Source organism: Lepidochelys kempii, chromosome 17 (assembly GCF_965140285.1).
Source record: "Lepidochelys kempii isolate rLepKem1 chromosome 17, rLepKem1.hap1, whole genome shotgun sequence".
NCBI classification, from domain to species: Eukaryota; Metazoa; Chordata; order Testudines; family Cheloniidae; genus Lepidochelys; species Lepidochelys kempii.
In genome coordinates, this window is record NC_136396.1 from 26,803,271 (window position 1) to 26,875,359 (window position 72,089).

Below are 72,089 nucleotides of genomic sequence, written 5' to 3' on the forward strand. Positions count from 1 at the left end.
GCTCCCAGCACAAAGCCCCTCCAAGCCTCTACACATACAGATACTACCAATACAAAACCAAAAACACACACAAATACCTTCTCCTCCAACAGAACTCCCACTCAACTCCCCTGTTTACAGCTCTGTTTGCTAGCTCCTGTACCGCTGCAGCTGTCTGTGTCGCTGCCTGACTGGCTGCTCCCTTTATAGGACCCCTCGTCAGTGAAGCCCCGCCCCCTAATCAGGGCTCAGCTTCTCTCCCAGCACAAAGCCCCTACACATACAGATACCACCAACACAAAACCAAACACACACAAATACCTTCTCCTCCAACAGAACTCCCAATCAAACTCCCCTGTTTACAGCTCTGTTTGCTAGCTCCTGTACCGCTGCAGCTGTCTGTGCAGCTGCCTGACTGGCTGCTACCTTTATACGACCCCTAGTCAGTGAAGCCCCGCCCCCTAATCAGGGCTCAGCTTTTCTCCCAGCACAAAGCCCCTCCAAGCCTCTACACATACAGATACTACCAATACGAAACCACACACACACATATACCTTCTCCTCCAACAGAACTCCCACTCAAACTCCCGTGTTTACAGCACTGTTTGCTAGCTGCTGTGCCGCTGCCTGACTGGCTGCTCCCTTTATAGGACCCGTAGTCAGTGAAGCCCCGCCCCCTATTCAGGGCTCAGCTTTTCTCCCAGCACAAAGCCCCTACACATACAGATACTACCAATACAAAACCAAACACACACACAAATACCTTCTCTTCCAACAGAAGTCCCACTCAAACTCCCCTGTTTACAGCTCTGTTTGCTAGCTCCTGTGCCGCTGCCTGACTGGCTGCTACCTTTATAGGACCCCTAGTCAGTGAAGCCCCGCCCCCTAATCAGGGCTCAGCTTCGCTTCCAGCACAAAGCCCCTCCAAGCCTCTACTCATACAGATACTACCAATACAATACCAAACACACACACAAATACCTTCTCCTCCAACAGAAGTCCCACTCAAACTCCCCTGTTTACAGCTCTGTTTGCTAGCTCCTGTACCGCTGCAGCTGTCTGTGTTGCTGCCTGACTGGCTGCTCCCTTTATAGGACCCCTAGTCAGTGAAGCCCCGCCCCCTAATCAGGGCTCAGCTTCGATCCCAGCACAAAGCCCCTCCAAGCCTCTACTCATACAGATACTACCAATACAATACCAAACACACACACAAATACCTTCTCCTCCAACAGAACTCCCACTCAAACTTCCCAGTTTACAGCGCTGTTTGCTAGCTCCTGTGCCCCTGCAGCTGTCTGTGACGCTGCCTGACTGGCTGCTACCTTTATAGGACCCCTAGTCAGTGAAGCCCCGCCCCCTAATCAGGGCTCAGCTTCTCTCCCAGCACAAAGCCCCTCCAAGCCTCTACACATACAGATACCAACAATACAAAACCAAACACACACACAAATACCTTCTCCTCCAACAGAACTCCCACTCAAACTCCCCTGTTTACAGCTCTCTTTGCTAGCTCCTGTGCCACTGCAGCTGTCTGTGCCGCTGCCTGACTGGCTACTGCCTTTATAGGACCCCTAGTCAGTGAAGCCCCGCCCCCTAATCAGGGCTCAGTTTCTCTCCCAGCACAAAGCCCCTACACATACAGATGCTACCAATACAAAACCAAACACACACACAAATGCCTTCTCCTCCAACAGAACTCCCACTCAGACTCCCCTGTTTACAGCTCTGTTTGCTAGCTCCTGTGCCGCTGCCTGACTGGCTGCTACCTTTATAGGACCCCTAGTCACTGAAGCCCCGCCCCCTAATCAGGGCTCAGCTTCGCTCCCAGCACAAAGCCCCTCCAAGCCTCTACACATACAGATACTACCAATACAAAACCAAACACACACACAAATAGCTTCTCCTCCAACAGAACTCCCACTCAAAGTCCCCTCTTTACAGCTCTGTTTGCTAGCTCCTGTACCGCTGCAGCTGTCTGTGTCGCTGCCTGACTGGCTGCTCCCTTTATAGGACCCCTCGTCAGTGAAGCCCCGCCCCCTAATCAGGGCTCAGCTTCTCTCCCAGCACAAAGCCCCTCCAAGCCTCTACACATACAGATACCACCAATACAAAACCAAACACACACACAAATACCTTCTCCTCCAACAGAACTCCCACTCAAATTCCCCTGTTTACAGCTCTCTTTGCTAGCTCCTGTGCCACTGCAGCTGTCTGTGCCGCTGCCTGACTGGCTGCTGCCTTTATAGAACCCCTAGTCAGTGAAGCCCCGCCCCCTAATCAGGGCTCAGCTTTTCTCCCAGCACAAAGCCCCTCCAAGCCTCTACACATACAGGTACTACCAATACAAAACCAAACACACACAAATACCTTCTCCTCCAACAGAACTCCCTCTCAAACTCCCCTGTTTACAGCTCAGTTTTGTAGCTCCTGTTCCGCTGCAGATGTCTGTGCCCCTGCCTGACTGGCTGCTCCCTTTATAGGACCCCTAGTCAGTGAAGCCCCGCCCCCTAATCAGGGCTCAGCTTCGCTCCCAGCACAAAGCCCCTCCAAGCCTCTACACATACAGATACTACCAATACAATACCAAACACACACACAAATACCTTCTCCTCCAACAGAAGTCCCACTCAAACTCCCCTGTTTACAGCTCTGTTTGCTAGCTCCTGTGCTGGTGCCTGACTGGCTGCTACCTTTATAGGACCCCAAGTCAGTGAAGCCCCGCCCCCTAATCAGGGCTCAGCTTCGCTCCGAGCACAAAGCCCCTCCAAGCCTATACACATACAGATACCACCAATACAAAACCAAACACACACAGAAATACCTTCTCTTCCAACAGAACTCCCACTCAAACTCCCCTGTTTACAGCTCTGTTTGCTAGCTCCTGTACCGCTGCAGCTGTCTGTGTCGCTGCCTGACTGTCTGCTCCCTTTATAGGACCCCTCGTCAGTGAAGCCCCGCCCCCTAATCAGGGCTCAGCTTCTCTCCCAGCACAAAGCCCCTCCAAGCCTCTACACATACAGATACCAACAATACAAAACCAAACACACACACAAATACCTTCTCCTCCAACAGAACTCCCACTCAAACTCCCCTGTTTACAGCTCTGTTTGCTAGCTCCTGTACCGCTGCAGCTGTCTGTGCAGCTGCCTGACTGGCTGCTCCCTTTATAGGACCCCTAGTCAGTGAAGCCCCGCCCCCTAATCAGGGCTCAGCTTCTCTCGCAGCACAAAGCCCCTACACATACAGATACCACAAATACAAAACCAAACACACACAAATACCTTCTCCTCCAAAAGAACTCCCAATCAAACTCCCCTGTTTACAGCTCTGTTTGCTAGCTCCTGTGCCGCTGCAGGTGTCCGTGCCGCCGCCTGACTGGCTGCTCCCTTTATAGGACCCCTAGTCAGTGAAGCCCCGCCCCCTAATCAGGGCTCAGCTTCTCTCCCAGCACAAAGCCCCTACACATACAGATGCTACTAATACGAAACCAAACACACACACAAATGCCTTCTCCTCCAACAGAACTCCCACTCAGACTCCCCTGTTTACAGCTCTGTTTGCTAGCTCCTGTGCCGCTGCCTGACTGGCTGCTACCTTTATAGGACCCCTAGTCAGTGAAGCCCCGCCCCCTAATCAGGGCTCAGATTCTCTCCCAGCACAAAGCCTCTACTCATACAGATACTACCAATACAAAACCAAACACACACAAATACCTTCTCCTCCAACAGAAGTCCCTCTCAAACTCCCCTGTTTACAGCTCAGTTTGCTAGCTCCTGTTCCGCTGCAGCTGTCTGTGCCCCTGCCTGACTGGCTGCTCCCTTTATAGGACCCGTAGTCAGTGAAGCCCCGCCCCCTAATCAGGGCTCAGCTTTTCTCCCAGCACAAAGCCCCTACACATACAGATACTACCAATACAAAACCAAACACACACAAATGCCTTCTCCTCCAACAGAAGTCCCACTCAGACTCCCCTGTTTACAGTTCTGTTTGCTAGCTCCTGTGCCGCTGCCTGACTGGCTGCTACCTTTATAGGAACCCTAGTCAGTGAAGCCCCGCCCCCTAATCAGGGCTCAGCTTCTCTCCCAGCACAAAGCCCCTCCAAGCCTCTACACATACAGATACTACCAATACAATACCAAACACACACACAAATACCTTCTCCTCCAACAGAAGTCCCACTCAAACTCCCCTGTTTACAGCTCTGTTTGCTAGCTCCTGTTCCGCTGCAGCTGTCTGTGTTGCTGCCTGACTGGCTGCTCCCTTTATAGGACCCCTCGTCAGTGCAGCCCCGCCCCCTTATCAGGGCTCAGCTTCTCTCCCAGCACAAGGCCCCTACACATACAGATACTACCAATACAAAACCAAACACACACAAGTACCTTCTCCTCCAACAGAACTCCCTCTCTAACTCCCCTGTTTACAGCTCAGTTTGCTAGCTCCTGTTCCGCTGCAGCTGTCTGTGCCCCTGCCTGACTGGCTGCTCCCTTTATAGGACCCGTAGTCAGTGAAGCCCCGCCCCCTAATCAGGGCTCAGCTTTTCTCCCAGCACAAAGCCCCTACACATACAGATACTACCAATACAAAACCAAACACACACAAATACCTTCTCCTCCAACAGAAGTCCCACTCAAACTCCCCTGTTTACAGCTCTGTTTGCTAGCTCCTGTGCCGCTGCCTGAGTTGCTGCTTCCTTTATAGGAACCCTAGTCAGTGAAGCCCCGGCCCCTAATCAGGGCTCATCTTCTCTCCCAGCACAAAGCCCCTTCAAACCTCTACACATACAGGAACTACCAATACAAAAACACACACAAATACCTTCTCCTCCAACAGAACTCCCACTCAAACTCCCCTGTTTACAGCTCTGTTTGCTAGCTCCTGTGCCGCTGCAGCTGTCTGTTCCGCTGCCTGACTGGCTGCTACCTTTATAGGATCCCTAGTCAGTGAAGCCCCGCCCCCTAATCAGGGCTCAGCTTTTCTCCCAGCACAAAGCCCCTCCAAGCCTCTACACATACAGATACTACCAATACGAAACCACACACACACATATACCTTCTCCTCCAACAGAACTCCCACTCAAACTCCCGTGTTTACAGCACTGTTTGCTAGCTGCTGTGCCGCTGCCTGACTGGCTGCTCCCTTTATAGGACCCGTAGTCAGTGAAGCCCCGCCCCCTATTCAGGGCTCAGCTTTTCTCCCAGCACAAAGCCCCTACACATACAGATACTACCAATACAAAACCAAACACACACACAAATACCTTCTCTTCCAACAGAAGTCCCACTCAAACTCCCCTGTTTACAGCTCTGTTTGCTAGCTCCTGTGCCGCTGCCTGACTGGCTGCTACCTTTATAGGACCCCTAGTCAGTGAAGCCCCGCCCCCTAATCAGGGCTCAGCTTCGCTTCCAGCACAAAGCCCCTCCAAGCCTCTACTCATACAGATACTACCAATACAATACCAAACACACACACAAATACCTTCTCCTCCAACAGAAGTCCCACTCAAACTCCCCTGTTTACAGCTCTGTTTGCTAGCTCCTGTACCGCTGCAGCTGTCTGTGTTGCTGCCTGACTGGCTGCTCCCTTTATAGGACCCCTAGTCAGTGAAGCCCCGCCCCCTAATCAGGGCTCAGCTTCGATCCCAGCACAAAGCCCCTCCAAGCCTCTACTCATACAGATACTACCAATACAATACCAAACACACACACAAATACCTTCTCCTCCAACAGAACTCCCACTCAAACTTCCCAGTTTACAGCGCTGTTTGCTAGCTCCTGTGCCCCTGCAGCTGTCTGTGACGCTGCCTGACTGGCTGCTACCTTTATAGGACCCCTAGTCAGTGAAGCCCCGCCCCCTAATCAGGGCTCAGCTTCTCTCCCAGCACAAAGCCCCTCCAAGCCTCTACACATACAGATACCAACAATACAAAACCAAACACACACACAAATACCTTCTCCTCCAACAGAACTCCCACTCAAACTCCCCTGTTTACAGCTCTCTTTGCTAGCTCCTGTGCCACTGCAGCTGTCTGTGCCGCTGCCTGACTGGCTGCTGCCTTTATAGGACCCCTAGTCAGTGAAGCCCCGCCCCCTAATCAGGGCTCAGTTTCTCTCCCAGCACAAAGCCCCTACACATACAGATGCTACCAATACAAAACCAAACACACACACAAATGCCTTCTCCTCCAACAGAACTCCCACTCAGACTCCCCTGTTTACAGCTCTGTTTGCTAGCTCCTGTGCCGCTGCCTGACTGGCTGCTACCTTTATAGGACCCCTAGTCACTGAAGCCCCGCCCCCTAATCAGGGCTCAGCTTCGCTCCCAGCACAAAGCCCCTCCAAGCCTCTACACATACAGATACTACCAATACAAAACCAAACACACACACAAATAGCTTCTCCTCCAACAGAACTCCCACTCAAAGTCCCCTCTTTACAGCTCTGTTTGCTAGCTCCTGTACCGCTGCAGCTGTCTGTGTCGCTGCCTGACTGGCTGCTCCCTTTATAGGACCCCTCGTCAGTGAAGCCCCGCCCCCTAATCAGGGCTCAGCTTCTCTCCCAGCACAAAGCCCCTCCAAGCCTCTACACATACAGATACCACCAATACAAAACCAAACACACACACAAATACCTTCTCCTCCAACAGAACTCCCACTCAAATTCCCCTGTTTACAGCTCTCTTTGCTAGCTCCTGTGCCACTGCAGCTGTCTGTGCCGCTGCCTGACTGGCTGCTGCCTTTATAGAACCCCTAGTCAGTGAAGCCCCGCCCCCTAATCAGGGCTCAGCTTCGCTCCCAGCACAAAGCCCCTCCAAGCCTCTACACATACAGATACTACCAATACAATACCAAACACACACACAAATACCTTCTCCTCCAACAGAACTCCCACTCAAACTCCCCTGTTTACAGCTCTGTTTGCTAGCTCCTGTACCGCTGCAGCTGTCTGTGCAGCTGCCTGACTGGCTGCTCCCTTTATAGGACCCCTAGTCAGTGAAGCCCCGCCCCCTAATCAGGGCTCAGCTTCTCTCGCAGCACAAAGCCCCTACACATACAGATACCACAAATACAAAACCAAACACACACAAATACCTTCTCCTCCAACAGAACTCCCAATCAAACTCCCCTGTTTACAGCTCTGTTTGCTAGCTCCTGTGCCGCTGCAGGTGTCCGTGCCGCCGCCTGACTGGCTGCTCCCTTTATAGGACCCCTAGTCAGTGAAGCCCCGCCCCCTAATCAGGGCTCAGCTTCTCTCCCAGCACAAAGCCCCTACACATACAGATGCTACTAATACGAAACCAAACACACACACAAATGCCTTCTCCTCCAACAGAACTCCCACTCAGACTCCCCTGTTTACAGCTCTGTTTGCTAGCTCCTGTGCCGCTGCCTGACTGGCTGCTACCTTTATAGGACCCCTAGTCAGTGAAGCCCCGCCCCCTAATCAGGGCTCAGATTCTCTCCCAGCACAAAGCCTCTACTCATACAGATACTACCAATACAAAACCAAACACACACAAATACCTTCTCCTCCAACAGAAGTCCCTCTCAAACTCCCCTGTTTACAGCTCAGTTTGCTAGCTCCTGTTCCGCTGCAGCTGTCTGTGCCCCTGCCTGACTGGCTGCTCCCTTTATAGGACCCGTAGTCAGTGAAGCCCCGCCCCCTAATCAGGGCTCAGCTTTTCTCCCAGCACAAAGCCCCTACACATACAGATACTACCAATACAAAACCAAACACACACAAATGCCTTCTCCTCCAACAGAAGTCCCACTCAGACTCCCCTGTTTACAGTTCTGTTTGCTAGCTCCTGTGCCGCTGCCTGACTGGCTGCTACCTTTATAGGAACCCTAGTCAGTGAAGCCCCGCCCCCTAATCAGGGCTCAGCTTCTCTCCCAGCACAAAGCCCCTCCAAGCCTCTACACATACAGATACTACCAATACAATACCAAACACACACACAAATACCTTCTCCTCCAACAGAAGTCCCACTTAAACTCCCCTGTTTACAGCTCTGTTTGCTAGCTCCTGTTCCGCTGCAGCTGTCTGTGTTGCTGCCTGACTGGCTGCTCCCTTTATAGGACCCCTCGTCAGTGCAGCCCCGCCCCCTTATCAGGGCTCAGCTTCTCTCCCAGCACAAGGCCCCTACACATACAGATACTACCAATACAAAACCAAACACACACAAGTACCTTCTCCTCCAACAGAACTCCCTCTCTAACTCCCCTGTTTACAGCTCAGTTTGCTAGCTCCTGTTCCGCTGCAGCTGTCTGTGCCCCTGCCTGACTGGCTGCTCCCTTTATAGGACCCGTAGTCAGTGAAGCCCCGCCCCCTAATCAGGGCTCAGCTTTTCTCCCAGCACAAAGCCCCTACACATACAGATACTACCAATACAAAACCAAACACACACAAATACCTTCTCCTCCAACAGAAGTCCCACTCAAACTCCCCTGTTTACAGCTCTGTTTGCTAGCTCCTGTGCCGCTGCCTGAGTTGCTGCTTCCTTTATAGGAACCCTAGTCAGTGAAGCCCCGGCCCCTAATCAGGGCTCATCTTCTCTCCCAGCACAAAGCCCCTTCAAACCTCTACACATACAGGAACTACCAATACAAAAACACACACAAATACCTTCTCCTCCAACAGAACTCCCACTCAAACTCCCCTGTTTACAGCTCTGTTTGCTAGCTCCTGTGCCGCTGCAGCTGTCTGTTCCGCTGCCTGACTGGCTGCTACCTTTATAGGATCCCTAGTCAGTGAAGCCCCGCCCCCTAATCAGGGTTCAGCTTCTCTCCCAGCACAAAGCCCCTCCAAGCCTCTACATATACAGATACTACCAATACAAAAAAAAACACAAATACCTTCTCCTCCAACAGAACTCCCACTCAAACTCCCCTGCTTACAGCTCTGTTTGCTAGCTCCTGTGCCGCTGCCTGACTGGCTGCTACCTTTCTAGGACCCCTAATCAGTGAAGCCCCGCCCCCTAATCAGGGCTCAGCTTCTCTCTCAGCACAAAGCCCCTACACATACAGATACCACCAACACAAAACCAAACACACACAAATACCTTCTTCTCCAACACAACTCCCACTCAAACTCCCCTGTTTACAGCTCTGTTTGCTAGCTCCTGTACCGCTGCAGCTGTCTGTGCAGCTGCCTGACTGGCTGCTCCCTTTATAGGACCCCTAGTCAGTGAAGCCCCGCCCCCTAATCAGGGCTCAGCTTCTCTCGGAGCACAAAGCCCCTACACATACAGATGCTACCAATACAAAACCAAACACACACACAAACACCTTCTCCTCCAACAGAACTCCCACTCATACTCCCCTGTTTACAGCTCTGTTTGCTAGCTCCTATGCCGCTGCCTGACTGGCTGCTACCTTTATAGGACCCCTCGTCAGTGAAGCCCCGCCCCCTAATCAGGGCTCAGCTTCGCTCCCAGCACAAAGCCCCTCCAAGCCTCTACACATACAGATACTACCAATACAAAACCAAAAACACACACAAATACCTTCTCCTCCAACAGAACTCCCACTCAACTCCCCTGTTTACAGCTCTGTTTGCTAGCTCCTGTACCGCTGCAGCTGTCTGTGTCGCTGCCTGACTGGCTGCTCCCTTTATAGGACCCCTCGTCAGTGAAGCCCCGCCCCCTAATCAGGGCTCAGCTTCTCTCCCAGCACAAAGCCCCTACACATACAGATACCACCAACACAAAACCAAACACACACAAATACCTTCTCCTCGAACAGAACTCCCACTCAAACTCCCCTGTTTACAGCTCTGTTTGCTAGCTCCTGTACCGCTGCAGCTGTCTGTGCAGCTGCCTGACTGGCTGCTCCCTTTATAGGACCCCTAGTCAGTGAAGCCCCGCCCCCTAATCAGGGCTCAGCTTCTCTCGGAGCACAAAGCCCCTACACATACAGATACCACCAATACAAAACCAAACACACACAAATACCTTCTCCTCCAACAGAACTCCCAATCAAACTCCCCTGTTTACAGCTCTGTTTGCTAGCTCCTGTGCCGCAGCAGCTGTCCGTGCCGCCGCCTGACTGGCTGCTCCCTTTATAGGACCCCTAGTCAGTGAAGCCCCGCCCCCTAATCAGGGCTCAGCTTCTCTCCCAGCACAAAGCCCCTACACATACAGATGCTACCAATACAAAACCAAACACACACACAAATGCCTTCTCCTCCAACAGAACTCCCACTCAGACTCCCCTGTTTACAGCTCTGTTTGCTAGCTCCTGTGCCGCTGCCTGACTGGCTGCTACCTTTATAGGACCCCTAGTCAGTGAAGCCCCGCCCCCTAATCAGGGCTCAGCTTCGCTCCCAGCACAAAGCCCCTCCAAGCCTCTACACATACAGATACTACCAATACAAAACCAAACACACACACAAATACCTTCTCCTCCAACAGAACTCCCACTCAAACTCCCCTGTTTACAGCTCTCTTTGCTAGCTCCTGTGCCACTGCAGCTGTCTGTGCCGCTGCCTGACTGGCTGCTGCCTTTATAGAACCCCTAGTCAGTGAAGCCCCGCCCCCTAATCAGGGCTCAGCTTCTCTCCCAGCACAAAGCCCCTACACATACAGATACCACCAACACAAAACCAAACACACACAAATACCTTCTCCTCGAACAGAACTCCCACTCAAACTCCCCTGTTTACAGCTCTGTTTGCTAGCTCCTGTACCGCTGCAGCTGTCTGTGCAGCTGCCTGACTGGCTGCTACCTTTATAGGACCCCTAGTCAGTGAAGCCCCGCCCCCTAATCAGGGCTCAGCTTTTCTCCCAGCACAAAGCCCCTACACATACAGATACTACCAATACAAAACCAAACACACACAAACACCTTCTCCTCGAACAGAACTCCCACTCATACTCCCCTGTTTACAGCTCTGTTTGCTAGCTCCTGTGCCGCTGCCTGACTGGCTGCTACCTTTATAGGACCACTAGTCAGTGAAGCCCCGCCCCCTAATCAGGGCTCAGCTTCGCTCCCAGCACAAAGCCCCTCCAAGCCTCTACACATACAGATACTACCAATACGAAACCAAACACACACATATACCTTCTCCTCCAACAGAACTCCCACTCAAACTCCCGTGTTTACAGCACTGTTTGCTAGCTGCTGTGCCGCTGCCTGACTGGCTGCTACCTTTATAGGACGCCTAGTCAGTGAAGCCCCGCCCCCTTATCAGGGCTCAGCTTCTCTCCCAGCACAAAGTCTCTACACATACAGGTACTACCAATACAAAACCAAACACACACAAACACCTTCTCCTCGAACAGAACTCCCACTCATACTCCCCTGTTTACAGCTCTGTTTGCTAGCTCCTGTGCCGCTGCCTGACTGGCTGCTACCTTTATAGGACCACTAGTCAGTGAAGCCCCGCCCCCTAATCAGGGCTCAGCTTCGCTCCCAGCACAAAGCCCCTCCAAGCCTCTACACATACAGATACTCCCAATACAAAACCAAAAACACACACAAATACCTTCTCCTCCAACAGAACTCCCACTCAAACTCCACTGTTTACAGCTCTGTTTGCTAGCTCCTGTACCGCTGCAGCTGTCTGTGTCGCTGCCTGACTTGCTGCTCCCTTTATAGGACCCCTCGTCAGTGAAGCCCCGCCCCCTAATCAGGGCTCAGCTTCTCTCCCAGCACAAAGCCCCTACACATACAGATACCACCAACACAAAACCAAACACACACAAATACCTTCTCCTCCAACAGAACTCCCACTCAAACTCCCCTGTTTACAGCTCTGTTTGCTAGCTCCTGTACCGCTGCAGCTGTCTGTGCAGCTGCCTGACTGGCTGCTCCCTTTATAGGACCCCTAGTCAGTGAAGCCCCGCCCCCTAATCAGGGCTCAGCTTCTCTCCCAGCACAAAGCCCCTACACATACAGATACTACCAATACAAAACCAAACACACACAAATACCTTCTCCTCCAACAGAACTCCCACTCAAACTCCCCTGTTTACAGCTCTGTTTGCTAGCTCCTTTGCCCCTGGAGCTGTCTGTGACGCTGCCTGACTGGCTGCTACAATCATAGGACCCCTAGTCAGCGAAGCCCCGCCCCCTAATCAGGGCTCAGATTCTCTCCCAGCACAAAGCCTCTACTCATACAGATACTACCAATACAAAACCAAACACACAAATACCTTCTCCTCCAACAGAACTCCCTCTCAAACTCACCTGTTTACAGCTCTGTTTGCTAGCTCCTGTGCCGCTGCAGCTGTCTGTTCCCCTGCCTGACTGGCTGCTCCCTTTATAGGACCCCTAGTCAGTGAAGTCCCGCCCCCTAATCAGGGCTCAGCTTTTCTCCCAGCACAAAGCCCCTACACATACAGATACTACCAATACAAAACCAAACACACACAAATACCTTCTCCTCCAACAGAAGTACCACTCAAACTCCCCTGTTTACAGCTCTGTTTGCTAGCTCCTGTACCGCTGCAGCTCTCTGTGTTGCTGCCTGACTGGCTGCTCCCTTTATAGGAACCCTCGTCAGTGAAGCCCCGCCCCCTAATCAGGGCTCAGCTTCTCTCCCAGCACAAAGCCCCTCCAAGCCTCTACACATACAGATACCACCAATACAAAACCAAACACACACACAAATGCCTTCTCCTCCAACAGAACTCCCTCTCGAACTCCCCTGTTTACAGCTCAGTTTGCTAGCTCCTGTTCCGCTGCAGCTGTCTGTGCCCCTGCCTGACTGGCTGCTCCCTTTATAGGACCCGTAGTCAGTGAAGCCCAGCCCCCTATTCAGGGCTCAGCTTTTCTCCCAGGACAAAGCCCCTACACATACAGATACTACCAATACAAAACCAAACACACACACAAATACCTTCTCTTCCAACAGAAGTCCCACTCAAACTCCCCTGTTTACAGCTCTGTTTGCTAGCTCCTGTGCCGCTGCCTGACTGGCTGCTACCTTTATAGGACCCCTAGTCAGTGAAGCCCCGCCCCCTAATCAGGGCTCAGCTTCGCTCCCAGCACAAAGCCCCTCCAAGCCTCTACTCATACAGATACTACCAATACAATACCAAACACACACACAAATACCTTCTCCTCCAACAGAAGTCCCACTCAAACTCCCCTGTTTACAGTTCTGTTTGCTAGCTCCTGTACCGCTGCAGCTGTCTGTGTTGCTGCCTGACTGGCTGCTCCCTTTATAGGAACCCTAGTCAGTGAAGCCCCGCCCCCTAATCAGGGCTCAGCTTCGCTCCCAGCACAAAGCCCCTCCAAGCCTCTACTCATACAGATACTACCAATACAATACCAAACACACACACAAATACCTTCTCCTCCAACAGAACTCCCACTCAAACTTCCCAGTTTACAGCTCTGTTTGCTAGCTCCTGTGCCCCTGCAGCTGTCTGTGACGCTGCCTGACTGGCTGCTACCTTTATAGGACCCCTAGTCAGTGAAGCCCCGCCCCCTAATCAGGGCTCAGCTTCTCTCCCAGCACAAAGCCCCTCCAAGCCTCTACACATACAGATACCAACAATACAAACCAAACACACACACAAATACCTTCTCCTCCAACAGAACTCCCACTCAAACTCCCCTGTTTACAGCTCTCTTTGCTAGCTCCTGTGCCACTGCAGCTGTCTGTGCCGCTGCCTGACTGGCTGCTGCCTTTATAGGACCCCTAGTCAGTGAAGCCCCGCCCCCTAATCAGGGCTCAGCTTCTCTCCCAGCACAAAGCCCCTACACATACAGATGCTACCAATACAAAACCAAACACACACAAATGCCTTCTCCTCCAACAGAACTCCCACTCAGACTCCCCTGTTTACAGCTCTGTTTGCTAGCTCCTGTGCCGCTGCCTGACTGGCTGCTACCTTTATAGGACCCCTAGTCAGTGAAGCCCCGCCCCCTAATCAGGACTCAGCTTCGCTCCCAGCACAAAGCCCCTCCAAGCCTCTACACATACAGATACTACCAATACAAAACCAAACACACACACAAATAGCTTCTCCTCCAACAGAACTCCCACTCAAAGTCCCCTCTTTACAGCTCTGTTTGCTAGCTCCTGTACCGCTGCAGCTGTCTGTGTCGCTGCCTGACTGGCTGCTCCCTTTATAGGACCCCTCGTCAGTGAAGCCCCGCCCCCTAATCAGGGCTCAGCTTCGCTCCCAGCACAAAGCCCCTCCAAGCCTCTACTCATACAGATACTACCAATACAATACCAAACACACACACAAATACCTTCTCCTCCAACAGAACTCCCACTCAAACTTCCCAGTTTACAGCTCTGTTTGCTAGCTCCTGTGCCCCTGCAGCTGTCTGTGACGCTGCCTGACTGGCTGCTACCTTTATAGGACCCCTAATCAGTGAAGCCCCGCCCCCTAATCAGGGCTCAGCTTCTCTCCCAGCACAAAGCCCCTCCAAGCCTCTACACATACAGATACCAACAATACAAAACCAAACACACACACAAATACCTTCTCCTCCAACAGAACTCCCACTCAAACTCCCCTGTTTACAGCTCTCTTTGCTAGCTCCTGTGCCACTGCAGCTGTCTGTGCCGCTGCCTGACTGGCTGCTGCCTTTATAGGACCTCTCGTCAGTGAAGCCCCGCCCCCTAATCAGGGCTCAGCTTCGCTCCCAGCACAAAGCCCCTCCAAGCCTCTACACATACAGATACTACCAATACAAAACCAAAAACACACACAAATACCTTCTCCTCCAACAGAACTCCCACTCAACTCCCCTGTTTACAGCTCTGTTTGCTAGCTCCTGTACCGCTGCAGCTGTCTGTGTCGCTGCCTGACTGGCTGCTCCCTTTATAGGACCCCTCGTCAGTGAAGCCCCGCCCCCTAATCAGGGCTCAGCTTCTCTCCCAGCACAAAGCCCCTACACATACAGATACCACCAACACAAAACCAAACACACACAAATACCTTCTCCTCCAACAGAACTCCCAATCAAACTCCCCTGTTTACAGCTCTGTTTGCTAGCTCCTGTGCCGCAGCAGCTGTCCGTGCCGCCGCCTGACTGGCTGCTCCCTTTATAGGACCCCTAGTCAGTGAAGCCCCGCCCCCTAAGCAGGGCTCAACTTCTCTCCCAGCACAAAGCCCCTACACATACAGATGCTACCAATACAAAACCAAACACACACAAATACCTTCTCCTCGAACAGAACTCCCACTCAAACTCCCCTGTTTACAGCTCTGTTTGCTAGCTCCTGTACCGCTGCAGCTGTCTGTGCAGCTGCCTGACTGGCTGCTACCTTTATACGACCCCTAGTCAGTGAAGCCCCGCCCCCTAATCAGGGCTCAGCTTTTCTCCCAGCACAAAGCCCCTCCAAGCCTCTACACATACAGATACTACCAATACGAAACCACACACACACATATACCTTCTCCTCCAACAGAACTCCCACTCAAACTCCCGTGTTTACAGCACTGTTTGCTAGCTGCTGTGCCGCTGCCTGACTGGCTGCTCCCTTTATAGGACCCGTAGTCAGTGAAGCCCCGCCCCCTATTCAGGGCTCAGCTTTTCTCCCAGCACAAAGCCCCTACACATACAGATACTACCAATACAAAACCAAACACACACACAAATACCTTCTCTTCCAACAGAAGTCCCACTCAAACTCCCCTGTTTACAGCTCTGTTTGCTAGCTCCTGTGCCGCTGCCTGACTGGCTGCTACCTTTATAGGACCCCTAGTCAGTGAAGCCCCGCCCCCTAATCAGGGCTCAGCTTCGCTTCCAGCACAAAGCCCCTCCAAGCCTCTACTCATACAGATACTACCAATACAATACCAAACACACACACAAATACCTTCTCCTCCAACAGAAGTCCCACTCAAACTCCCCTGTTTACAGCTCTGTTTGCTAGCTCCTGTACCGCTGCAGCTGTCTGTGTTGCTGCCTGACTGGCTGCTCCCTTTATAGGACCCCTAGTCAGTGAAGCCCCGCCCCCTAATCAGGGCTCAGCTTCGATCCCAGCACAAAGCCCCTCCAAGCCTCTACTCATACAGATACTACCAATACAATACCAAACACACACACAAATACCTTCTCCTCCAACAGAACTCCCACTCAAACTTCCCAGTTTACAGCTCTGTTTGCTAGCTCCTGTGCCCCTGCAGCTGTCTGTGACGCTGCCTGACTGGCTGCTACCTTTATAGGACCCCTAGTCAGTGAAGCCCCGCCCCCTAATCAGGGCTCAGCTTCTCTCCCAGCACAAAGCCCCTCCAAGCCTCTACACATACAGATACCAACAATACAAAACCAAACACACACACAAATACCTTCTCCTCCAACAGAACTCCCACTCAAACTCCCCTGTTTACAGCTCTCTTTGCTAGCTCCTGTGCCACTGCAGCTGTCTGTGCCGCTGCCTGACTGGCTGCTGCCTTTATAGGACCCCTAGTCAGTGAAGCCCCGCCCCCTAATCAGGGCTCAGTTTCTCTCCCAGCACAAAGCCCCTACACATACAGATGCTACCAATACAAAACCAAACACACACACAAATGCCTTCTCCTCCAACAGAACTCCCACTCAGACTCCCCTGTTTACAGCTCTGTTTGCTAGCTCCTGTGCCGCTGCCTGACTGGCTGCTACCTTTATAGGACCCCTAGTCACTGAAGCCCCGCCCCCTAATCAGGGCTCAGCTTCGCTCCCAGCACAAAGCCCCTCCAAGCCTCTACACATACAGATACTACCAATACAAAACCAAACACACACACAAATAGCTTCTCCTCCAACAGAACTCCCACTCAAAGTCCCCTCTTTACAGCTCTGTTTGCTAGCTCCTGTACCGCTGCAGCTGTCTGTGTCGCTGCCTGACTGGCTGCTCCCTTTATAGGACCCCTCGTCAGTGAAGCCCCGCCCCCTAATCAGGGCTCAGCTTCTCTCCCAGCACAAAGCCCCTCCAAGCCTCTACACATACAGATACCACCAATACAAAACCAAACACACACACAAATACCTTCTCCTCCAACAGAACTCCCACTCAAATTCCCCTGTTTACAGCTCTCTTTGCTAGCTCCTGTGCCACTGCAGCTGTCTGTGCCGCTGCCTGACTGGCTGCTGCCTTTATAGAACCCCTAGTCAGTGAAGCCCCGCCCCCTAATCAGGGCTCAGCTTTTCTCCCAGCACAAAGCCCCTCCAAGCCTCTACACATACAGGTACTACCAATACAAAACCAAACACACACAAATACCTTCTCCTCCAACAGAACTCCCTCTCAAACTCCCCTGTTCACAGCTCAGTTTTGTAGCTCCTGTTCCGCTGCAGATGTCTGTGCCCCTGCCTGACTGGCTGCTCCCTTTATAGGACCCCTAGTCAGTGAAGCCCCGCCCCCTAATCAGGGCTCAGCTTCGCTCCCAGCACAAAGCCCCTCCAAGCCTCTACACATACAGATACTACCAATACAATACCAAACACACACACAAATACCTTCTCCTCCAACAGAAGTCCCACTCAAACTCCCCTGTTTACAGCTCTGTTTGCTAGCTCCTGTGCTGGTGCCTGACTGGCTGCTACCTTTATAGGACCCCAAGTCAGTGAAGCCCCGCCCCCTAATCAGGGCTCAGCTTCGCTCCGAGCACAAAGCCCCTCCAAGCCTATACACATACAGATACCACCAATACAAAACCAAACACACACAGAAATACCTTCTCTTCCAACAGAACTCCCACTCAAACTCCCCTGTTTACAGCTCTGTTTGCTAGCTCCTGTACCGCTGCAGCTGTCTGTGTCGCTGCCTGACTGTCTGCTCCCTTTATAGGACCCCTCGTCAGTGAAGCCCCGCCCCCTAATCAGGGCTCAGCTTCTCTCCCAGCACAAAGCCCCTCCAAGCCTCTACACATACAGATACCAACAATACAAAACCAAACACACACACAAATACCTTCTCCTCCAACAGAACTCCCACTCAAACTCCCCTGTTTACAGCTCTGTTTGCTAGCTCCTGTACCGCTGCAGCTGTCTGTGCAGCTGCCTGACTGGCTGCTCCCTTTATAGGACCCCTAGTCAGTGAAGCCCCGCCCCCTAATCAGGGCTCAGCTTCTCTCGCAGCACAAATCCCCTACACATACAGATACCACAAATACAAAACCAAACACACACAAATACCTTCTCCTCCAACAGAACTCCCAATCAAACTCCCCTGTTTACAGCTCTGTTTGCTAGCTCCTGTGCCGCTGCAGGTGTCCGTGCCGCCGCCTGACTGGCTGCTCCCTTTATAGGACCCCTAGTCAGTGAAGCCCCGCCCCCTAATCAGGGCTCAGCTTCTCTCCCAGCACAAAGCCCCTACACATACAGATGCTACTAATACGAAACCAAACACACACACAAATGCCTTCTCCTCCAACAGAACTCCCACTCAGACTCCCCTGTTTACAGCTCTGTTTGCTAGCTCCTGTGCCGCTGCCTGACTGGCTGCTACCTTTATAGGACCCCTAGTCAGTGAAGCCCCGCCCCCTAATCAGGGCTCAGATTCTCTCCCAGCACAAAGCCTCTACTCATACAGATACTACCAATACAAAACCAAACACACACAAATACCTTCTCCTCCAACAGAAGTCCCTCTCAAACTCCCCTGTTTACAGCTCAGTTTGCTAGCTCCTGTTCCGCTGCAGCTGTCTGTGCCCCTGCCTGACTGGCTGCTCCCTTTATAGGACCCGTAGTCAGTGAAGCCCCGCCCCCTAATCAGGGCTCAGCTTTTCTCCCAGCACAAAGCCCCTACACATACAGATACTACCAATACAAAACCAAACACACACAAATGCCTTCTCCTCCAACAGAAGTCCCACTCAAACTCCCCTGTTTACAGCTCTGTTTGCTAGCTCCTGTTCCGCTGCAGCTGTCTGTGCCCCTGCCTGACTGGCTGCTCCCTTTATAGGACCCCTCGTCAGTGCAGCCCCGCCCCCTTATCAGGGCTCAGCTTCTCTCCCAGCACAAGGCCCCTACACATACAGATACTACCAATACAAAACCAAACACACACAAGTACCTTCTCCTCCAACAGAACTCCCTCTATAACTCCCCTGTTTACAGCTCAGTTTGCTAGCTCCTGTTCCGCTGCAGCTGTCTGTGCCCCTGCCTGACTGGCTGCTCCCTTTATAGGACCCGTAGTCAGTGAAGCCCCGCCCCCTAATCAGGGCTCAGCTTTTCTCCCAGCACAAAGCCCCTACACATACAGATACTACCAATACAAAACCAAACACACACAAATACCTTCTCCTCCAACAGAAGTCCCACTCAAACTCCCCTGTTTACAGTTCTGTTTGCTAGCTCCTGTGCCGCTGCCTGAGTTGCTGCTTCCTTTATAGGAACCCTAGTCAGTGAAGCCCCGCCCCCTAATCAGGGCTCAGCTTCTCTCCCAGCACAAAGCCCCTCCAAGCCTCTACACATACAGATACTACCAATACAATACCAAACACACACACAAATACCTTCTCCTCCAACAGAAGTCCCACTCAAACTCCCCTGTTTACAGCTCTGTTTGCTAGCTCCTGTTCCGCTGCAGCTGTCTGTGTTGCTGCCTGACTGGCTGCTCCCTTTATAGGACCCCTCGTCAGTGCAGCCCCGCCCCCTTATCAGGGCTCAGCTTCTCTCCCAGCACAAGGCCCCTACACATACAGATACTACCAATACAAAACCAAACACACACAAGTACCTTCTCCTCCAACAGAACTCCCTCTATAACTCCCCTGTTTACAGCTCAGTTTGCTAGCTCCTGTTCCGCTGCAGCTGTCTGTGCCCCTGCCTGACTGGCTGCTCCCTTTATAGGACCCGTAGTCAGTGAAGCCCCGCCCCCTAATCAGGGCTCAGCTTTTCTCCCAGCACAAAGCCCCTACACATACAGATACTACCAATACAAAACCAAACACACACAAATACCTTCTCCTCCAACAGAAGTCCCACTCAAACTCCCCTGTTTACAGCTCTGTTTGCTAGCTCCTGTGCCGCTGCCTGAGTTGCTGCTTCCTTTATAGGAACCCTAGTCAGTGAAGCCCCGGCCCCTAATCAGGGCTCAGCTTCTCTCCCAGCACAAAGCCCCTCCAAGACTCTACACATACAGATACTACCAATACAAAACGAAACACACACAAATACCTTCTCCTCCAACAGAACTCCCTCTCAAACTCCCCTGTTTACAGCTCAGTTTTGTAGCTCCTGTTCCGCTGCAGCTGTCTGTGCCCCTGCCTGACTGGCTGCTCCCTTTATAGGACCCCTAGTCAGTGAAGCCCCGCCCCCTAATCAGGGCTCAGCTTCGCTCCCAGCACAAAGCCCCTCCAAGCCTCTACACATACAGATCCTACCAATACAATACCAAACACACACACAAATACCTTCTCCTCCAACAGAAGTCCCACTCAAACTCCCCTGTTTACAGCTCTGTTTGCTAGCTCCTGTGCTGCTGCCTGACTGGCTGCTACCTTTATAGGACCCCAAGTCAGTGAAGCCCCGCCCCCTAATCAGGGCTCAGCTTCGCTCCGAGCACAAAGCCCCTCCAAGCCTATACACATACAGATACCACCAATACAAAACCAAACACACACACAAATACCTTCTCCTCCAACAGAACTCCCACTCAAACTCCCCTGTTTACAGCTCTGTTTGCTAGCTCCTGTACCGCTGCAGCTGTCTGTGCAGCTGCCTGACTGGCTGCTCCCTTTATAGGACCCCTAGTCAGTGAAGCCCCGCCCCCTAATCAGGGCTCAGCTTCTCTCGCAGCACAAAGCCCCTACACATACAGATACCACAAATACAAAACCAAACACACACAAATACCTTCTCCTCCAACAGAACTCCCAATCAAACTCCCCTGTTTACAGCTCTGTTTGCTAGCTCCTGTGCCGCTGCAGGTGTCCGTGCCGCCGCCTGACTGGCTGCTCCCTTTATAGGACCCCTAGTCAGTGAAGCCCCGCCCCCTAATCAGGGCTCAGCTTCTCTCCCAGCACAAAGCCCCTACACATACAGATGCTACTAATACAAAACCAAACACACACACAAATGCCTTCTCCTCCAACAGAACTCCCACTCAGACTCCCCTGTTTACAGCTCTGTTTGCTAGCTCCTGTGCCGCTGCCTGACTGGCTGCTACCTTTATAGGACCCCTAGTCAGTGAAGCCCCGCCCCCTAATCAGGGCTCAGATTCTCTCCCAGCACAAAGCCTCTACTCATACAGATACTACCAATACAAAACCAAACACACACAAATACCTTCTCTTCCAACAGAACTCCCTCTCAAACTCCCCTGTTTACAGCTCAGTTTGCTAGCTCCTGTGCCGCTGCAGCTGTCTGTGCACCTGCCTGACTGGCTGCTCCCTTTATAGGACCCGTAGTCAGTGAAGCCCCGCCCCCTAATCAGGGCTCAGCTTTTCTCCCAGCACAAAGCCCCTACACATACAGATACTACCAATACAAAACCAAACACACACAAATACCTTCTCCTCCAACAGAAGTCCCACTCAGACTCCCCTGTTTACAATTCTGTTTGCTAGCTCCTGTGCCGCTGCCTGACTGGCTGCTACCTTTATAGGAACCCTAGTCAGTGAAGCCCCGCCCCCTAATCAGGGCTCAGCTTCTCTCCCAGCACAAAGCCCCTCCAAGCCTCTACACATACAGATACTACCAATACAAAACCAAACACACACAAATACCTTCTCCTCCAACAGAAGTCCCACTCAAACTCCCCTGTTTACAGCTCTGTTTGCTAGCTCCTGTGCCGCTGCCTGACTGGCTGCTACCTTTATAGGACCCCTAGTCAGTGAAGCCCCGCCCCCTAATCAGGGCTCAGCTTCGCTCCCAGCACAAAGCCCCTCCAAGCCTCTACTCATACAGATACTACCAATACAATACCAAACACACACACAAATACCTTCCCCTCCAACAGAAGTCCCACTCAAACTCCCCTGTTTACAGCTCTGTTTGCTAGCTCCTGTTCCGCTGCAGCTGTCTGTGTTGCTGCCTGACTGGCTGCTCCCTTTATAGGACCCCTCGTCAGTGCAGCCCCGCCCCCTAATCAGGGCTCAGCTTCTCTCCCAGCACAAGGCCCCTACACATACAGATACTACCAATACAAAACCAAACACACACAAATACCTTCTCCTCCAACAGAAGTCCCACTCAAACTCCCCTGTTTACAGCTCTGTTTGCTAGCTCCTGTGCCGCTGCCTGAGTGGCTGCTTCCTTTATAGGAACCCTAGTCAGTGAAGCCCCGGCCCCTAATCAGGGCTCAGCTTCTCTCCCAGCACAAAGCCCCTCCAAGACTCTACACATACAGATACTACCAATACAAAACGAAACACACACAAATACCTTCTCCTCCAACAGAACTCCCTCTCAAACTCCCCTGTTTACAGCTCAGTTTTGTAGCTCCTGTTCCGCTGCAGCTGTCTGTGCCCCTGCCTGACTGGCTGCTCCCTTTATAGGACCCCTAGTCAGTGAAGCCCCGCCCCCTAATCAGGGCTCAGCTTCGCTCCCAGCACAAAGCCCCTCCAAGCCTCTACACATACAGATACTACCAATACAATACCAAACACACACACAAATACCTTCTCCTCCAACAGAAGTCCCACTCAAACTCCCCTGTTTACAGCTCTGTTTGCTAGCTCCTGTGTCGCTGCCTGACTGGCTGCTCCCTTTATAGGACCCCTCGTCAGTGAAGCCCCGCCCCCTAATCAGGGCTCAGCTTCTCTCCCAGCACAAAGCCCCTCCAAGCCTCTACACATACAGATACCACCAATACAAAACCAAACACACACACAAATACCTTCTCCTCCAACAGAACTCCCACTCAAACTCCCCTGTTTACAGCTCTGTTTGCTAGCTCCTGTACCGCTGCAGCTGTCTGTGCAGCTGCCTGACTGGCTGCTCCCTTTATAGGACCCCTAGTCAGTGAAGCCCCGCCCCCTAATCAGGGCTCAGCTTCTCTCGCAGCACAAAGCCCCTACACATACAGATACCACAAATACAAAACCAAACACACACAAATACCTTCTCCTCCAACAGAACTCCCTCTCAAACTCCCCTGTTCACAGCTCAGTTTTGTAGCTCCTGTTCCGCTGCAGATGTCTGTGCCCCTGCCTGACTGGCTGCTCCCTTTATAGGACCCCTAGTCAGTGAAGCCCCGCCCCCTAATCAGGGCTCAGCTTCGCTCCCAGCACAAAGCCCCTCCAAGCCTCTACACATACAGATACTACCAATACAATACCAAACACACACACAAATACCTTCTCCTCCAACAGAAGTCCCACTCAAACTCCCCTGTTTACAGCTCTGTTTGCTAGCTCCTGTGCTGGTGCCTGACTGGCTGCTACCTTTATAGGACCCCAAGTCAGTGAAGCCCCGCCCCCTAATCAGGGCTCAGCTTCGCTCCGAGCACAAAGCCCCTCCAAGCCTATACACATACAGATACCACCAATACAAAACCAAACACACACAGAAATACCTTCTCTTCCAACAGAACTCCCACTCAAACTCCCCTGTTTACAGCTCTGTTTGCTAGCTCCTGTACCGCTGCAGCTGTCTGTGTCGCTGCCTGACTGTCTGCTCCCTTTATAGGACCCCTCGTCAGTGAAGCCCCGCCCCCTAATCAGGGCTCAGCTTCTCTCCCAGCACAAAGCCCCTCCAAGCCTCTACACATACAGATACCAACAATACAAAACCAAACACACACACAAATACCTTCTCCTCCAACAGAACTCCCACTCAAACTCCCCTGTTTACAGCTCTGTTTGCTAGCTCCTGTACCGCTGCAGCTGTCTGTGCAGCTGCCTGACTGGCTGCTCCCTTTATAGGACCCCTAGTCAGTGAAGCCCCGCCCCCTAATCAGGGCTCAGCTTCTCTCGCAGCACAAATCCCCTACACATACAGATACCACAAATACAAAACCAAACACACACAAATACCTTCTCCTCCAACAGAACTCCCAATCAAACTCCCCTGTTTACAGCTCTGTTTGCTAGCTCCTGTGCCGCTGCAGGTGTCCGTGCCGCCGCCTGACTGGCTGCTCCCTTTATAGGACCCCTAGTCAGTGAAGCCCCGCCCCCTAATCAGGGCTCAGCTTCTCTCCCAGCACAAAGCCCCTACACATACAGATGCTACTAATACGAAACCAAACACACACACAAATGCCTTCTCCTCCAACAGAACTCCCACTCAGACTCCCCTGTTTACAGCTCTGTTTGCTAGCTCCTGTGCCGCTGCCTGACTGGCTGCTACCTTTATAGGACCCCTAGTCAGTGAAGCCCCGCCCCCTAATCAGGGCTCAGATTCTCTCCCAGCACAAAGCCTCTACTCATACAGATACTACCAATACAAAACCAAACACACACAAATACCTTCTCCTCCAACAGAAGTCCCTCTCAAACTCCCCTGTTTACAGCTCAGTTTGCTAGCTCCTGTTCCGCTGCAGCTGTCTGTGCCCCTGCCTGACTGGCTGCTCCCTTTATAGGACCCGTAGTCAGTGAAGCCCCGCCCCCTAATCAGGGCTCAGCTTTTCTCCCAGCACAAAGCCCCTACACATACAGATACTACCAATACAAAACCAAACACACACAAATGCCTTCTCCTCCAACAGAAGTCCCACTCAAACTCCCCTGTTTACAGCTCTGTTTGCTAGCTCCTGTTCCGCTGCAGCTGTCTGTGCCCCTGCCTGACTGGCTGCTCCCTTTATAGGACCCCTCGTCAGTGCAGCCCCGCCCCCTTATCAGGGCTCAGCTTCTCTCCCAGCACAAGGCCCCTACACATACAGATACTACCAATACAAAACCAAACACACACAAGTACCTTCTCCTCCAACAGAACTCCCTCTATAACTCCCCTGTTTACAGCTCAGTTTGCTAGCTCCTGTTCCGCTGCAGCTGTCTGTGCCCCTGCCTGACTGGCTGCTCCCTTTATAGGACCCGTAGTCAGTGAAGCCCCGCCCCCTAATCAGGGCTCAGCTTTTCTCCCAGCACAAAGCCCCTACACATACAGATACTACCAATACAAAACCAAACACACACAAATACCTTCTCCTCCAACAGAAGTCCCACTCAAACTCCCCTGTTTACAGTTCTGTTTGCTAGCTCCTGTGCCGCTGCCTGAGTTGCTGCTTCCTTTATAGGAACCCTAGTCAGTGAAGCCCCGCCCCCTAATCAGGGCTCAGCTTCTCTCCCAGCACAAAGCCCCTCCAAGCCTCTACACATACAGATACTACCAATACAATACCAAACACACACACAAATACCTTCTCCTCCAACAGAAGTCCCACTCAAACTCCCCTGTTTACAGCTCTGTTTGCTAGCTCCTGTTCCGCTGCAGCTGTCTGTGTTGCTGCCTGACTGGCTGCTCCCTTTATAGGACCCCTCGTCAGTGCAGCCCCGCCCCCTTATCAGGGCTCAGCTTCTCTCCCAGCACAAGGCCCCTACACATACAGATACTACCAATACAAAACCAAACACACACAAGTACCTTCTCCTCCAACAGAACTCCCTCTATAACTCCCCTGTTTACAGCTCAGTTTGCTAGCTCCTGTTCCGCTGCAGCTGTCTGTGCCCCTGCCTGACTGGCTGCTCCCTTTATAGGACCCGTAGTCAGTGAAGCCCCGCCCCCTAATCAGGGCTCAGCTTTTCTCCCAGCACAAAGCCCCTACACATACAGATACTACCAATACAAAACCAAACACACACAAATACCTTCTCCTCCAACAGAAGTCCCACTCAAACTCCCCTGTTTACAGCTCTGTTTGCTAGCTCCTGTGCCGCTGCCTGAGTTGCTGCTTCCTTTATAGGAACCCTAGTCAGTGAAGCCCCGGCCCCTAATCAGGGCTCAGCTTCTCTCCCAGCACAAAGCCCCTCCAAGACTCTACACATACAGATACTACCAATACAAAACGAAACACACACAAATACCTTCTCCTCCAACAGAACTCCCTCTCAAACTCCCCTGTTTACAGCTCAGTTTTGTAGCTCCTGTTCCGCTGCAGCTGTCTGTGCCCCTGCCTGACTGGCTGCTCCCTTTATAGGACCCCTAGTCAGTGAAGCCCCGCCCCCTAATCAGGGCTCAGCTTCGCTCCCAGCACAAAGCCCCTCCAAGCCTCTACACATACAGATCCTACCAATACAATACCAAACACACACACAAATACCTTCTCCTCCAACAGAAGTCCCACTCAAACTCCCCTGTTTACAGCTCTGTTTGCTAGCTCCTGTGCTGCTGCCTGACTGGCTGCTACCTTTATAGGACCCCAAGTCAGTGAAGCCCCGCCCCCTAATCAGGGCTCAGCTTCGCTCCGAGCACAAAGCCCCTCCAAGCCTATACACATACAGATACCACCAATACAAAACCAAACACACACACAAATACCTTCTCCTCCAACAGAACTCCCACTCAAACTCCCCTGTTTACAGCTCTGTTTGCTAGCTCCTGTACCGCTGCAGCTGTCTGTGCAGCTGCCTGACTGGCTGCTCCCTTTATAGGACCCCTAGTCAGTGAAGCCCCGCCCCCTAATCAGGGCTCAGCTTCTCTCGCAGCACAAAGCCCCTACACATACAGATACCACAAATACAAAACCAAACACACACAAATACCTTCTCCTCCAACAGAACTCCCAATCAAACTCCCCTGTTTACAGCTCTGTTTGCTAGCTCCTGTGCCGCTGCAGGTGTCCGTGCCGCCGCCTGACTGGCTGCTCCCTTTATAGGACCCCTAGTCAGTGAAGCCCCGCCCCCTAATCAGGGCTCAGCTTCTCTCCCAGCACAAAGCCCCTACACATACAGATGCTACTAATACAAAACCAAACACACACACAAATGCCTTCTCCTCCAACAGAACTCCCACTCAGACTCCCCTGTTTACAGCTCTGTTTGCTAGCTCCTGTGCCGCTGCCTGACTGGCTGCTACCTTTATAGGACCCCTAGTCAGTGAAGCCCCGCCCCCTAATCAGGGCTCAGATTCTCTCCCAGCACAAAGCCTCTACTCATACAGATACTACCAATACAAAACCAAACACACACAAATACCTTCTCTTCCAACAGAACTCCCTCTCAAACTCCCCTGTTTACAGCTCAGTTTGCTAGCTCCTGTGCCGCTGCAGCTGTCTGTGCACCTGCCTGACTGGCTGCTCCCTTTATAGGACCCGTAGTCAGTGAAGCCCCGCCCCCTAATCAGGGCTCAGCTTTTCTCCCAGCACAAAGCCCCTACACATACAGATACTACCAATACAAAACCAAACACACACAAATACCTTCTCCTCCAACAGAAGTCCCACTCAGACTCCCCTGTTTACAATTCTGTTTGCTAGCTCCTGTGCCGCTGCCTGACTGGCTGCTACCTTTATAGGAACCCTAGTCAGTGAAGCCCCGCCCCCTAATCAGGGCTCAGCTTCTCTCCCAGCACAAAGCCCCTCCAAGCCTCTACACATACAGATACTACCAATACAAAACCAAACACACACAAATACCTTCTCCTCCAACAGAAGTCCCACTCAAACTCCCCTGTTTACAGCTCTGTTTGCTAGCTCCTGTGCCGCTGCCTGACTGGCTGCTACCTTTATAGGACCCCTAGTCAGTGAAGCCCCGCCCCCTAATCAGGGCTCAGCTTCGCTCCCAGCACAAAGCCCCTCCAAGCCTCTACTCATACAGATACTACCAATACAATACCAAACACACACACAAATACCTTCCCCTCCAACAGAAGTCCCACTCAAACTCCCCTGTTTACAGCTCTGTTTGCTAGCTCCTGTTCCGCTGCAGCTGTCTGTGTTGCTGCCTGACTGGCTGCTCCCTTTATAGGACCCCTCGTCAGTGCAGCCCCGCCCCCTAATCAGGGCTCAGCTTCTCTCCCAGCACAAGGCCCCTACACATACAGATACTACCAATACAAAACCAAACACACACAAATACCTTCTCCTCCAACAGAAGTCCCACTCAAACTCCCCTGTTTACAGCTCTGTTTGCTAGCTCCTGTGCCGCTGCCTGAGTGGCTGCTTCCTTTATAGGAACCCTAGTCAGTGAAGCCCCGGCCCCTAATCAGGGCTCAGCTTCTCTCCCAGCACAAAGCCCCTCCAAGACTCTACACATACAGATACTACCAATACAAAACGAAACACACACAAATACCTTCTCCTCCAACAGAACTCCCTCTCAAACTCCCCTGTTTACAGCTCAGTTTTGTAGCTCCTGTTCCGCTGCAGCTGTCTGTGCCCCTGCCTGACTGGCTGCTCCCTTTATAGGACCCCTAGTCAGTGAAGCCCCGCCCCCTAATCAGGGCTCAGCTTCGCTCCCAGCACAAAGCCCCTCCAAGCCTCTACACATACAGATACTACCAATACAATACCAAACACACACACAAATACCTTCTCCTCCAACAGAAGTCCCACTCAAACTCCCCTGTTTACAGCTCTGTTTGCTAGCTCCTGTGTCGCTGCCTGACTGGCTGCTCCCTTTATAGGACCCCTCGTCAGTGAAGCCCCGCCCCCTAATCAGGGCTCAGCTTCTCTCCCAGCACAAAGCCCCTCCAAGCCTCTACACATACAGATACCACCAATACAAAACCAAACACACACACAAATACCTTCTCCTCCAACAGAACTCCCACTCAAACTCCCCTGTTTACAGCTCTGTTTGCTAGCTCCTGTACCGCTGCAGCTGTCTGTGCAGCTGCCTGACTGGCTGCTCCCTTTATAGGACCCCTAGTCAGTGAAGCCCCGCCCCCTAATCAGGGCTCAGCTTCTCTCGCAGCACAAAGCCCCTACACATACAGATACCACAAATACAAAACCAAACACACACAAATACCTTCTCCTCCAACAGAACTCCCAATCAAACTCCCCTGTTTACAGCTCTGTTTGCTAGCTCCTGTGCCGCTGCAGGTGTCCGTGCCGCCGCCTGACTGGCTGCTCCCTTTATAGGACCCCTAGTCAGTGAAGCCCCGCCCCCTAATCAGGGCTCAGCTTCTCTCCCAGCACAAAGCCCCTACACATACAGATGCTACTAATACAAAACCAAACACACACACAAATGCCTTCTCCTCCAACAGAACTCCCACTCAGACTCCCCTGTTTACAGCTCTGTTTGCTAGCTCCTGTGCCGCTGCCTGACTGGCTGCTACCTTTATAGGACCCCTAGTCAGTGAAGCCCCGCCCCCTAATCAGGGCTCAGATTCTCTCCCAGCACAAAGCCTCTACTCATACAGATACTACGAATACAAAACCAAACACACACAAATACCTTCTCCTCCAACAGAAGTCCCACTCAAACTCCCCTGTTTACAGCTCTGTTTGCTAGCTCCTGTGCCGCTGCCTGAGTGGCTGCTTCCTTTATAGGAACCCTAGTCAGTGAAGCCCCGGCCCCTAATCAGGGCTCAGCTTCTCTCCCAGCACAAAGCCCCTCCAAGACTCTACACATACAGATACTACCAATACAAAACCAAACACACACAAATACCTTCTCCTCCAACAGAACTCCCTCTCAAACTCCCCTGTTTACAGCTCAGTTTTGTAGCTCCTGTTCCGCTGCAGCTGTCTGTGCCCCTGCCTGACTGGCTGCTCCCTTTATAGGACCCCTAGTCAGTGAAGCCCCGCCCCCTAATCAGGGCTCAGCTTCGCTCCCAGCACAAAGCCCCTCCAAGCCTCTACACATACAGATACTACCAATACAATACCAAACACACACACAAATACCTTCTCCTCCAACAGAAGTCCCACTCAAACTCCCCTGTTTACAGCTCTGTTTGCTAGCTCCTGTGCTGCTGCCTGACTGGCTGCTACCTTTATAGGACCCCAAGTCAGTGAAGCCCCGCCCCCTAAGCAGGGCTCAGCTTCGCTCCGAGCACAAAGCCCCTCCAAGCCTATACACATACAGATACCACCAATACAAAACCAAACACACACAGAAATACCTTCTCTTCCAACAGAACTCCCACTCAAACTCCCCTGTTTACAGCTCTGTGTGCTAGCTCCTGTACCGCTGCAGCTGTCTGTGTCGCTGCCTGACTGTCTGCTCCCTTTATAGGACCCCTCGTCAGTGAAGCCCCGCCCCCTAATCAGGGCTCAGCTTCTCTCCCAGCACAAAGCCCCTCCAAGCCTCTACACATACAGATACCAACAATACAAAACCAAACACACACACAAATACCTTCTCCTCCAACAGAACTCCCACTCAAACTCCCCTGTTTACAGCTCTGTTTGCTAGCTCCTGTACCGCTGCAGCTGTCTGTGCAGCTGCCTGACTGGCTGCTCCCTTTATAGGACCCCTAGTCAGTGAAGCCCCGCCCCCTAATCAGGGCTCAGCTTCTCTCGCAGCACAAAGCCCCTACACATACAGATACCACCAATACAAAACCAAACACACACAAATACCTTCTCCTCCAACAGAACTCCCAATCAAACTCCCCTGTTTACAGCTCTGTTTGCTAGCTCCTGTGCCGCTGCAGGTGTCCGTGCCGCCGCCTGACTGGCTGCTCCCTTTATAGGACCCCTAGTCAGTGAAGCCCCGCCCCCTAATCAGGGCTCAGCTTCTCTCCCAGCACAAAGCCCCTACACATACAGATGCTACTAATACAAAACCAAACACACACACAAATGCCTTCTCCTCCAACAGAACTCCCACTCAGACTCCCCTGTTTACAGCTCTGTTTGCTAGCTCCTGTGCCGCTGCCTGACTGGCTGCTACCTTTATAGGACCCCTAGTCAGTGAAGCCCCGCCCCCTAATCAGGGCTCAGATTCTCTCCCAGCACAAAGCCTCTACTCATACAGATACTACCAATACAAAACCAAACACACACAAATACCTTCTCTTCCAACAGAACTCCCTCTCAAACTCCCCTGTTTACAGCTCAGTTTGCTAGCTCCTGTTCCGCTGCAGCTGTCTGTGCCCCTGCCTGACTGGCTGCTCCCTTTATAGGACCCGTAGTCAGTGAAGCCCCGCCCCCTAATCAGGGCTCAGCTTTTCTCCCAGCACAAAGCCCCTACACATACAGATACTACCAATACAAAACCAAACACACACAAATGCCTTCTCCTCCAACAGAAGTCCCACTCAGACTCCCCTGTTTACAGTTCTGTTTGCTAGCTCCTGTGCCGCTGCCTGACTGGCTGCTACCTTTATAGGAACCCTAGTCAGTGAAGCCCCGCCCCCTAATCAGGGCTCAGCTTCTCTCCCAGCACAAAGCCCCTCCAAGCCTCTACACATACAGATACTACCAATACAAAACCAAACACACACAAATACCTTCTCCTCCAACAGAAGTCCCACTCAAACTCCCCTGTTTACAGCTCTGTTTGCTAGCTCCTGTGCCGCTGCCTGACTGGCTGCTACCTTTATAGGACCCCTAGTCAGTGAAGCCCCGCCCCCTAATCAGGGCTCAGCTTCGCTCCCAGCACAAAGCCCCTCCAAGCCTCTACTCATACAGATACTACCAATACAATACCAAACACACACACAAATACCTTCTCCTCCAACAGAAGTCCCACTCAAACTCCCCTGTTTACAGCTCTGTTTGCTAGCTCCTGTTCCGCTGCAGCTGTCTGTGTTGCTGCCTGACTGGCTGCTCCCTTTATAGGACCCCTCTTCAGTGCAGCCCCGCCCCCTAATCAGGGCTCAGCTTCTCTCCCAGCACAAAGCCCCTACACATACAGATACTACCAATACAAAACCAAACACACACAAATGCCTTCTCCTCCAACAGAAGTCCCACTCAGACTCCCCTGTTTACAGTTCTGTTTGCTAGCTCCTGTGCCGCTGCCTGACTGGCTGCTACCTTTATAGGAACCCTAGTCAGTGAAGCCCCGCCCCCTAATCAGGGCTCAGCTTCTCTCCCAGCACAAAGCCCCTCCAAGCCTCTACACATACAGATACTACCAATACAAAACCAAACACACACACAAATACCTTCTCCTCCAACAGAAGTCCCACTCAAACTCCCCTGTTTACAGCTCTGTTTGCTAGCTCCTGTTCCGCTGCAGCTGTCTGTGTTGCTGCCTGACTGGCTGCTCCCTTTATAGGACCCCTCGTCAGTGCAGCCCCGCCCCCTAATCAGGGCTCAGCTTCTCTCCCAGCACAAGGCCCCTACACATACAGATACTACCAATACAAAACCAAACACACACAAACACCTTCTCCTCCAACAGAACTCCCACTCATACTCCCCTGTTTAGAGCTCTGTTTGCTAGCTCCTGTGCCGCTGCCTGACTGGCTGCTATCTTTCTAGGACCCCTAGTCAGTGAAGCCCCGCCCCCTAATCAGGGCTCAGCTTTTCTCCCAGCACAAAGACCCTACACATACAGATACTACCAATACAAAACCAAACACACACAAATACCTTCTCTTCCAACAGAACTCCCACTCAAACTCCCGTTTACAGCTCTGTTTGCTAGCTCCTGTACCGCTGCAGCTGTCTGTGTCGCTGCCTGACTGTCTGCTCCCTTTATAGGACCCCTCGTCAGTGAAGCCCCGCCCCCTAATCAGGGCTCAGCTTCTCTCCCAGCACAAAGCCCCTCCAAGCCTCTACACATACAGATACCAACAATACAACACCAAACACACACACAAATACCTTCTCCTCCAACAGAACTCCCACTCAAACTCCCCTGTTTACAGCTCTGTTTGCTAGCTCCTGTACCGCTGCAGCTGTCTGTGCAGCTGTCTGACTGGCTGCTCCCTTTATAGGACCCCTAGTCAGTGGAGCCCCGCCCCCTAATCAGGGCTCAGCTTCTCTCGCAGCACAAAGCCCCTACACATACAGATACCACCAACACAAAACCAAACACACACAAATACCTTCTCCTTGAACAGAACTCCCACTCAAACTCCCCTGTTTACAGCTCTGTTTGCTAGCTCCTGTGCCCCTGGAGCTGTCTGTGACGCTGCCTGACTGGCTGCTACAATCATAGGACCCCTAGTCAGCGAAGCCCCGCCCCCTAATCAGGGCTCAGCTTCTCTCCCAGCACAAAGCCCCTCCAAGCCTCTACAAATACAGATACCACCAATACAAAACCAAACACACACACAAATACCTTCTCCTTGAACAGAACTCCCACTCAAACTCCCCTGTTTACAGCTCTATTTGCTAGCTCCTGTGCCGCTGCAGCTGTCTGTTCCCCTGCCTGACTGGCTGCTCCCTTTATAGGACCCCTAGTCAGTGAAGCCCCGCCCCCTAATCAGGGCTCAGCTTTTCTCCCAGCACAAAGCCCCTACACATACAGATACTACCAATACAAAACCAAACACACACAAATACCTTCTCCTCCAACAGAACTCCCACTCAAACTCCCCTGTTTACAGCTCTGTTTGCTAGCTCCTGTGCTGCTGCCTGACTGGCTGCTACCTTTATAGGACCCCTTGTCAGTGAAGCCCCGCCCCCTAATCACGGCTCAGCTTTTCTCCCAGCACAAAGCCCCTACACATACAGATACTGCCAATACAATACCAAACACACACACAAACACCTTCTCCTCCAACAGAACTCCCACTCATACTCCCCTGTTTAGAGCTCTGTTTGCTAGCTCCTGTGTCGCTGCCTGACTGGCTGCTACCTTTCTAGGACCCCTAGTCAGTGAAGCCCCGCCCCCTAATCAGGGCTCAGCTTTTCTCCCAGCACAAAGACCCTACACATACAGATACTACCAATACAAAACCAAACACACACAAATACCTTCTCTTCCAACAGAACTCCCACTCAAACTCCCCTGTTTACAGCTCTGTTTGCTAGCTCCTGTACCGCTGCAGCTGTCTGTGTCGCTGCCTGACTGTCTGCTCCCTTTATAGGACCCCTCGTCAGTGAAGCCCCGCCCCCTAATCAGGGCTCAGCTTCTCTCCCAGCACAAAGCCCCTCCAAGCCTCTACACATACAGATACCAACAATACAAAACCAAACACACACACAAATACCTTCTCCTCCAACAGAACTCCCACTCAAACTCCCCTGTTTACAGCACTGTTTGCTAGCTGCTGTGCCGCTGCCTGACTGGCTGCTACCTTTATAGGACGCCTAGTCAGTGAAGCCCCGCCCCCTTATCAGGGCTCAGCTTCTCTCCCAGCACAAAGTCTCTACACATACAGATACTACCAATACAAAACCAAACACACACAAACACCTTCTCCTCCAACAGAACTCCCACTCATACTCCCCTGTTTACAGCTCTGTTTGCTAGCTCCTGTGCCGCTGCCTGACTGGCTGCTACCTTTATAGGACCCGTAGTCAGTGAAGCCCCGCCCCCTAATCAGGGCTCAGCTTCTCTCCCAGCACAAAGCCCCTCCAAGCCTCTACACATACAGATACTACCAATACAAAACCAAAAACACACACAAATACCTTCTCCTCCAACAGAACTCCCACTCAAACTCCACTGTTTACAGCTCTGTTTGCTAGCTCCTGTACCGCTGCAGCTGTCTGTGCCGCTGCCTGACTGGCTGCTACCTTTATAGGACCCCAAGTCAGTGAAGCCCCGCCCCCTAATCAGGGCTCAGCTTCTCTCGCAGCACAAAGCCCCTCCAAGCCTCTACACATACAGATACCAACAATACAAAACCAAACACACACAAATACCTTCTCCTCCAACAGAACTCCCAATCAAACTCCCCTGTTTACAGCTCTGTTTGCTAGCTCCTGTGCCGCTGCAGCTGTCCGTGCCGCCGCCTGACTGGCTGCTCCCTTTATAGGACCCCTAGTCAGTGAAGCCCCGCCCCCTAATCAGGGCTCAGCTTCTCTCCCAGCACAAAGCCCCTCCAAGCCTCTACACATACAGATACCAACAATACAAAACCAAACACACACACAAATACCTTCTCCTCCAACAGAACTCCCACTCAAACTCCCCTGTTTACAGCTCTGTTTGCTAGCTCCTGTACCGCTGCAGCTGTCTGTGCAGCTGCCTGACTGGCTGCTCCCTTTACAGGACCCCTAGTCAGTGAAGCCCCGCCCCCTAATCAGGGCTCAGCTTCTCTCGCAGCACAAAGCCCCTACACATACAGATACCACAAATACAAAACCAAACACACACAAATACCTTCTCCTCCAACAGAACTCCCAATCAAACTCCCCTGTTTACAGCTCTGTTTGCTAGCTCCTGTGCCGCTGCAGGTGTCCGTGCCGCCGCCTGACGGGCTGCTCCCTTTATAGGACCCCTAGTCAGTGAAGCCCCGCCCCCTAATCAGGGCTCAGCTTCTCTCCCAGCACAAAGCCCCTACACATACAGATGCTACTAATACAAAACCAAACACACACACAAATGCCTTCTCCTCCAACAGAACTCCCACTCAGACTCCCCTGTTTACAGCTCTGTTTGCTAGCTCCTGTGCCGCTGCCTGACTGGCTGCTACCTTCATAGGACCCCTAGTCAGTGAAGCCCCGCCCCCTAATCAGGGCTCAGATTCTCTCCCAGCACAAAGCCTCTACTCATACAGATACTACCAATACAAAACCAAACACACACAAATACCTTCTCTTCCAACAGAACTCCCTCTCAAACTCCCCTGTTTACAGCTCAGTTTGCTAGCTCCTGTTCCGCTGCAGCTGTCTGTGCCCCTGCCTGACTGGCTGCTCCCTTTATAGGACCCGTAGTCAGTGAAGCCCCGCCCCCTAATCAGGGCTCAGCTTTTCTCCCAGCACAAAGCCCCTACACATACAGATACTACCAATACAAAACCAAACACACACAAATGCCTTCTCCTCCAACAGAAGTCCCTCTCAAACTCCCCTGTTTACAGCTCAGTTTGCTAGCTCCTGTTCCGCTGCAGCTGTCTGTGCCCCTGCCTGACTGGCTGCTCCCTTTATAGGACCCGTAGTCAGTGAAGCCCCGCCCCCTAATCAGGGCTCAGCTTTTCTCCCAGCACAAAGCCCCTACACATACAGATACTACCAATACAAAACCAAACACACACAAATGCCTTCTCCTCCAACAGAAGTCCCACTCAGACTCCCCTGTTTACAGTTCTGTTTGCTAGCTCCTGTGCCGCTGCCTGACTGGCTGCTACCTTTATAGGAACCCTAGTCAGTGAGCCCCGCCCCCTAATCAGGGCTCAGCTTCTCTCCCAGCACAAAGCCCCTCCAAGCCTCTACACATACAGATACTACCAATACAATACCAAACACACACACAAATACCTTCTCCTCCAACAGAAGTCCCACTCAAACTCCCCTGTTTACAGCTCTGTTTGCTAGCTCCTGTTCCGCTGCAGCTGTCTGTGTTGCTGCCTGACTGGCTGCTCCCTTTATAGGACCCCTCGTCAGTGCAGCCCCGCCCCCTAATCAGGGCTCAGCTTCTCTCCCAGCACAAGGCCCCTACACATACAGATACTACCAATACAAAACCAAACACACACAAGTACCTTCTCCTCCAACAGAACTCCCTCTCTAACTCCCCTGTTTACAGCTCAGTTTGCTAGCTCCTGTTCCGCTGCAGCTGTCTGTGCCCCTGCCTGACTGGCTGCTCCCTTTATAGGACCCGTAGTCAGTGAAGCCCCGCCCCCTAATCAGGGCTCAGCTTTTCTCCCAGCACAAAGCCCCTACACATACAGATACTACCAATACAAAACCAAACACACACAAATACCTTCTCCTCCAACAGAAGTCCCACTCAAACTCCCCTGTTTACAGCTCTGTTTGCTAGCTCCTGTGCTGCTGCCTGACTGGCTGCTACCTTTATAGGACCCCAAGTCAGTGAAGCCCCGCCCCCTAATCAGGGCTCAGCTTCGCTCCGAGCACAAAGCCCCTCCAAGCCTATACACATACAGATACCACCAATACAAAACCAAACACACACAGAAATACCTTCTCTTCCAACAGAACTCCCACTCAAACTCCCCTGTTTACAGCTCTGTTTGCTAGCTCCTGTACCGCTGCAGCTGTCTGTGTCGCTGCCTGACTGTCTGCTCCCTTTATAGGACCCCTCGTCAGTGAAGCCCCGCCCCCTAATCAGGGCTCAGCTTCTCTCCCAGCACAAAGCCCCTCCAAGCCTCTACACATACAGATACCAACAATACAAAACCAAACACACACACAAATACCTTCTCCTCCAACAGAACTCCCACTCAAACTCCCCTGTTTACAGCTCTGTTTGCTAGCTCCTGTACCGCTGCAGCTGTCTGTGCAGCTGCCTGACTGGCTGCTCCCTTTATAGGACCCCTAGTCAGTGAAGCCCCGCCCCCTAATCAGGGCTCAGCTTCTCTCGCAGCACAAAGCCCCTACACATACAGATACCACAAATACAAAACCAAACACACACAAATACCTTCTCCTCCAAAAGAACTCCCAATCAAACTCCCCTGTTTACAGCTCTGTTTGCTAGCTCCTGTGCCGCTGCAGGTGTCCGTGCCGCCGCCTGACTGGCTGCTCCCTTTATAGGACCCCTAGTCAGTGAAGCCCCGCCCCCTAATCAGGGCTCAGCTTCTCTCCCAGCACAAAGCCCCTACACATACAGATGCTACTAATACAAAACCAAACACACACACAAACGCCTTCTCCTCCAACAGAACTCCCACTCAGACTCCCCTGTTTACAGCTCTGTTTGCTAGCTCCTGTGCCGCTGCCTGACTGGCTGCTACCTTTATAGGACCCCTAGTCAGTGAAGCCCCGCCCCCTAATCAGGGCTCAGATTCTCTCCCAGCACAAAGCCTCTACTCATACAGATACTACCAATACAAAACCAAACACACACAAATACCTTCTCTTCCAACACAACTCCCTCTCAAACTCCCCTGTTTACAGCTCAGTTTGCTAGCTCCTGTTCCGCTGCAGCTGTCTGTGCCCCTGCCTGACTGGCTGCTCCCTTTATAGGACCCGTAGTCAGTGAAGCCCCGCCCCCTAATCAGGGCTCAGCTTTTCTCCCAGCACAAAGCCCCTACACATACAGATACTACCAATACAAAACCAAACACACACAAATGCCTTCTCCTCCAACAGAAGTCCCACTCAGACTCCCCTGTTTACAGTTCTGTTTGCTAGCTCCTGTGCCGCTGCCTGACTGGCTGCTACCTTTATAGGAACCCTAGTCAGTGAAGCCCCGCCCCCTAATCAGGGCTCAGCTTCTCTCCCAGCACAAAGCCCCTCCAAGCCTCTACACATACAGATACTACCAATACAATACCAAACACACACACAAATACCTTCTCCTCCAACAGAAGTCCCACTCAAACTCCCCTGTTTACAGCTCTGTTTGCTAGCTCCTGTTCCGCTGCAGCTGTCTGTGTTGCTGCCTGACTGGCTGCTCCCTTTATAGGACCCCTCGTCAGTGCAGCCCCGCCCCCTAATCAGGGCTCAGCTTCTCTCCCAGCACAAGGCCCCTACACATACAGATACTACCAATACAAAACCAAACACACACAAGTACCTTCTCCTCCAACAGAACTCCCTCTCTAACTCCCCTGTTTACAGCTCAGTTTGCTAGCTCCTGTTCCGCTGCAGCTGTCTGTGCCCCTGCCTGACTGGCTGCTCCCTTTATAGGACCCGTAGTCAGTGAAGCCCCGCCCCCTAATCAGGGCTCAGCTTTTCTCCCAGCACAAAGCCCCTACACATACAGATACTACCAATACAAAACCAAACACACACAAATACCTTCTCCTCCAACAGAAGTCCCACTCAAACTCCCCTGTTTACAGCTCTGTTTGCTAGCTCCTGTGCCGCTGCCTGAGTGGCTGCTTCCTTTATAGGAACCCTAGTCAGTGAAGCCCCGGCCCCTAATCAGGGCTCAGCTTCTCTCCCAGCACAAAGCCCCTCCAAGACTCTACACATACAGATACTACCAATACAAAACGAAACACACACAAATACCTTCTCCTCCAACAGAACTCCCACTCAAACTCCCCTGTTTACAGCTCTGTTTGCTAGCTCCTGTACCGCTGCAGCTGTCTGTGCAGCTGCCTGACTGGCTGCTCCCTTTATAGGACCCCTAGTCAGTGAAGCCCCGCCCCCTAATCAGGGCTCAGCTTCTCTCGCAGCACAAAGCCCCTACACATACAGATACCACCAATACAAAACCAAACACACACAAATACCTTCTCCTCCAACAGAACTCCCAATCAAACTCCCCTGTTTACAGCTCTGTTTGCTAGCTCCTGTGCCGCTGCAGGTGTCCGTGCCGCCGCCTGACGGGCTGCTCCCTTTATAGGACCCCTAGTCAGTGAAGCCCCGCCCCCTAATCAGGGCTCAGCTTCTCTCCCAGCACAAAGCCCCTACACATACAGATACTACCAATACAAAACCAAACACACACAAATGCCTTCTCCTCCAACAGAAGTCCCACTCAGACTCCCCTGTTTACAGTTCTGTTTGCTAGCTCCTGTGCCGCTGCCTGACTGGCTGCTACCTTTATAGGAACCCTAGTCAGTGAAGCCCCGCCCCCTAATCAGGGCTCAGCTTCTCTCCCAGCACAAAGCCCCTCCAAGCCTCTACACATACAGATACTACCAATACAAAACCAAACACACACACAAATACCTTCTCCTCCAACAGAAGTCCCACTCAAACTCCCCTGTTTACAGCTCTGTTTGCTAGCTCCTGTTCCGCTGCAGCTGTCTGTGTTGCTGCCTGACTGGCTGCTCCCTTTATAGGACCCCTCGTCAGTGCAGCCCCGCCCCCTAATCAGGGCTCAGCTTCTCTCCCAGCACAAGGCCCCTACACATACAGATACTACCAATACAAAACCAAACACACACAAACACCTTCTCCTCCAACAGAACTCCCACTCATACTCCCCTGTTTAGAGCTCTGTTTGCTAGCTCCTGTGCCGCTGCCTGACTGGCTGCTATCTTTCTAGGACCCCTAGTCAGTGAAGCCCCGCCCCCTAATCAGGGCTCAGCTTCTCTCGGAGCACAAAGCCCCTACACATACAGATACCACCAACACAAAACCAAACACACACAAATACCTTCTCCTTGAACAGAACTCCCACTCAAACTCCCCTGTTTACAGCTCTGTTTGCTAGCTCCTGTGCCCCTGGAGCTGTCTGTGACGCTGCCTGACTGCCTGCTACAATCATAGGACCCCTAGTCAGCGAAGCCCCGCCCCCTAATCAGGGCTCAGCTTCTCTCCCAGCACAAAGCCCCTCCAAGCCTCTACAAATACAGATACCAACAATACAAAACCAAACACACACACAAATACCTTCTCCTCCAACAGAACTCCCACTCAAACTCCCCTGTTTACAGCTCTGTTTGCTAGCTCCTGTACCGCTGCAGCTGTCTGTGCAGCTGCCTGACTGGCTGCTCCCTTTATAGGACCCCTAGTCAGTGAAGCCCCGCCCCCTAATCAGGGCTCAGCTTCTCTCGCAGCACAAAGCCCCTACACATACAGATACCACAAATACAAAACCAAACACACACAAATACCTTCTCCTCCAACAGAACTCCCAATCAAACTCCCCTGTTTACAGCTCTGTTTGCTAGCTCCTGTGCCGCTGCAGGTGTCCGTGCCGCCGCCTGACTGGCTGCTCCCTTTATAGGACCCCTAGTCAGTGAAGCCCCGCCCCCTAATCAGGGCTCAGCTTCTCTCCCAGCACAAAGCCCCTACACATACAGATGCTACTAATACAAAACCAAACACACACACAAATGCCTTCTCCTCCAACAGAACTCCCACTCAGACTCCCCTGTTTACAGCTCTGTTTGCTAGCTCCTGTGCCGCTGCCTGACTGGCTGCTACCTTTATAGGACCCCTAGTCAGTGAAGCCCCGCCCCCTAATCAGGGCTCAGATTCTCTCCCAGCACAAAGCCTCTACTCATACAGATACTACCAATACAAAACCAAACACACACAAATACCTTCTCCTCCAACAGAAGTCCCTCTCAAACTCCCCTGTTTACAGCTCAGTTTGCTAGCTCCTGTTCCGCTGCAGCTGTCTGTGCCCCTGCCTGACTGGCTGCTCCCTTTATAGGACCCGTAGTCAGTGAAGCCCCGCCCCCTAATCAGGGCTCAGCTTTTCTCCCAGCACAAAGCCCCTACACATACAGATACTACCAATACAAAACCAAACACACACAAATGCCTTCTCCTCCAACAGAAGTCCCACTCAGACTCCCCTGTTTACAGTTCTGTTTGCTAGCTCCTGTGCCGCTGCCTGACTGGCTGCTACCTTTATAGGAACCCTAGTCAGTGAGCCCCGCCCCCTAATCAGGGCTCAGCTTCTCTCCCAGCACAAAGCCCCACCAAGCCTCTACACATACAGATACTACCAATACAATACCAAACACACACACAAATACCTTCTCCTCCAACAGAAGTCCCACTCAAACTCCCCTGTTTACAGCTCAGTTTGCTAGCTCCTGTTCCGCTGCAGCTGTCTGTGCCCCTGCCTGACTGGCTCCTCCCTTTATAGGACCCCTCGTCAGTGCAGCCCCGCCCCCTAATCAGGGCTCAGCTTCTCTCCCAGCACAAAGCCCCTACACATACAGATACTACCAATACAAAACCAAACACACACAAATACCTTCTCCTCCAACAGAAGTCCCACTCAAACTCCCCTGTTTACAGCTCTGTTTGCTAGCTCCTGTGCCGCTGCCTGAGTGGCTGCTTCCTTTATAGGAACCCTAGTCAGTGAAGCCCCGGCCCCTAATCAGGGCTCAGCTTCTCTCCCAGCACAAAGCCCCTCCAAGACTCTACACATACAGATACTACCAATACAAAACCAAACACACACAAATACCTTCTCCTCCAACAGAACTCCCTCTCAAACTCCCCTGTTTACAGCTCAGTTTTGTAGCTCCTGTTCCGCTGCAGCTGTCTGTGCCCCTGCCTGACTGGCTGCTCCCTTTATAGGACCCCTAGTCAGTGAAGCCCCGCCCCCTAATCAGGGCTCAGCTTCGCTCCCAGCACAAAGCCCCTCCAAGCCTCTACACATACAGATACTACTAATACAATACCAAACACACACACAAATACCTTCTCCTCCAACAGAAGTCCCACTCAAACTCCCCTGTTTACAGCTCTGTTTGCTAGCTCCTGTGCTGCTGCCTGACTGGCTGCTACCTTTATAGGACCCCAAGTCAGTGAAGCCCCGCCCCCTAATCAGGGCTCAGCTTCGCTCCGAGCACAAAGCCCCTCCAAGCCTATACACATACAGATACCACCAATACAAAACCAAACACACACAGAAATACCTTCTCTTCCAACAGAACTCCCACTCAAACTCCCCTGTTTACAGCTCTGTTTGCTAGCTCCTGTACCGCTGCAGCTGTCTGTGTCGCTGCCTGACTGTCTGCTCCCTTTATAGGACCCCTCGTCAGTGAAGCCCCGCCCCCTAATCAGGGCTCAGCTTCTCTCCCAGCACAAAGCCCCTCCAAGCCTCTACACATACAGATACCAACAATACAAAACCAAACACACACACAAATACCTTCTCCTCCAACAGAACTCCCACTCAAACTCCCCTGTTTACAGCTCTGTTTGCTAGCTCCTGAACCGCTGCAGCTGTCTGTGCAGCTGCCTGACTGGCTGCTCCCTTTATAGGACCCCTAGTCAGTGAAGCCCCGCCCCCTAATCAGGGCTCAGCTTCTCTCGCAGCACAAAGCCCCTACACATACAGATACCACAAATACAAAACCAAACACACACAAATACCTTCTCCTCCAACAGAACTCCCAATCAAACTCCCCTGTTTACAGCTCTGTTTGCTAGCTCCTGTGCCGCTGCAGGTGTCCGTGCCGCCGCCTGACTGGCTGCTCCCTTTATAGGACCCCTAGTCAGTGAAGCCCCGCCCCCTAATCAGGGCTCAGCTTCTCTCCCAGCACAAAGCCCCTACACATACAGATGCTACTAATACAAAACTAAACACACACACAAATGCCTTCTCCTCCAACAGAAGTCCCACTCAAACTCCCCTGTTTACAGCTCTGTTTGCTAGCTCCTGTGCCGCTGCCTGACTGGCTGCTACCTTTATAGGACCCCTAGTCAGTGAAGCCCCGCCCCCTAATCAGGGCTCAGCTTCGCTCCCAGCACAAAGCCCCTCCAAGCCTCTACTCATACAGATACTACCAATACAATACCAAACACACACACAAATACCTTCTCCTCCAACAGAAGTCCCACTCAAACTCCCCTGTTTACAGCTCTGTTTGCTAGCTCCTGTTCCGCTGCAGCTGTCTGTGTTGCTGCCTGACTGGCTGCTCCCTTTATAGGACCCCTCGTCAGTGCAGCCCCGCCCCCTAATCAGGGCTCAGCTTCTCTCCCAGCACAAGGCCCCTACACATACAGATACTACCAATACAAAACCAAACACACACAAATACCTTCTCCTCCAACAGAAGTCCCACTCAAACTCCCCTGTTTACAGCTCTGTTTGCTAGCTCCTGTGCCGCTGCCTGAGTGGCTGCTTCCTTTATAGGAACCCTAGTCAGTGAAGCCCCGGCCCCTAATCAGGGCTCAGCTTCTCTCCCAGCACAAAGCCCCTCCAAGACTCTGCACATACAGATACTACCAATACAAAACGAAACACACACAAATACCTTCTCCTCCAACAGAACTCCCTCTCAAACTCCCCTGTTTACAGCTCAGTTTTGTAGCTCCTGTTCCGCTGCAGCTGTCTGTGCCCCTGCCTGACTGGCTGCTCCCTTTATAGGACCCCTAGTCAGTGAAGCCCCGCCCCCTAATCAGGGCTCAGCTTCGCTCCCAGCACAAAGCCCCTCCAAGCCTCTACACATACAGATACTACCAATACAATACCAAACACACACACAAATAACTTCTCCTCCAACAGAAGTCCCACTCAAACTCCCCTGTTTACAGCTCTGTTTGCTAGCTCCTGTGCTGCTGCCTGACTGGCTGCTACCTTTATAGGACCCCAAGTCAGTGAAGCCCCGCCCCCTAATCAGGGCTCAGCTTCGCTCCGAGCACAAAGCCCCTCCAAGCCTATACACATACAGATACCACCAATACAAAACCAAACACACACAGAAATACCTTCTCTTCCAACAGAACTCCCACTCAAACTCCCCTGTTTACAGCTCTGTTTGCTAGCTCCTGTACCGCTGCAGCTGTCTGTGTCGCTGCCTGACTGTCTGCTCCCTTTATAGGACCCCTCGTCAGTGAAGCCCCGCCCCCTAATCAGGGCTCAGCTTCTCTCCCAGCACAAAGCCCCTCCAAGCCTCTACACATACAGATACCAACAATACAAAACCAAACACACACACAAATACCTTCTCCTCCAACAGAACTCCCACTCAAACTCCCCTGTTTACAGCTCTGTTTGCTAGCTCCTGTACCGCTGCAGCTGTCTGTGCAGCTGCCTGACTGGCTGCTCCCTTTATAGGACCCCTAGTCAGTGAAGCCCCGCCCCCTAATCAGGGCTCAGCTTCTCTCGCAGCACAAAGCCCCTACACATACAGATACCACCAATACAAAACCAAACACACACATACACCTTCTCCTCCAACAGAACTCCCAATCAAACTCCCCTGTTTACAGCTCTGTTTGCTAGCTCCTGTGCCGCTGCAGGTGTCCGTGCCGCCGCCTGACTGGCTGCTCCCTTTATAGGACCCCTAGTCAGTGAAGCCCCGCCCCCTAAGCAGGGCTCAGCTTCTCTCCCAGCACAAAGCCCCTACACATACAGATACTACCAATACAAAACCAAACACACACAAATGCCTTCTCCTCCAACAGAAGTCCCACTCAGACTCCCCTGTTTACAGTTCTGTTTGCTAGCTCCTGTGCCGCTGCCTGACTGGCTGCTACCTTTATAGGAACCCTAGTCAGTGAAGCCCCGCCCCCTAATCAGGGCTCAGCTTCTCTCCCAGCACAAAGCCCCTCCAAGCCTCTACACATACAGATACTACCAATACAAAACCAAACACACACACAAATACCTTCTCCTCCAACAGAAGTCCCACTCAAACTCCCCTGTTTACAGCTCTGTTTGCTAGCTCCTGTTCCGCTGCAGCTGTCTGTGTTGCTGCCTGACTGGCTGCTCCCTTTATAGGACCCCTCGTCAGTGCAGCCCCGCCCCCTAATCAGGTCTCAGCTTCTCTCCCAGCACAAGGCCCCTACACATACAGATACTACCAATACAAAACCAAACACACACAAACACCTTCCCCTCCAACAGAACTCCCACTCATACTCCCCTGTTTAGAGCTCTGTTTGCTAGCTCCTGTGCCGCTGCCTGACTGGCTGCTATCTTTCTAGGACCCCTAGTCAGTGAAGCCCCGCCCCCTAATCAGGGCTCAGCTTTTCTCCCAGCACAAAGACCCTACACATACAGATACTACCAATACAAAACCAAACACACACAAATACCTTCTCTTCCAACAGAACTCCCACTCAAACTCCCGTTTACAGCTCTGTTTGCTAGCTCCTGTACCGCTGCAGCTGTCTGTGTCGCTGCCTGACTGTCTGCTCCCTTTATAGGACCCCTCGTCAGTGAAGCCCCGCCCCCTAATCAGGGCTCAGCTTCTCTCCCAGCACAAAGCCCCTCCAAGCCTCTACACATACAGATACCAACAATACAAAACCAAACACACACACAAATACCTTCTCCTCCAACAGAACTCCCACTCAAACTCCCCTGTTTACAGCTCTGTTTGCTAGCTCCTGTACCGCTGCAGCTGTCTGTGCAGCTGTCTGACTGGCTGCTCCCTTTATAGGACCCCTAGTCAGTGGAGCCCCGCCCCCTAATCAGGGCTCAGCTTCTCTCGGAGCACAAAGCCCCTACACATACAGATACCACCAACACAAAACCAAACACACACAAATACCTTCTCCTTGAACAGAACTCCCACTCAAACTCCCCTGTTTACAGCTCTGTTTGCTAGCTCCTGTGCCCCTGGAGCTGTCTGTGACGCTGCCTGACTGGCTGCTACAATCATAGGACCCCTAGTCAGCGAAGCCCCGCCCCCTAATCAGGGCTCAGCTTCTCTCCCAGCACAAAGCCCCTCCAAGCCTCTACAAATACAGATACCACCAATACAAAACCAAACACACACACAAATACCTTCTCCTTGAACAGAACTCCCACTCAAACTCCCCTGTTTACAGCTCTATTTGCTAGCTCCTGTGCCGCTGCAGCTGTCTGTTCCCCTGCCTGACTGGCTGCTCCCTTTATAGGACCCCTAGTCAGTGAAGCCCCGCCCCCTAATCAGGGCTCAGCTTTTCTCCCAGCACAAAGCCCCTACACATACAGATACTACCAATACAAAACCAAACACACACAAATACCTTCTCCTCCAACAGAACTCCCACTCAAACTCCCCTGTTTACAGCTCTGTTTGCTAGCTCCTGTGCTGCTGCCTGACTGGCTGCTACCTTTATAGGACCCCTTGTCAGTGAAGCCCCGCCCCCTAATCACGGCTCAGCTTTTCTCCCAGCACAAAGCCCCTACACATACAGATACTGCCAATACAATACCAAACACACACACAAACACCTTCTCCTCCAACAGAACTCCCACTCATACTCCCCTGTTTAGAGCTCTGTTTGCTAGCTCCTGTGTCGCTGCCTGACTGGCTGCTACCTTTCTAGGACCCCTAGTCAGTGAAGCCCCGCCCCCTAATCAGGGCTCAGCTTTTCTCCCAGCACAAAGACCCTACACATACAGATACTACCAATACAAAACCAAACACACACAAATACCTTCTCTTCCAACAGAACTCCCACTCAAACTCCCCTGTTTACAGCTCTGTTTGCTAGCTCCTGTACCGCTGCAGCTGTCTGTGTCGCTGCCTGACTGTCTGCTCCCTTTATAGGACCCCTCGTCAGTGAAGCCCCGCCCCCTAATCAGGGCTCAGCTTCTCTCCCAGCACAAAGCCCCTCCAAGCCTCTACACATACACATACCAACAATACAAAACCAAACACACACACAAATACCTTCTCCTCCAACAGAACTCCCACTCAAACTCCCCTGTTTACAGCACTGTTTGCTAGCTGCTGTGCCGCTGCCTGACTGGCTGCTACCTTTATAGGACGCCTAGTCAGTGAAGCCCCGCCCCCTTATCAGGGCTCAGCTTCTCTCCCAGCACAAAGTCTCTACACATACAGATACTACCAATACAAAACCAAACACACACAAACACCTTCTCCTCCAACAGAACTCCCACTCATACTCCCCTGTTTACAGCTCTGTTTGCTAGCTCCTGTGCCGCTGCCTGACTGGCTGCTACCTTTATAGGACCCCTAGTCAGTGAAGCCCCGCCCCCTAATCAGGGCTCAGCTTCTCTCCCAGCACAAAGCCCCTCCAAGCCTCTACACATACAGATACTACCAATACAAAACCAAAAACACACACAAATACCTTCTCCTCCAACAGAACTCCCACTCAAACTCCACTGTTTACAGCTCTGTTTGCTAGCTCCTCTACCGCTGCAGCTGTCTGTGCCGCTGCCTGACTGGCTGCTACCTTTATAGGACCCCAAGTCAGTGAAGCCCCGCCCCCTAATCAGGGCTCAGCTTCTCTCGCAGCACAAAGCCCCTCCAAGCCTCTACACATACAGATACCAACAATACAAAACCAAACACACACAAATACCTTCTCCTCCAACAGAACTCCCAATCAAACTCCCCTGTTTACAGCTCTGTTTGCTAGCTCCTGTGCCGCTGCAGCTGTCCCTGCCGCCGCCTGACTGGCTGCTCCCTTTATAGGACCCCTAGTCAGTGAAGCCCCGCCCCCTAATCAGGGCTCAGCTTTTCTCCCAGCACAAAGCCCCTACACATACAGATACTACCAATACAAAACCAAACACACACAAATACCTTCTCCTCCAACAGAAGTCCCACTCAGACTCCCCTGTTTACAATTCTGTTTGCTAGCTCCTGTGCCGCTGCCTGACTGGCTGCTACCTTTATAGGAACCCTAGTCAGTGAAGCCCCGCCCCCTAATCAGGGCTCAGCTTCTCTCCCAGCACAAAGCCCCTCCAAGCCTCTACACATACAGATACTACCAATACAAAACCAAACACACACAAATACCTTCTCCTCCAACAGAAGTCCCACTCAAACTCCCCTGTTTACAGCTCTGTTTGCTAGCTCCTGTGCCGCTGCCTGACTGGCTGCTACCTTTATAGGACCCCTAGTCAGTGAAGCCCCGCCCCCTAATCAGGGCTCAGCTTCGCTCCCAGCACAAAGCCCCTCCAAGCCTCTACTCATACAGATACTACCAATACAATACCAAACACACACACAAATACCTTCCCCTCCAACAGAAGTCCCACTCAAACTCCCCTGTTTACAGCTCTGTTTGCTAGCTCCTGTTCCGCTGCAGCTGTCTGTGTTGCTGCCTGACTGGCTGCTCCCTTTATAGGACCCCTCGTCAGTGCAGCCCCGCCCCCTAATCAGGGCTCAGCTTCTCTCCCAGCACAAGGCCCCTACACATACAGATACTACCAATACAAAACCAAACACACACAAATACCTTCTCCTCCAACAGAAGTCCCACTCAAACTCCCCTGTTTACAGCTCTGTTTGCTAGCTCCTGTGCCGCTGCCTGAGTGGCTGCTTCCTTTATAGGAACCCTAGTCAGTGAAGCCCCGGCCCCTAATCAGGGCTCAGCTTCTCTCCCAGCACAAAGCCCCTCCAAGACTCTACACATACAGATACTACCAATACAAAACGAAACACACACAAATACCTTCTCCTCCAACAGAACTCCCTCTCAAACTCCCCTGTTTACAGCTCAGTTTTGTAGCTCCTGTTCCGCTGCAGCTGTCTGTGCCCCTGCCTGACTGGCTGCTCCCTTTATAGGACCCCTAGTCAGTGAAGCCCCGCCCCCTAATCAGGGCTCAGCTTCGCTCCCAGCACAAAGCCCCTCCAAGCCTCTACACATACAGATACTACCAATACAATACCAAACACACACACAAATACCTTCTCCTCCAACAGAAGTCCCACTCAAACTCCCCTGTTTACAGCTCTGTTTGCTAGCTCCTGTGTCGCTGCCTGACTGGCTGCTCCCTTTATAGGACCCCTCGTCAGTGAAGCCCCGCCCCCTAATCAGGGCTCAGCTTCTCTCCCAGCACAAAGCCCCTCCAAGCCTCTACACATACAGATACCACCAATACAAAACCAAACACACACACAAATACCTTCTCCTCCAACAGAACTCCCACTCAAACTCCCCTGTTTACAGCTCTGTTTGCTAGCTCCTGTACCGCTGCAGCTGTCTGTGCAGCTGCCTGACTGGCTGCTCCCTTTATAGGACCCCTAGTCAGTGAAGCCCCGCCCCCTAATCAGGGCTCAGCTTCTCTCGCAGCACAAAGCCCCTACACATACAGATACCACAAATACAAAACCAAACACACACAAATACCTTCTCCTCCAACAGAACTCCCAATCAAACTCCCCTGTTTACAGCTCTGTTTGCTAGCTCCTGTGCCGCTGCAGGTGTCCGTGCCGCCGCCTGACTGGCTGCTCCCTTTATAGGACCCCTAGTCAGTGAAGCCCCGCCCCCTAATCAGGGCTCAGCTTCTCTCCCAGCACAAAGCCCCTACACATACAGATGCTACTAATACAAAACCAAACACACACACAAATGCCTTCTCCTCCAACAGAACTCCCACTCAGACTCCCCTGTTTACAGCTCTGTTTGCTAGCTCCTGTGCCGCTGCCTGACTGGCTGCTACCTTTATAGGACCCCTAGTCAGTGAAGCCCCGCCCCCTAATCAGGGCTCAGATTCTCTCCCAGCACAAAGCCTCTACTCATACAGATACTACGAATACAAAACCAAACACACACAAATACCTTCTCCTCCAACAGAAGTCCCACTCAAACTCCCCTGTTTACAGCTCTGTTTGCTAGCTCCTGTGCCGCTGCCTGAGTGGCTGCTTCCTTTATAGGAACCCTAGTCAGTGAAGCCCCGGCCCCTAATCAGGGCTCAGCTTCTCTCCCAGCACAAAGCCCCTCCAAGACTCTACACATACAGATACTACCAATACAAAACCAAACACACACAAATACCTTCTCCTCCAACAGAACTCCCTCTCAAACTCCCCTGTTTACAGCTCAGTTTTGTAGCTCCTGTTCCGCTGCAGCTGTCTGTGCCCCTGCCTGACTGGCTGCTCCCTTTATAGGACCCCTAGTCAGTGAAGCCCCGCCCCCTAATCAGGGCTCAGCTTCGCTCCCAGCACAAAGCCCCTCCAAGCCTCTACACATACAGATACTACCAATACAATACCAAACACACACACAAATACCTTCTCCTCCAACAGAAGTCCCACTCAAACTCCCCTGTTTACAGCTCTGTTTGCTAGCTCCTGTGCTGCTGCCTGACTGGCTGCTACCTTTATAGGACCCCAAGTCAGTGAAGCCCCGCCCCCTAAGCAGGGCTCAGCTTCGCTCCGAGCACAAAGCCCCTCCAAGCCTATACACATACAGATACCACCAATACAAAACCAAACACACACAGAAATACCTTCTCTTCCAACAGAACTCCCACTCAAACTCCCCTGTTTACAGCTCTGTGTGCTAGCTCCTGTACCGCTGCAGCTGTCTGTGTCGCTGCCTGACTGTCTGCTCCCTTTATAGGACCCCTCGTCAGTGAAGCCCCGCCCCCTAATCAGGGCTCAGCTTCTCTCCCAGCACAAAGCCCCTCCAAGCCTCTACACATACAGATACCAACAATACAAAACCAAACACACACACAAATACCTTCTCCTCCAACAGAACTCCCACTCAAACTCCCCTGTTTACAGCTCTGTTTGCTAGCTCCTGTACCGCTGCAGCTGTCTGTGCAGCTGCCTGACTGGCTGCTCCCTTTATAGGACCCCTAGTCAGTGAAGCCCCGCCCCCTAATCAGGGCTCAGCTTCTCTCGCAGCACAAAGCCCCTACACATACAGATACCACCAATACAAAACCAAACACACACAAATACCTTCTCCTCCAACAGAACTCCCAATCAAACTCCCCTGTTTACAGCTCTGTTTGCTAGCTCCTGTGCCGCTGCAGGTGTCCGTGCCGCCGCCTGACTGGCTGCTCCCTTTATAGGACCCCTAGTCAGTGAAGCCCCGCCCCCTAATCAGGGCTCAGCTTCTCTCCCAGCACAAAGCCCCTACACATACAGATGCTACTAATACAAAACCAAACACACACACAAATGCCTTCTCCTCCAACAGAACTCCCACTCAGACTCCCCTGTTTACAGCTCTGTTTGCTAGCTCCTGTGCCGCTGCCTGACTGGCTGCTACCTTTATATGACCCCTAGTCAGTGAAGCCCCGCCCCCTAATCAGGGCTCAGATTCTCTCCCAGCACAAAGCCTCTACTCATACAGATACTACCAATACAAAACCAAACACACACAAATACCTTCTCTTCCAACAGAACTCCCTCTCAAACTCCCCTGTTTACAGCTCAGTTTGCTAGCTCCTGTTCCGCTGCAGCTGTCTGTGCCCCTGCCTGACTGGCTGCTCCCTTTATAGGACCCGTAGTCAGTGAAGCCCCGCCCCCTAATCAGGGCTCAGCTTTTCTCCCAGCACAAAGCCCCTACACATACAGATACTACCAATACAAAACCAAACACACACAAATGCCTTCTCCTCCAACAGAAGTCCCACTCAGACTCCCCTGTTTACAGTTCTGTTTGCTAGCTCCTGTGCCGCTGCCTGACTGGCTGCTACCTTTATAGGAACCCTAGTCAGTGAAGCCCCGCCCCCTAATCAGGGCTCAGCTTCTCTCCCAGCACAAAGCCCCTCCAAGCCTCTACACATACAGATACTACCAATACAAAACCAAACACACACAAATACCTTCTCCTCCAACAGAAGTCCCACTCAAACTCCCCTGTTTACAGCTCTGTTTGCTAGCTCCTGTGCCGCTGCCTGACTGGCTGCTACCTTTATAGGACCCCTAGTCAGTGAAGCCCCGCCCCCTAATCAGGGCTCAGCTTCGCTCCCAGCACAAAGCCCCTCCAAGCCTCTACTCATACAGATACTACCAATACAATACCAAACACACACACAAATACCTTCTCCTCCAACAGAAGTCCCACTCAAACTCCCCTGTTTACAGCTCTGTTTGCTAGCTCCTGTTCCGCTGCAGCTGTCTGTGTTGCTGCCTGACTGGCTGCTCCCTTTATAGGACCCCTCTTCAGTGCAGCCCCGCCCCCTAATCAGGGCTCAGCTTCTCTCCCAGCACAAAGCCCCTACACATACAGATACTACCAATACAAAACCAAACACACACAAATGCCTTCTCCTCCAACAGAAGTCCCACTCAGACTCCCCTGTTTACAGTTCTGTTTGCTAGCTCCTGTGCCGCTGCCTGACTGGCTGCTACCTTTATAGGAACCCTAGTCAGTGAAGCCCCGCCCCCTAATCAGGGCTCAGCTTCTCTCCCAGCACAAAGCCCCTCCAAGCCTCTACACATACAGATACTACCAATACAAAACCAAACACACACACAAACACCTTCTCCTCCAACAGAACTCCCACTCATACTCCCCTGTTTAGAGCTCTGTTTGCTAGCTCCTGTGCCGCTGCCTGACTGGCTGCTATCTTTCTAGGACCCCTAGTCAGTGAAGCCCCGCCCCCTAATCAGGGCTCAGCTTTTCTCCCAGCACAAAGACCCTACACATACAGATACTACCAATACAAAACCAAACACACACAAATACCTTCTCTTCCAACAGAACTCCCACTCAAACTCCCGTTTACAGCTCTGTTTGCTAGCTCCTGTACCGCTGCAGCTGTCTGTGTCGCTGCCTGACTGTCTGCTCCCTTTATAGGACCCCTCGTCAGTGAAGCCCCGCCCCCTAATCAGGGCTCAGCTTCTCTCCCAGCACAAAGCCCCTCCAAGCCTCTACACATACAGATACCAACAATACAACACCAAACACACACACAAATACCTTCTCCTCCAACAGAACTCCCACTCAAACTCCCCTGTTTACAGCTCTGTTTGCTAGCTCCTGTACCGCTGCAGCTGTCTGTGCAGCTGTCTGACTGGCTGCTCCCTTTATAGGACCCCTAGTCAGTGGAGCCCCGCCCCCTAATCAGGGCTCAGCTTCTCTCGCAGCACAAAGCCCCTACACATACAGATACCACCAACACAAAACCAAACACACACAAATACCTTCTCCTTGAACAGAACTCCCACTCAAACTCCCCTGTTTACAGCTCTGTTTGCTAGCTCCTGTGCCCCTGGAGCTGTCTGTGACGCTGCCTGACTGGCTGCTACAATCATAGGACCCCTAGTCAGCGAAGCCCCGCCCCCTAATCAGGGCTCAGCTTCTCTCCCAGCACAAAGCCCCTCCAAGCCTCTACAAATACAGATACCACCAATACAAAACCAAACACACACACAAATACCTTCTCCTTGAACAGAACTCCCACTCAAACTCCCCTGTTTACAGCTCTATTTGCTAGCTCCTGTGCCGCTGCAGCTGTCTGTTCCCCTGCCTGACTGGCTGCTCCCTTTATAGGACCCCTAGTCAGTGAAGCCCCGCCCCCTAATCAGGGCTCAGCTTTTCTCCCAGCACAAAGCCCCTACACATACAGATACTACCAATACAAAACCAAACACACACAAATACCTTCTCCTCCAACAGAACTCCCACTCAAACTCCCCTGTTTACAGCTCTGTTTGCTAGCTCCTGTGCTGCTGCCTGACTGGCTGCTACCTTTATAGGACCCCTTGTCAGTGAAGCCCCGCCCCCTAATCACGGCTCAGCTTTTCTCCCAGCACAAAGCCCCTACACATACAGATACTGCCAATACAATACCAAACACACACACAAACACCTTCTCCTCCAACAGAACTCCCACTCATACTCCCCTGTTTAGAGCTCTGTTTGCTAGCTCCTGTGTCGCTGCCTGACTGGCTGCTACCTTTCTAGGACCCCTAGTCAGTGAAGCCCCGCCCCCTAATCAGGGCTCAGCTTTTCTCCCAGCACAAAGACCCTACACATACAGATACTACCAATACAAAACCAAACACACACAAATACCTTCTCTTCCAACAGAACTCCCACTCAAACTCCCCTGTTTACAGCTCTGTTTGCTAGCTCCTGTACCGCTGCAGCTGTCTGTGTCGCTGCCTGACTGTCTGCTCCCTTTATAGGACCCCTCGTCAGTGAAGCCCCGCCCCCTAATCAGGGCTCAGCTTCTCTCCCAGCACAAAGCCCCTCCAAGCCTCTACACATACAGATACCAACAATACAAAACCAAACACACACACAAATACCTTCTCCTCCAACAGAACTCCCACTCAAACTCCCCTGTTTACAGCACTGTTTGCTAGCTGCTGTGCCGCTGCCTGACTGGCTGCTACCTTTATAGGACGCCTAGTCAGTGAAGCCCCGCCCCCTTATCAGGGCTCAGCTTCTCTCCCAGCACAAAGTCTCTACACATACAGATACTACCAATACAAAACCAAACACACACAAACACCTTCTCCTCCAACAGAACTCCCACTCATACTCCCCTGTTTACAGCTCTGTTTGCTAGCTCCTGTGCCGCTGCCTGACTGGCTGCTACCTTTATAGGACCCGTAGTCAGTGAAGCCCCGCCCCCTAATCAGGGCTCAGCTTCTCTCCCAGCACAAAGCCCCTCCAAGCCTCTACACATACAGATACTACCAATACAAAACCAAAAACACACACAAATACCTTCTCCTCCAACAGAACTCCCACTCAAACTCCACTGTTTACAGCTCTGTTTGCTAGCTCCTGTACCGCTGCAGCTGTCTGTGCCGCTGCCTGACTGGCTGCTACCTTTATAGGACCCCAAGTCAGTGAAGCCCCGCCCCCTAATCAGGGCTCAGCTTCTCTCGCAGCACAAAGCCCCTCCAAGCCTCTACACATACAGATACCAACAATACAAAACCAAACACACACAAATACCTTCTCCTCCAACAGAACTCCCAATCAAACTCCCCTGTTTACAGCTCTGTTTGCTAGCTCCTGTGCCGCTGCAGCTGTCCGTGCCGCCGCCTGACTGGCTGCTCCCTTTATAGGACCCCTAGTCAGTGAAGCCCCGCCCCCTAATCAGGGCTCAGCTTCTCTCCCAGCACAAAGCCCCTCCAAGCCTCTACACATACAGATACCAACAATACAAAACCAAACACACACACAAATACCTTCTCCTCCAACAGAACTCCCACTCAAACTCCCCTGTTTACAGCTCTGTTTGCTAGCTCCTGTACCGCTGCAGCTGTCTGTGCAGCTGCCTGACTGGCTGCTCCCTTTACAGGACCCCTAGTCAGTGAAGCCCCGCCCCCTAATCAGGGCTCAGCTTCTCTCGCAGCACAAAGCCCCTACACATACAGATACCACAAATACAAAACCAAACACACACAAATACCTTCTCCTCCAACAGAACTCCCAATCAAACTCCCCTGTTTACAGCTCTGTTTGCTAGCTCCTGTGCCGCTGCAGGTGTCCGTGCCGCCGCCTGACGGGCTGCTCCCTTTATAGGACCCCTAGTCAGTGAAGCCCCGCCCCCTAATCAGGGCTCAGCTTCTCTCCCAGCACAAAGCCCCTACACATACAGATGCTACTAATACAAAACCAAACACACACACAAATGCCTTCTCCTCCAACAGAACTCCCACTCAGACTCCCCTGTTTACAGCTCTGTTTGCTAGCTCCTGTGCCGCTGCCTGACTGGCTGCTACCTTCATAGGACCCCTAGTCAGTGAAGCCCCGCCCCCTAATCAGGGCTCAGATTCTCTCCCAGCACAAAGCCTCTACTCATACAGATACTACCAATACAAAACCAAACACACACAAATACCTTCTCTTCCAACAGAACTCCCTCTCAAACTCCCCTGTTTACAGCTCAGTTTGCTAGCTCCTGTTCCGCTGCAGCTGTCTGTGCCCCTGCCTGACTGGCTGCTCCCTTTATAGGACCCGTAGTCAGTGAAGCCCCGCCCCCTAATCAGGGCTCAGCTTTTCTCCCAGCACAAAGCCCCTACACATACAGATACTACCAATACAAAACCAAACACACACAAATGCCTTCTCCTCCAACAGAAGTCCCTCTCAAACTCCCCTGTTTACAGCTCAGTTTGCTAGCTCCTGTTCCGCTGCAGCTGTCTGTGCCCCTGCCTGACTGGCTGCTCCCTTTATAGGACCCGTAGTCAGTGAAGCCCCGCCCCCTAATCAGGGCTCAGCTTTTCTCCCAGCACAAAGCCCCTACACATACAGATACTACCAATACAAAACCAAACACACACAAATGCCTTCTCCTCCAACAGAAGTCCCACTCAGACTCCCCTGTTTACAGTTCTGTTTGCTAGCTCCTGTGCCGCTGCCTGACTGGCTGCTACCTTTATAGGAACCCTAGTCAGTGAGCCCCGCCCCCTAATCAGGGCTCAGCTTCTCTCCCAGCACAAAGCCCCTCCAAGCCTCTACACATACAGATACTACCAATACAATACCAAACACACACACAAATACCTTCTCCTCCAACAGAAGTCCCACTCAAACTCCCCTGTTTACAGCTCTGTTTGCTAGCTCCTGTTCCGCTGCAGCTGTCTGTGTTGCTGCCTGACTGGCTGCTCCCTTTATAGGACCCCTCGTCAGTGCAGCCCCGCCCCCTAATCAGGGCTCAGCTTCTCTCCCAGCACAAGGCCCCTACACATACAGATACTACCAATACAAAACCAAACACACACAAGTACCTTCTCCTCCAACAGAACTCCCTCTCTAACTCCCCTGTTTACAGCTCAGTTTGCTAGCTCCTGTTCCGCTGCAGCTGTCTGTGCCCCTGCCTGACTGGCTGCTCCCTTTATAGGACCCGTAGTCAGTGAAGCCCCGCCCCCTAATCAGGGCTCAGCTTTTCTCCCAGCACAAAGCCCCTACACATACAGATACTACCAATACAAAACCAAACACACACAAATACCTTCTCCTCCAACAGAAGTCCCACTCAAACTCCCCTGTTTACAGCTCTGTTTGCTAGCTCCTGTGCTGCTGCCTGACTGGCTGCTACCTTTATAGGACCCCAAGTCAGTGAAGCCCCGCCCCCTAATCAGGGCTCAGCTTCGCTCCGAGCACAAAGCCCCTCCAAGCCTATACACATACAGATACCACCAATACAAAACCAAACACACACAGAAATACCTTCTCTTCCAACAGAACTCCCACTCAAACTCCCCTGTTTACAGCTCTGTTTGCTAGCTCCTGTACCGCTGCAGCTGTCTGTGTCGCTGCCTGACTGTCTGCTCCCTTTATAGGACCCCTCGTCAGTGAAGCCCCGCCCCCTAATCAGGGCTCAGCTTCTCTCCCAGCACAAAGCCCCTCCAAGCCTCTACACATACAGATACCAACAATACAAAACCAAACACACACACAAATACCTTCTCCTCCAACAGAACTCCCACTCAAACTCCCCTGTTTACAGCTCTGTTTGCTAGCTCCTGTACCGCTGCAGCTGTCTGTGCAGCTGCCTGACTGGCTGCTCCCTTTATAGGACCCCTAGTCAGTGAAGCCCCGCCCCCTAATCAGGGCTCAGCTTCTCTCGCAGCACAAAGCCCCTACACATACAGATACCACAAATACAAAACCAAACACACACAAATACCTTCTCCTCCAAAAGAACTCCCAATCAAACTCCCCTGTTTACAGCTCTGTTTGCTAGCTCCTGTGCCGCTGCAGGTGTCCGTGCCGCCGCCTGACTGGCTGCTCCCTTTATAGGACCCCTAGTCAGTGAAGCCCCGCCCCCTAATCAGGGCTCAGCTTCTCTCCCAGCACAAAGCCCCTACACATACAGATGCTACTAATACAAAACCAAACACACACACAAACGCCTTCTCCTCCAACAGAACTCCCACTCAGACTCCCCTGTTTACAGCTCTGTTTGCTAGCTCCTGTGCCGCTGCCTGACTGGCTGCTACCTTTATAGGACCCCTAGTCAGTGAAGCCCCGCCCCCTAATCAGGGCTCAGATTCTCTCCCAGCACAAAGCCTCTACTCATACAGATACTACCAATACAAAACCAAACACACACAAATACCTTCTCTTCCAACACAACTCCCTCTCAAACTCCCCTGTTTACAGCTCAGTTTGCTAGCTCCTGTTCCGCTGCAGCTGTCTGTGCCCCTGCCTGACTGGCTGCTCCCTTTATAGGACCCGTAGTCAGTGAAGCCCCGCCCCCTAATCAGGGCTCAGCTTTTCTCCCAGCACAAAGCCCCTACACATACAGATACTACCAATACAAAACCAAACACACACAAATGCCTTCTCCTCCAACAGAAGTCCCACTCAGACTCCCCTGTTTACAGTTCTGTTTGCTAGCTCCTGTGCCGCTGCCTGACTGGCTGCTACCTTTATAGGAACCCTAGTCAGTGAAGCCCCGCCCCCTAATCAGGGCTCAGCTTCTCTCCCAGCACAAAGCCCCTCCAAGCCTCTACACATACAGATACTACCAATACAATACCAAACACACACACAAATACCTTCTCCTCCAACAGAAGTCCCACTCAAACTCCCCTGTTTACAGCTCTGTTTGCTAGCTCCTGTTCCGCTGCAGCTGTCTGTGTTGCTGCCTGACTGGCTGCTCCCTTTATAGGACCCCTCGTCAGTGCAGCCCCGCCCCCTAATCAGGGCTCAGCTTCTCTCCCAGCACAAGGCCCCTACACATACAGATACTACCAATACAAAACCAAACACACACAAGTACCTTCTCCTCCAACAGAACTCCCTCTCTAACTCCCCTGTTTACAGCTCAGTTTGCTAGCTCCTGTTCCGCTGCAGCTGTCTGTGCCCCTGCCTGACTGGCTGCTCCCTTTATAGGACCCGTAGTCAGTGAAGCCCCGCCCCCTAATCAGGGCTCAGCTTTTCTCCCAGCACAAAGCCCCTACACATACAGATACTACCAATACAAAACCAAACACACACAAATACCTTCTCCTCCAACAGAAGTCCCACTCAAACTCCCCTGTTTACAGCTCTGTTTGCTAGCTCCTGTGCCGCTGCCTGAGTGGCTGCTTCCTTTATAGGAACCCTAGTCAGTGAAGCCCCGGCCCCTAATCAGGGCTCAGCTTCTCTCCCAGCACAAAGCCCCTCCAAGACTCTACACATACAGATACTACCAATACAAAACGAAACACACACAAATACCTTCTCCTCCAACAGAACTCCCACTCAAACTCCCCTGTTTACAGCTCTGTTTGCTAGCTCCTGTACCGCTGCAGCTGTCTGTGCAGCTGCCTGACTGGCTGCTCCCTTTATAGGACCCCTAGTCAGTGAAGCCCCGCCCCCTAATCAGGGCTCAGCTTCTCTCGCAGCACAAAGCCCCTACACATACAGATACCACCAATACAAAACCAAACACACACAAATACCTTCTCCTCCAACAGAACTCCCAATCAAACTCCCCTGTTTACAGCTCTGTTTGCTAGCTCCTGTGCCGCTGCAGGTGTCCGTGCCGCCGCCTGACGGGCTGCTCCCTTTATAGGACCCCTAGTCAGTGAAGCCCCGCCCCCTAATCAGGGCTCAGCTTCTCTCCCAGCACAAAGCCCCTACACATACAGATACTACCAATACAAAACCAAACACACACAAATGCCTTCTCCTCCAACAGAAGTCCCACTCAGACTCCCCTGTTTACAGTTCTGTTTGCTAGCTCCTGTGCCGCTGCCTGACTGGCTGCTACCTTTATAGGAACCCTAGTCAGTGAAGCCCCGCCCCCTAATCAGGGCTCAGCTTCTCTCCCAGCACAAAGCCCCTCCAAGCCTCTACACATACAGATACTACCAATACAAAACCAAACACACACACAAATACCTTCTCCTCCAACAGAAGTCCCACTCAAACTCCCCTGTTTACAGCTCTGTTTGCTAGCTCCTGTTCCGCTGCAGCTGTCTGTGTTGCTGCCTGACTGGCTGCTCCCTTTATAGGACCCCTCGTCAGTGCAGCCCCGCCCCCTAATCAGGGCTCAGCTTCTCTCCCAGCACAAGGCCCCTACACATACAGATACTACCAATACAAAACCAAACACACACAAACACCTTCTCCTCCAACAGAACTCCCACTCATACTCCCCTGTTTAGAGCTCTGTTTGCTAGCTCCTGTGCCGCTGCCTGACTGGCTGCTATCTTTCTAGGACCCCTAGTCAGTGAAGCCCCGCCCCCTAATCAGGGCTCAGCTTCTCTCGGAGCACAAAGCCCCTACACATACAGATACCACCAACACAAAACCAAACACACACAAATACCTTCTCCTTGAACAGAACTCCCACTCAAACTCCCCTGTTTACAGCTCTGTTTGCTAGCTCCTGTGCCCCTGGAGCTGTCTGTGACGCTGCCTGACTGCCTGCTACAATCATAGGACCCCTAGTCAGCGAAGCCCCGCCCCCTAATCAGGGCTCAGCTTCTCTCCCAGCACAAAGCCCCTCCAAGCCTCTACAAATACAGATACCAACAATACAAAACCAAACACACACACAAATACCTTCTCCTCCAACAGAACTCCCACTCAAACTCCCCTGTTTACAGCTCTGTTTGCTAGCTCCTGTACCGCTGCAGCTGTCTGTGCAGCTGCCTGACTGGCTGCTCCCTTTATAGGACCCCTAGTCAGTGAAGCCCCGCCCCCTAATCAGGGCTCAGCTTCTCTCGCAGCACAAAGCCCCTACACATACAGATACCACAAATACAAAACCAAACACACACAAATACCTTCTCCTCCAACAGAACTCCCAATCAAACTCCCCTGTTTACAGCTCTGTTTGCTAGCTCCTGTGCCGCTGCAGGTGTCCGTGCCGCCGCCTGACTGGCTGCTCCCTTTATAGGACCCCTAGTCAGTGAAGCCCCGCCCCCTAATCAGGGCTCAGCTTCTCTCCCAGCACAAAGCCCCTACACATACAGATGCTACTAATACAAAACCAAACACACACACAAATGCCTTCTCCTCCAACAGAACTCCCACTCAGACTCCCCTGTTTACAGCTCTGTTTGCTAGCTCCTGTGCCGCTGCCTGACTGGCTGCTACCTTTATAGGACCCCTAGTCAGTGAAGCCCCGCCCCCTAATCAGGGCTCAGATTCTCTCCCAGCACAAAGCCTCTACTCATACAGATACTACCAATACAAAACCAAACACACACAAATACCTTCTCCTCCAACAGAAGTCCCTCTCAAACTCCCCTGTTTACAGCTCAGTTTGCTAGCTCCTGTTCCGCTGCAGCTGTCTGTGCCCCTGCCTGACTGGCTGCTCCCTTTATAGGACCCGTAGTCAGTGAAGCCCCGCCCCCTAATCAGGGCTCAGCTTTTCTCCCAGCACAAAGCCCCTACACATACAGATACTACCAATACAAAACCAAACACACACAAATGCCTTCTCCTCCAACAGAAGTCCCACTCAGACTCCCCTGTTTACAGTTCTGTTTGCTAGCTCCTGTGCCGCTGCCTGACTGGCTGCTACCTTTATAGGAACCCTAGTCAGTGAGCCCCGCCCCCTAATCAGGGCTCAGCTTCTCTCCCAGCACAAAGCCCCACCAAGCCTCTACACATACAGATACTACCAATACAATACCAAACACACACACAAATACCTTCTCCTCCAACAGAAGTCCCACTCAAACTCCCCTGTTTACAGCTCAGTTTGCTAGCTCCTGTTCCGCTGCAGCTGTCTGTGCCCCTGCCTGACTGGCTCCTCCCTTTATAGGACCCCTCGTCAGTGCAGCCCCGCCCCCTAATCAGGGCTCAGCTTCTCTCCCAGCACAAAGCCCCTACACATACAGATACTACCAATACAAAACCAAACACACACAAATACCTTCTCCTCCAACAGAAGTCCCACTCAAACTCCCCTGTTTACAGCTCTGTTTGCTAGCTCCTGTGCCGCTGCCTGAGTGGCTGCTTCCTTTATAGGAACCCTAGTCAGTGAAGCCCCGGCCCCTAATCAGGGCTCAGCTTCTCTCCCAGCACAAAGCCCCTCCAAGACTCTACACATACAGATACTACCAATACAAAACCAAACACACACAAATACCTTCTCCTCCAACAGAACTCCCTCTCAAACTCCCCTGTTTACAGCTCAGTTTTGTAGCTCCTGTTCCGCTGCAGCTGTCTGTGCCCCTGCCTGACTGGCTGCTCCCTTTATAGGACCCCTAGTCAGTGAAGCCCCGCCCCCTAATCAGGGCTCAGCTTCGCTCCCAGCACAAAGCCCCTCCAAGCCTCTACACATACAGATACTACTAATACAATACCAAACACACACACAAATACCTTCTCCTCCAACAGAAGTCCCACTCAAACTCCCCTGTTTACAGCTCTGTTTGCTAGCTCCTGTGCTGCTGCCTGACTGGCTGCTACCTTTATAGGACCCCAAGTCAGTGAAGCCCCGCCCCCTAATCAGGGCTCAGCTTCGCTCCGAGCACAAAGCCCCTCCAAGCCTATACACATACAGATACCACCAATACAAAACCAAACACACACAGAAATACCTTCTCTTCCAACAGAACTCCCACTCAAACTCCCCTGTTTACAGCTCTGTTTGCTAGCTCCTGTACCGCTGCAGCTGTCTGTGTCGCTGCCTGACTGTCTGCTCCCTTTATAGGACCCCTCGTCAGTGAAGCCCCGCCCCCTAATCAGGGCTCAGCTTCTCTCCCAGCACAAAGCCCCTCCAAGCCTCTACACATACAGATACCAACAATACAAAACCAAACACACACACAAATACCTTCTCCTCCAACAGAACTCCCACTCAAACTCCCCTGTTTACAGCTCTGTTTGCTAGCTCCTGAACCGCTGCAGCTGTCTGTGCAGCTGCCTGACTGGCTGCTCCCTTTATAGGACCCCTAGTCAGTGAAGCCCCGCCCCCTAATCAGGGCTCAGCTTCTCTCGCAGCACAAAGCCCCTACACATACAGATACCACAAATACAAAACCAAACACACACAAATACCTTCTCCTCCAACAGAACTCCCAATCAAACTCCCCTGTTTACAGCTCTGTTTGCTAGCTCCTGTGCCGCTGCAGGTGTCCGTGCCGCCGCCTGACTGGCTGCTCCCTTTATAGGACCCCTAGTCAGTGAAGCCCCGCCCCCTAATCAGGGCTCAGCTTCTCTCCCAGCACAAAGCCCCTACACATACAGATGCTACTAATACAAAACTAAACACACACACAAATGCCTTCTCCTCCAACAGAACTCCCACTCAGACTCCCCTGTTTACAGCTCTGTTTGCTAGCTCCTGTGCCGCTGCCTGACTGGCTGCTACCTTTATAGGACCCCTAGTCAGTGAAGCCCCGCCCCCTAATCAGGGCTCAGCTTCTCTCCCAGCACAAAGCCCCTCCAAGCCTCTACACATACAGATACTACCAATACAAAACCAAACACACACAAATACCTTCTCCTCCAACAGAAGTCCCACTCAAACTCCCCTGTTTACAGCTCTGTTTGCTAGCTCCTGTGCCGCTGCCTGACTGGCTGCTACCTTTATAGGACCCCTAGTCAGTGAAGCCCCGCCCCCTAATCAGGGCTCAGCTTCGCTCCCAGCACAAAGCCCCTCCAAGCCTCTACTCATACAGATACTACCAATACAATACCAAACACACACACAAATACCTTCTCCTCCAACAGAAGTCCCACTCAAACTCCCCTGTTTACAGCTCTGTTTGCTAGCTCCTGTTCCGCTGCAGCTGTCTGTGTTGCTGCCTGACTGGCTGCTCCCTTTATAGGACCCCTCGTCAGTGCAGCCCCGCCCCCTAATCAGGGCTCAGCTTCTCTCCCAGCACAAGGCCCCTACACATACAGATACTACCAATACAAAACCAAACACACACAAATACCTTCTCCTCCAACAGAAGTCCCACTCAAACTCCCCTGTTTACAGCTCTGTTTGCTAGCTCCTGTGCCGCTGCCTGAGTGGCTGCTTCCTTTATAGGAACCCTAGTCAGTGAAGCCCCGGCCCCTAATCAGGGCTCAGCTTCTCTCCCAGCACAAAGCCCCTCCAAGACTCTGCACATACAGATACTACCAATACAAAACGAAACACACACAAATACCTTCTCCTCCAACAGAACTCCCTCTCAAACTCCCCTGTTTACAGCTCAGTTTTGTAGCTCCTGTTCCGCTGCAGCTGTCTGTGCCCCTGCCTGACTGGCTGCTCCCTTTATAGGACCCCTAGTCAGTGAAGCCCCGCCCCCTAATCAGGGCTCAGCTTCGCTCCCAGCACAAAGCCCCTCCAAGCCTCTACACATACAGATACTACCAATACAATACCAAACACACACACAAATAACTTCTCCTCCAACAGAAGTCCCACTCAAACTCCCCTGTTTACAGCTCTGTTTGCTAGCTCCTGTGCTGCTGCCTGACTGGCTGCTACCTTTATAGGACCCCAAGTCAGTGAAGCCCCGCCCCCTAATCAGGGCTCAGCTTCGCTCCGAGCACAAAGCCCCTCCAAGCCTATACACATACAGATACCACCAATACAAAACCAAACACACACAGAAATACCTTCTCTTCCAACAGAACTCCCACTCAAACTCCCCTGTTTACAGCTCTGTTTGCTAGCTCCTGTACCGCTGCAGCTGTCTGTGTCGCTGCCTGACTGTCTGCTCCCTTTATAGGACCCCTCGTCAGTGAAGCACCGCCCCCTAATCAGGGCTCAGCTTCTCTCCCAGCACAAAGCCCCTCCAAGCCTCTACACATACAGATACCAACAATACAAAACCAAACACACACACAAATACCTTCTCCTCCAACAGAACTCCCACTCAAACTCCCCTGTTTACAGCTCTGTTTGCTAGCTCCTGTACCGCTGCAGCTGTCTGTGCAGCTGCCTGACTGGCTGCTCCCTTTATAGGACCCCTAGTCAGTGAAGCCCCGCCCCCTAATCAGGGCTCAGCTTCTCTCGCAGCACAAAGCCCCTACACATACAGATACCACCAATACAAAACCAAACACACACATACACCTTCTCCTCCAACAGAACTCCCAATCAAACTCCCCTGTTTACAGCTCTGTTTGCTAGCTCCTGTGCCGCTGCAGGTGTCCGTGCCGCCGCCTGACTGGCTGCTCCCTTTATAGGACCCCTAGTCAGTGAAGCCCCGCCCCCTAAGCAGGGCTCAGCTTCTCTCCCAGCACAAAGCCCCTCCAAGCCTCTACACATACAGATACTACCAATACAAAACCAAACACACACACAAATACCTTCTCCTCCAACAGAAGTCCCACTCAAACTCCCCTGTTTACAGCTCTGTTTGCTAGCTCCTGTTCCGCTGCAGCTGTCTGTGTTGCTGCCTGACTGGCTGCTCCCTTTATAGGACCCCTCGTCAGTGCAGCCCCGCCCCCTAATCAGGTCTCAGCTTCTCTCCCAGCACAAGGCCCCTACACATACAGATACTACCAATACAAAACCAAACACACACAAACACCTTCCCCTCCAACAGAACTCCCACTCATACTCCCCTGTTTAGAGCTCTGTTTGCTAGCTCCTGTGCCGCTGCCTGACTGGCTGCTATCTTTCTAGGACCCCTAGTCAGTGAAGCCCCGCCCCCTAATCAGGGCTCAGCTTTTCTCCCAGCACAAAGACCCTACACATACAGATACTACCAATACAAAACCAAACACACACAAATACCTTCTCTTCCAACAGAACTCCCACTCAAACTCCCGTTTACAGCTCTGTTTGCTAGCTCCTGTACCGCTGCAGCTGTCTGTGTCGCTGCCTGACTGTCTGCTCCCTTTATAGGACCCCTCGTCAGTGAAGCCCCGCCCCCTAATCAGGGCTCAGCTTCTCTCCCAGCACAAAGCCCCTCCAAGCCTCTACACATACAGATACCAACAATACAAAACCAAACACACACACAAATACCTTCTCCTCCAACAGAACTCCCACTCAAACTCCCCTGTTTACAGCTCTGTTTGCTAGCTCCTGTACCGCTGCAGCTGTCTGTGCAGCTGTCTGACTGGCTGCTCCCTTTATAGGACCCCTAGTCAGTGGAGCCCCGCCCCCTAATCAGGGCTCAGCTTCTCTCGGAGCACAAAGCCCCTACACATACAGATACCACCAACACAAAACCAAACACACACAAATACCTTCTCCTTGAACAGAACTCCCACTCAAACTCCCCTGTTTACAGCTCTGTTTGCTAGCTCCTGTGCCCCTGGAGCTGTCTGTGACGCTGCCTGACTGGCTGCTACAATCATAGGACCCCTAGTCAGCGAAGCCCCGCCCCCTAATCAGGGCTCAGCTTCTCTCCCAGCACAAAGCCCCTCCAAGCCTCTACAAATACAGATACCACCAATACAAAACCAAACACACACACAAATACCTTCTCCTTGAACAGAACTCCCACTCAAACTCCCCTGTTTACAGCTCTATTTGCTAGCTCCTGTGCCGCTGCAGCTGTCTGTTCCCCTGCCTGACTGGCTGCTCCCTTTATAGGACCCCTAGTCAGTGAAGCCCCGCCCCCTAATCAGGGCTCAGCTTTTCTCCCAGCACAAAGCCCCTACACATACAGATACTACCAATACAAAACCAAACACACACAAATACCTTCTCCTCCAACAGAACTCCCACTCAAACTCCCCTGTTTACAGCTCTGTTTGCTAGCTCCTGTGCTGCTGCCTGACTGGCTGCTACCTTTATAGGACCCCTTGTCAGTGAAGCCCCGCCCCCTAATCACGGCTCAGCTTTTCTCCCAGCACAAAGCCCCTACACATACAGATACTGCCAATACAATACCAAACACACACACAAACACCTTCTCCTCCAACAGAACTCCCACTCATACTCCCCTGTTTAGAGCTCTGTTTGCTAGCTCCTGTGTCGCTGCCTGACTGGCTGCTACCTTTCTAGGACCCCTAGTCAGTGAAGCCCCGCCCCCTAATCAGGGCTCAGCTTCTCTCCCAGCACAAAGCCCCTCCAAGCCTCTACACATACAGATACTACCAATACAAAACCAAAAACACACACAAATACCTTCTCCTCCAACAGAACTCCCACTCAAACTCCACTGTTTACAGCTCTGTTTGCTAGCTCCTCTACCGCTGCAGCTGTCTGTGCCGCTGCCTGACTGGCTGCTACCTTTATAGGACCCCAAGTCAGTGAAGCCCCGCCCCCTAATCAGGGCTCAGCTTCTCTCGCAGCACAAAGCCCCTCCAAGCCTCTACACATACAGATACCAACAATACAAAACCAAACACACACAAATACCTTCTCCTCCAACAGAACTCCCAATCAAACTCCCCTGTTTACAGCTCTGTTTGCTAGCTCCTGTGCCGCTGCAGCTGTCCCTGCCGCCGCCTGACTGGCTGCTCCCTTTATAGGACCCCTAGTCAGTGAAGCCCCGCCCCCTAATCAGGGCTCAGCTTCTCTCCCAGCACAAAGCCCCTACACATACAGATGCTACTAATACAAAACCAAACACACACACAAATGCCTTCTCCTCCAACAGAACTCCCACTCAGACTCCCCTGTTTACAGCTCTGTTTGCTAGCTCCTGTGCCGCTGCCTGACTGGCTGCTACCTTTATAGGACCCCTAGTCAGTGAAGCCCCGCCCCCTAATCAGGGCTCAGCTTTTCTCCCAGCACAAAGCCCCTACACATACAGATACTACCAATACAAAACCAAACACACACAAATGCCTTCTCCTCCAACAGAAGTCCCACTCAGACTCCCCTGTTTACAGTTCTGTTTGCTAGCTCCTGTGCCGCTGCCTGACTGGCTGCTACCTTTATAGGACCCCTAGTCAGTGAAGCCCCGCCCCCTAATCAGGGCTCAGCTTCTCTCCCAGCACAAAGCCCCTCCAAGCCTCTACACATACAGATACTACCAATACAATACCAAACACACACACAAATACCTTCTCCTCCAACAGAAGTCCCACTCAAACTCCCCTGTTTACAGCTCTGTTTGCTAGCTCCTGTGCCGCTGCCTGAGTGGCTGCTTCCTTTATAGGAACCCTAGTCAGTGAAGCCCCGGCCCCTAATCAGGGCTCAGCTTCTCTCCCAGCACAAAGCCCCTCCAAGACTCTACACATACAGATACTACCAATACAAAACCAAACACACACAAATACCTTCTCCTCCAACAGAACTCCCTCTCAAACTCCCCTGTTTACAGCTCAGTTTTGTAGCTCCTGTTCCGCTGCAGCTGTCTGTGCCCCTGCCTGACTGGCTGCTCCCTTTATAGGACCCCTAGTCAGTGAAGCCCCGCCCCCTAATCAGGGCTCAGCTTCGCTCCCAGCACAAAGCCCCTCCAAGCCTCTACACATACAGATACTACCAATACAATACCAAACACACACACAAATACCTTCTCCTCCAACAGAAGTCCCACTCAAACTCCCCTGTTTACAGCTCTGTTTGCTAGCTCCTGTTCCGCTGCAGCTGTCTGTGTTGCTGCCTGACTGGCTGCTCCCTTTATAGGACCCCTCGTCAGTGCAGCCCCGCCCCCTAATCAGGGCTCAGCTTCTCTCCCAGCACAAGGCCCCTACACATACAGATACTACCAATACAAAACCAAACACACACAAACACCTTCTCCTCCAACAGAACTCCCACTCATACTCCCCTGTTTACAGCTCAGTTTGCTAGCTCCTGTTCCGCTGCAGCTGTCTGTGCCCCTGCCTGACTGGCTGCTCCCTTTATAGGACCCGTAGTCAGTGAAGCCCCGCCCCCTAATCAGGGCTCAGCTTTTCTCCCAGCACAAAGCCCCTACACATACAGATACTACCAATACAAAACCAAACACACACAAATACCTTCTCCTCCAACAGAAGTCCCACTCAAACTCCCCTGTTTACAGCTCTGTTTGCTAGCTCCTGTGCTGCTGCCTGACTGGCTGCTACCTTTATAGGACCCCAAGTCAGTGAAGCCCCGCCCCCTAATCAGGGCTCAGCTTCGCTCCGAGCACAAAGCCCCTCCAAGCCTATACACATACAGATACCACCAATACAAAACCAAACACACACAGAAATACCTTCTCTTCCAACAGAACTCCCACTCAAACTCCCCTGTTTACAGCTCTGTTTGCTAGCTCCTGTACCGCTGCAGCTGTCTGTGTCGCTGCCTGACTGTCTGCTCCCTTTATAGGACCCCTCGTCAGTGAAGCCCCGCCCCCTAATCAGGGCTCAGCTTCTCTCCCAGCACAAAGCCCCTCCAAGCCTCTACACATACAGATACCAACAATACAAAACCAAACACACACACAAATACCTTCTCCTCCAACAGAACTCCCACTCAAACTCCCCTGTTTACAGCTCTGTTTGCTAGCTCCTGTACCGCTGCAGCTGTCTGTGCAGCTGCCTGACTGGCTGCTCCCTTTATAGGACCCCTAGTCAGTGAAGCCCCGCCCCCTAATCAGGGCTCAGCTTCTCTCGCAGCACAAAGCCCCTACACATACAGATACCACAAATACAAAACCAAACACACACAAATACCTTCTCCTCCAACAGAACTCCCAATCAAACTCCCCTGTTTACAGCTCTGTTTGCTAGCTCCTGTGCCGCTGCAGGTGTCCGTGCCGCCGCCTGACTGGCTGCTCCCTTTATAGGACCCCTAGTCAGTGAAGCCCCGCCCCCTAATCAGGGCTCAGCTTCTCTCCCAGCACAAAGCCCCTACACATACAGATGCTACTAATACAAAACCAAACACACACACAAACGCCTTCTCCTCCAACAGAACTCCCACTCAGACTCCCCTGTTTACAGCTCTGTTTGCTAGCTCCTGTGCCGCTGCCTGACTGGCTGCTACCTTTATAGGACCCCTAGTCAGTGAAGCCCCGCCCCCTAATCAGGGCTCAGATTCTCTCCCAGCACAAAGCCTCTACTCATACAGATACTACCAATACAAAACCAAACACACACAAATACCTTCTCTTCCAACACAACTCCCTCTCAAACTCCCCTGTTTACAGCTCAGTTTGCTAGCTCCTGTTCCGCTGCAGCTGTCTGTGCCCCTGCCTGACTGGCTGCTCCCTTTATAGGACCCGTAGTCAGTGAAGCCCCGCCCCCTAATCAGGGCTCAGCTTTTCTCCCAGCACAAAGCCCCTACACATACAGATACTACCAATACAAAACCAAACACACACAAATGCCTTCTCCTCCAACAGAAGTCCCACTCAGACTCCCCTGTTTACAGTTCTGTTTGCTAGCTCCTGTGCCGCTGCCTGACTGGCTGCTACCTTTATAGGAACCCTAGTCAGTGAAGCCCCGCCCCCTAATCAGGGCTCAGCTTCTCTCCCAGCACAAAGCCCCTCCAAGCCTCTACACATACAGATACTACCAATACAATACCAAACACACACACAAATACCTTCTCCTCCAACAGAAGTCCCACTCAAACTCCCCTGTTTACAGCTCTGTTTGCTAGCTCCTGTTCCGCTGCAGCTGTCTGTGTTGCTGCCTGACTGGCTGCTCCCTTTATAGGACCCCTCGTCAGTGCAGCCCCGCCCCCTAATCAGGGCTCAGCTTCTCTCCCAGCACAAGGCCCCTACACATACAGATACTACCAATACAAAACCAAACACACACAAGTACCTTCTCCTCCAACAGAACTCCCTCTCTAACTCCCCTGTTTACAGCTCAGTTTGCTAGCTCCTGTTCCGCTGCAGCTGTCTGTGCCCCTGCCTGACTGGCTGCTCCCTTTATAGGACCCGTAGTCAGTGAAGCCCCGCCCCCTAATCAGGGCTCAGCTTTTCTCCCAGCACAAAGCCCCTACACATACAGATACTACCAATACAAAACCAAACACACACAAATACCTTCTCCTCCAACAGAAGTCCCACTCAAACTCCCCTGTTTACAGCTCTGTTTGCTAGCTCCTGTGCCGCTGCCTGAGTGGCTGCTTCCTTTATAGGAACCCTAGTCAGTGAAGCCCCGGCCCCTAATCAGGGCTCAGCTTCTCTCCCAGCACAAAGCCCCTCCAAGACTCTACACATACAGATACTACCAATACAAAACGAAACACACACAAATACCTTCTCCTCCAACAGAACTCCCACTCAAACTCCCCTGTTTACAGCTCTGTTTGCTAGCTCCTGTACCGCTGCAGCTGTCTGTGCAGCTGCCTGACTGGCTGCTCCCTTTATAGGACCCCTAGTCAGTGAAGCCCCGCCCCCTAATCAGGGCTCAGCTTCTCTCGCAGCACAAAGCCCCTACACATACAGATACCACCAATACAAAACCAAACACACACAAATACCTTCTCCTCCAACAGAACTCCCAATCAAACTCCCCTGTTTACAGCTCTGTTTGCTAGCTCCTGTGCCGCTGCAGGTGTCCGTGCCGCCGCCTGACGGGCTGCTCCCTTTATAGGACCCCTAGTCAGTGAAGCCCCGCCCCCTAATCAGGGCTCAGCTTCTCTCCCAGCACAAAGCCCCTACACATACAGATACTACCAATACAAAACCAAACACACACAAATGCCTTCTCCTCCAACAGAAGTCCCACTCAGACTCCCCTGTTTACAGTTCTGTTTGCTAGCTCCTGTGCCGCTGCCTGACTGGCTGCTACCTTTATAGGAACCCTAGTCAGTGAAGCCCCGCCCCCTAATCAGGGCTCAGCTTCTCTCCCAGCACAAAGCCCCTCCAAGCCTCTACACATACAGATACTACCAATACAAAACCAAACACACACACAAATACCTTCTCCTCCAACAGAAGTCCCACTCAAACTCCCCTGTTTACAGCTCTGTTTGCTAGCTCCTGTTCCGCTGCAGCTGTCTGTGTTGCTGCCTGACTGGCTGCTCCCTTTATAGGACCCCTCGTCAGTGCAGCCCCGCCCCCTAATCAGGGCTCAGCTTCTCTCCCAGCACAAGGCCCCTACACATACAGATACTACCAATACAAAACCAAACACACACAAACACCTTCTCCTCCAACAGAACTCCCACTCATACTCCCCTGTTTAGAGCTCTGTTTGCTAGCTCCTGTGCCGCTGCCTGACTGGCTGCTATCTTTCTAGGACCCCTAGTCAGTGAAGCCCCGCCCCCTAATCAGGGCTCAGCTTCTCTCGGAGCACAAAGCCCCTACACATACAGATACCACCAACACAAAACCAAACACACACAAATACCTTCTCCTTGAACAGAACTCCCACTCAAACTCCCCTGTTTACAGCTCTGTTTGCTAGCTCCTGTGCCCCTGGAGCTGTCTGTGACGCTGCCTGACTGCCTGCTACAATCATAGGACCCCTAGTCAGCGAAGCCCCGCCCCCTAATCAGGGCTCAGCTTCTCTCCCAGCACAAAGCCCCTCCAAGCCTCTACAAATACAGATACCAACAATACAAAACCAAACACACACACAAATACCTTCTCCTCCAACAGAACTCCCACTCAAACTCCCCTGTTTACAGCTCTGTTTGCTAGC